This window comes from Cololabis saira, chromosome 14, assembly GCF_033807715.1.
Source record: "Cololabis saira isolate AMF1-May2022 chromosome 14, fColSai1.1, whole genome shotgun sequence".
Classification (NCBI taxonomy): domain Eukaryota; kingdom Metazoa; phylum Chordata; class Actinopteri; order Beloniformes; family Belonidae; genus Cololabis; species Cololabis saira.
The window spans coordinates 44,210,754-44,282,842 of NC_084600.1; the positions used below are offsets into that span (position 1 = coordinate 44,210,754).

The 72,089-nt window shown below is 37.7% G+C and overlaps 2 protein-coding genes across 2 annotated transcripts; both read left to right on the forward strand.

The window, feature by feature from the left end:
* The first annotated feature begins 13,856 nt into the window (after positions 1-13,856).
* On the forward strand, positions 13,857-48,709 carry si:ch1073-15f19.2 (uncharacterized). Its single transcript, XM_061739293.1, has 9 exons — positions 13,857-13,938; positions 19,241-19,375; positions 22,066-22,407; positions 24,280-24,389; positions 25,501-25,765; positions 39,955-40,218; positions 41,072-41,269; positions 48,110-48,212; positions 48,317-48,709. Exons 1-9 carry the CDS (start codon positions 13,857-13,859, stop codon positions 48,462-48,464), a joined length of 1,647 nt encoding a protein of 548 aa, XP_061595277.1. The 3' UTR covers positions 48,465-48,709.
* A 15,845-nt stretch (positions 48,710-64,554) lies between these two features.
* On the forward strand, positions 64,555-71,180 carry LOC133460114 (uncharacterized). Its single transcript, XM_061740644.1, has 2 exons — positions 64,555-64,608; positions 70,517-71,180. The coding sequence occupies exons 1-2, from the start codon at positions 64,573-64,575 to the stop codon at positions 70,970-70,972; spliced, it is 492 nt and encodes a 163-aa protein (XP_061596628.1). The 5' UTR covers positions 64,555-64,572; the 3' UTR covers positions 70,973-71,180.
* Positions 71,181-72,089: the final 909 nt, after the last annotated feature.

Genomic DNA, 72,089 nt, shown 5'->3' on the forward strand with positions numbered 1-72,089 from the left:
TTTCCAGATGAATTTCCCTTTTCAGCTTTTTTCTTGTGCGTGGTTAGCCTGGTCCTGCGAGGTGAGACAGAATCATTCCTATAGAAACTCTTAAATTTGGCTATAGTAATCATCCATTCCATGGAAATCTTGCATTTTACTTTGTCTAATCAGATTTGTCAACTTTATTCCTGCTAACATTATAAATGCATCTGACACAAGGTTAATAATCTTGTTTCTTGTTCTATCATTTTCCCCAAAACACAGTATGGAAGGGGCAGGATGGCTGGGGGCTGGAAGCGGAGGAAGTGGGTGTTCGGGATGCTGGGGGTGCAAAGCACGCGGAGGCGGCCAGGGCGAAGACATCCAGGGAAGCCGGTGCTTCGCTTGGTGGAGAAGAGGGGGAGGAGAGAACTGGTGCCACTCATAGCTCATCATGTCAAAAGGGAGCAGACATTTCCAGGGAGGATAAACAGAGGGTAGCCTATCATACTGTGTTATTGTATTATGTTACTAAATAATGTTTGTTCAAAGATCTCCTCTGTGCGAATTGTTGTTACGTATCTGTTATCACAGATGTGTGTATATATATATATATATATATATATATATATATATATATATATATATATATATATATATATATATATATATATATATATATAAATATATGTGTATATATATATATATGTATAAGATGTATACATATAACAAATGCTATCTGTTATCTGTTTTATTTTGTTTTAAATAAAAAGTGTAAACTTCTTTATATGTGATTGCTTAATTTACTAATGGTTAACTATGGTCAAGTAATGCTTATGAGGCAGTTAAGCATTAATAATGTGTTACCTAAGGGGTAAATGTGTTACACTTTACAATAAGGGTCCAGAATAGTATTTACTAATGGTTAATTATGGTTAAGTAATGCTTATGAGGCAGTTAAGCATTAATAATGTGTTACCTAAGGGATAAATGTGTTACACTTTACAATAAGGGTCCAGAATAGTATTTACTAATGGTTAATTATGGTTAAGTAATGCTTATGAGGCAGTTAAGCATTAATAATGTGTTACCTAAGGGATAAATGTGTTACACTTTACAATAAGGGTCCAGCAAGCCTTTACTAATGGTTAAGTAATGGTTATGAGCCACTCCTATACATTTATTAAGGTTTATGTCAGGTTACCGTTCATAAGGTCAGGTAAGCTACCTGATAACATACACAGCACCATTAGGAAATGATTACTTAAGACTCTAAATAGTTGTTTAATAATGCCCATCCAGTAAACATGTACACCATTAGCGAATGATTAGTAGATGTATTAGGTAGCTGTTACTTAATGCATATTCACTCCAAATAAACACCATTAGTAAATGATTACTAGGGACATTATTAACGTTTTACTTATGTATTAACTAATGTATTACTTAATACTAAGTAATGCATACATAAGGATAAATAATTACATCATGTAACGTTTATTAATGCTTACTAATGTATTAATTAACTCTGAGCAGTAGGCATTCATTAACTGTTTATTAATGCATTAACTAATATGCTAATTAATGTTAAGTAATACATAATAATGGTTATTTAACTATTATTACACTGTTAATTAATGCTTAATAATGCATTAACTAACTGTTTATTAATGCATTAACTAATATGCTAATTAATGTTAAGTAATACATAATAATGGTTATTTAACTATTATTAAACTGTTAATTAATGCTTAATAATGCATTAACTAATGTTAATTAAGGGACCCTTATTGTAAAGTGTTACCAAATAAATGAATAAAAAATAACATTTTAACTAGAAATAAGACAAATATTCTTGTTAAGATTTTGAGTTTTTGCAGTGATACAAGCAGCACGAATGCTTTTATTGTCCTCATTATTTTCCTCTTACCCTCATTGGCTGCCGCTCCAACTACTCCGGTACGTCCTTCTGTCAGTCGACATAAAGTCAATAAAAAATCGCTGAAATGTAACTAGAAATAAGACAAATATTCCTGGTAAGATTTTGAGTTTTTGCAGTGCAGTCCCAATCGTCTTTGGGAAAAGGCAGGGTACCCAGGGGGGATCCCAGGGGGATCCCACCAACAGCTCGTATAGTCATTTGGGGCGTGTTTTTTTGACTGAGGGCTGGCTATAAATGGATATCTTTACCTTCCTACCCTTTAGCTCTGCCTGGAGGTGTCCTTTCTTTCCCACATGGTGCTGTGCAGCCAGATGAAGAAGAAGCCCGGAAACCGGTCCTCCGAAGACCCAAACGTGTGTGGCATTTGGGTTCCTCCTGTTATTTCCATGCAGTCTGTGTTTCTTAATGCCAAATTGTTGCGCCCACGGGACAGAAGCTATTTTTACAGCAGCCTGCTCTTGTATCCTGTACTGTTTCACTAAAAACATGTCCAGTTCCTCTTAAACAGTACGGACGATGGGCCACGCTGCAAAAGCCCACATTCTGAGCCACCTTTTTAAATTAATTTATTTATATTTATTTAATTAATTCTTTATTTCATTAAGTAAAAGAAAAACAAACCGGTTCAATATAATTACAACAAATCTCTTTCCTTGAATGAAAGGGAACAGAAAGCAGACTAAGCTTATTTTATCTGTTCCTTTTTCCTAAGAAATCCAATTTCAATTAAAGCTGCAAACAGCGATGAACCTTCCTCCACCCTTGTGCACGTTCAGGCTGCAGTGGAAGCTTGTATGACTTGATGTAGATTCTTCAGAACTGGACATTTAGGGGATGAAACCACCCACAACTCTCTGTATCAAATCATTCCAAGTTATGGCAGAAAGTAGGAACTATCAGATATGAACCAATCAGAAGAAGGGGCGGGGCTAATTCAGGCCAATGAAGGTCAAGGACTCAATACCCAGTCCCTGGGGCGTCAGTTGGGTATGAAGGTACGGCAGCTACATAGCAGACTCTGTGACTCGTATTTGCTGGACGTGTTGATTGATACTCTAGTTAAGTTCTGTGACTCGTAACCTTGCCATACCTTAGCTTCCACTGAATTGACGTCACTGCCGAGTCCGATGACGCCACCCACGACTCTCTGTATCAAACCATTCAAAAGTTATGGCAGAAAGTAGGAACTATCAAATATGGACCAATCAGATGAAGGGGGGGCGTTATCGTCGCCACGCTAACACTTTTAACTGAGAACAGCAATGCGCGTCGCAGGATGGAGACGCACATTTTGATGTATAACACACCTGGGTGCACGTTACGGTTCGGGCAAAGAAGCGGCTGAAGAAATGGCATAAATTGGTGATAAGTTGTGTTTTATGTGAACAGCAAAGGCACTTTTTATATTATTATTGACCTAGGAATGTGGGGGGAACCCGGGGGGGCCATGAGTGCGAGGGCCCGTTCTTGCAGCTTTCATTTATTTTTGAATCTAGCTTTCTTGTTTATCATGGTTAAATGTGGTGGAAGCTTATTCCAATATGTTACTGCTCTATACATTGTATCCCTCTTTAGTACATCGGTTCTTGATAGGTTTACCAATATTCCAGATGTTGAAACAAGATTTATGAAGATTTATGGATGTGAAGCCAACTGTGTGACGCCGTCACGCCAAACTTGAGCGAGAGCTCTGAGAAATGTTTCCAACACCTCGCTGAACCTTTTCCACCAAGAATAAAAGCCTAAAGGCAAGTGGGTCGTACCGACCTGCTGCTGCAAAGCTAATTACAGGGAACAACACAACATACTGTATATACACACCATAAAACATAAAACAACAGAAAGAAGCGTCTGAAATGGGTTTCCCGGTGCAGGAGAAAAGCGCGCCCTGCATGTGAACGATATCAGAGGTTTCTCTCAGAAGCAGCAGTTGGAACTGACCTCCTCCTCAAACGCTCGTCTTTTGTTGCTTTCACACAAATCCCATTTATTCTCCAGCTGGAAACACAGCAGGAGCAAGAAGATGTGACCGTTCAAAGAGACGTTGCAATTTCCGCCTCCATTCAAACTCTTTCAGCTTCTCACGGGCCAAATGCAACGCTGCAGAGTAGCAGTCACTGCAAATGTGCTTAGAGATTCTATAATCCTTCATCGCAGACCGCCACTAACAGAGGTGTCAAGTAACGAAGTACAAATACTTTTAATTTTATTTTGAACACTGCCAATACTCTCACTTAAAACTTAACTAGAACTTAAAATTAGCTTGACACAAATGAAAGTTCAATTGAAACACGTGGAAAAAACACCCAACCTTTTAAGTTATGTGTGACACCAGGTGCAATGGCATTTCTAGGTTAGAAACAAGGACATTTCTTGATAAGATCCACAGTCCCCCGAGTGAAGGCTGTGAACCTGGTCAACGTGTCAAGTTCAGGGTCTTCAAATGCACAGCCATGAACCCACTGTACCACATAACCTAGTCTTAGTGATGTCAATTAACATCTAACATCTTATGTATATTTATAATTTCTCTTTAACTAAACAAAAATATGTTTTATATGATTACTCGATTAATCAATGGAATTTTCAGTAGAATACTTGATTACTAAAATATTCGATAGCTGCAGCCCTAGACGAAACCCATCCTGATGAAGCTGTGAATCATCAGTATGTGACTTCAAGACAGACAAAGTAAAGACAAATTATTGATTTGTTTCACACTCATGTCACAGTCACCTTTCCATACGATTAAAACATACAAAGACCAAAAACAGTATTACAAAAGTAATCTGCAACCATTCGACAGTGAATTAACCCCCTTTTGACAATTCTACATCACTACGCCTTCATTCAGGGCTTAGAATGATAGAAAACTATATTACTCAATTTCTCTGCCTCCTCAAGAGGGGAGTTTCTCACTTGAAACACTAAACAAAACACCCTCTGAAGCTCTTGTGTTCCAAATCCAAATACAGTTATCTGTATCATTTTCCACAAAAACTTCCCCATAGAAAATTTAACACTCACCCCATGGACATCTAGTCCCCAAAATGAGAAGATCACTCCTTCTCAGGATTCCTCCAAGCCTCATCCATGCAGCTTCTCGTAGCAAGACATGGAGCACTTCTTTACACAAACAATCTGATCTGCAGCTGATTACACACTCTGCTGTAGCCGTTTGTCACGACCTTTGGCCTGCTTCAGCCGTTTACACTCACACACATACCCCCTGACTGGCCCTGCAAACTCTGCAGCAGCCTCTCTCCTCTACTTCCCAATTTCCCATCAAATCACATCTCTTATACCATTCTTTTTCACAACTTTCCCATTTCTTTCTTAAGCCTTAAATTAATTGATTTTCAATCTTTTAAAGTTCCTGTATATTATTTTGCACAATATTTTGTCACAAGCTTTAATTTCCTAGTTTTTAGGGACGTCTCCCGTAGACTAAGCATCTTTTAGAAATTATTTTAGGCATAAGTTTCAGTTTAACCACACATCTGCTATTTTAGCCAGCTATTTTTCTTAACTTTAAGTTTCTTTTAGCTCATAAGTTTCCCTTTTTGACAGTTTGGTTTTTAGCACTGATCTTTTCAGTGAACAATTGAAACTTGACTTCACAATTTTAGAAACCACAACATTGTCCATAAACAGTTTCAGTCATGAACATTAAACAAGAACATTAGACAAAACACACATTGGCCAAAACAAACATACACAAAAAACCTAAAACCCCATTCCAAATAGAAACCTCCTCTCGTTGGGTCCCCAGACCCGTGGGTGTTGGTGAAGTCCATGACTTCTCCACAGTGGTCTCAGACCACAGGCTAACCCCATTAGCCCCATAACCCCATCTTTTAAAGTAACACATTTAAATACCCCAGGTATTTATCGAGAGGAGCATTTCTTACCCAGTCTCAGGTGCCCTTCCTGGCTCAGGGAACCCCGTCACCGGGCATCGTCCTGACGCCTCAGATGTTGGGGTCCCGGGTTTCGGGCACCAAAAATGTTAGGTTTAACACAGCATTAAATAAATTCATAATGAGGAAAGACACAAAGACTACCTTGGAATGGGTTTTTAGCGCACTCCTGCAGGAGGGGGGAGAGCAACAGGAGTGCAGAGCAACGTAGCCCTCATTGAGAACTCCTGAGCTTCCCCAAGATCCTCCCTCTAGAAGATGCTTTTATTAAGAAACTTTGACAGGAATTGATCATATGAGGACAATGCATAGTAAACAGTAGACAGTAGACATTGGGTAGTGGACAATGGGTGGAAGTGATAACGTTTGATTGAGTCCTGACATTACAGTGGTCAGCTGTCACCAGGTCAGTTCAAAACCTAGTAGATCAGGAAGGGGCTGATGTGGCTTCTGTTAGCCACGCATGTGACAGTTTCACAATGACAAAACAAGTTCAAAGGTTGATTTACCTCACAAAATAGACTGGCCGCTCCGTCCCGTAACGTTGCGCACTACATAAATCGTTGGCCAAGCAAAAACTAACCCCATAAGAATTTTACCAAACATTCACCAGCAGGTGGAATCAAAACAACATAATGCTGGGAAATTTAAAAAAAATCATTTTTTTATGTTCAATAAATATTTTCTACCTTGTAATTTTGTAAAAGATTTTTTTCTTTGAAAAGCCTAAATCAAATGTATTTGATTTATGCAATGGTGAAAAAATTGGCAAACTAAATGAAAAACTGCTGAAGAACCATGTTCGGTATTCGGCCAAGTGTTTATTATTATTTTCGGTTTAGGCCACAAATTTTCATTTCGGTGCATCACTATTCTTAACAACTGGTGAATGACATCAGAATTCACAGTTTCTTTTCTTTCCTTTCTCCCCACCATTCATGCTTTCTGCATCTGCACATGTGGGAGAAGCACGTGCGCTGCGTCTCACCATCTGCACCAGCTCGCGATTACCCAGCATGCCCCTGGGGGGCTGCCCATCTGCGGCGCTCGGCCCGTGTAATCGCAGAACCCAACACGACACGAAAACTCCATCAATCTTTGATTCACAGAAAGGCCACAAAGGGGAAAGAGAAACAAGGAACACGACTCGACACCTCGGGCCGTTTTCCTCTGTTTCTGAGGAGAGAAAGGAAATAACAGTTTAGTTTTTCAGGCGAGGAAGAAACAGATCTGTGGAGAGAAACAGGAAGTTGGTTCAGCCGCTCACGAGTGAGTGAGTGAGTGAGTGAGTGAGTGAGTGAGTGAGTGAGTGAGTGAGTGAGTGAGTGAGTGAGTGAGTGAGTGAGTGAGTGAGTGAGTGAGTGAGTGAGTGAGTGAGTGAGTGAGTGAGTGAGTGAGCGAGCGAGCAAGCGAACGAGAGAGAGAGAGAGAGAGAGAGAGAGTGAGTGAGTCAGTGTGTGAGTCAGATAGAAAGAGAGAGAGAGAGTAAGAGAGAATATATGTATATATATATATATATATATATATATATATATATATATATATATATATATATATATATACAGGGCTGCCGCAAGGGGTGTGCGAACCGTCGACCGTACGGGGCCTCACGCTGTGGGCCGTTTTTTTTTTTTTTTCGTTTTTTCCATTATAAATATCAACAGTCACGTTCCATTACAGGCCTAAATGTGTACCAGTCTGTGCATATCAATAAATATATGTGTCTGTTGTTCAATACAACTGATCAGACCAAGCGCAGACACAAGCTGCTCTGATCCAGACGGTGGAGTTGGAACAAACTGTCACACAATGTCGAGAGAACGAGACAGATTCAGGAAACTTCCATCAGGGGATGAAAAAAGAAAAATACTAAAGATAATGGAAGAGTTTAATGCCTCTCTGAAAGGCTCGTTTGATAAATTTGTTACAAAAATCACCGATCCGACCGGGTCTCAAGCAGCCATGGGGCCCCGCGTCGAGGCAAGAGATGATGATGAGGCAGGGGAAGGTATCCAGTATTTTGATCATTGGAGAGTTAAAATTGCGCATGTAGACACCCGATCCGACCCGAAAAACCCAAAAAATTTGCGCGCGCTCGCTACGCTCGAGGGCCCCCCCCAGCCATTTCGCACAGGGCCTCGCAAATCTCCCAGGCGGCTCTGTATATATATATATATATATATATATATATATATATATATATATATATATATATATATATATATATATATTGTATGCATGTGTTAGTTATTTGATGTTAAATATTTATTCTAATTGTCTTAATATTTCATGTATTAATTGTATTGTAATTGTATGTATATGTAGCTTTCGGGCAACAATGGTTACCATTCATGCCAATAAAGACAATTTGAATTGAATTGAGAGAGAGAGAGAGAGAGAGAGAGAGAGAGAGAGAGAGAGAGAGAGAGAGAGAGAGAGAGAGAGAGAGAGAGAGAGAGAGAGTGTACATTTGTGCTGCTCTAAATGTGTAAAACTGGTGGTTTCACACGTTCATACGTCTGTAACTGCTGGTTTGAGCAGGTTTGCTGCTGCAGCCTCCATGATTCTCCCATGATTCTCCCATGATTCTCCCATGATTCCTCTGATGATTCTCCCATGATTCTCCCATGATTCCTCTGATGATTCTCCCAATATTCCTCTGATGATTCTCCCATGATTCTCCCATGATTCCTCTGAGCAAGTGTCATTTTTAGACAAAATATATTATTCAAATGAGGACACGCTGCAGAGATTACCGACTACAACCAGTTAGATCCTTAAAAACCTGCCTCTCTCACATCCAACTATGCTGTTTATTCTCCACATGAATATATATGACGTGTATTACATCCTTCAGGTCGATGATATGAAACTATTCTGCCACCAGGTTGTTCTGCTGAAAACATCTTTAAGAGAAAAGCGTCACTTTTCTGAAAAAGCCAGAAATCCAATATTGGGCCTGATCCAGAGTTTTCCATCTAATCAGCCCGACAGGGAAACACTTTCCTCTGAAACACAAGACGTTCTGTTCTGTTCTGTTCTGTAGCATCGTGAACAGAAACACTGTTGTGTTTTTGAGGAAACATCCACGCAGGATCCAGTTTAGTCGCGTTAGTCCGGCTCGGCGCGCCGGCTCTCTCAGGGACTCACAAACGCTCGATATAAACAATTAAAACTAAAGAAGTGGGCTAAGAATAGCTGTTGGTGGCGGCCCTGGAGAAGCTTCTCCTGGATTATGGATAGTTTTATACTCGTGAGCACAAAGACTCATGAACGTAAATGTTTCATCTCAAATCATTAATTTACATAGTTTAGGTTCTATTTGTGGCTCCGGCTGATGGAGGAGCCGCCGGCGGTGTGCACGTGCACGTGTGCGTGTGCACGTGTGATGGGAGGGACACCCGTGTCTGCAGCGTTCAATAGGAGGCCCATCAATCAGCAATCATCAATCAATCAATCAATCAATCAATCAATCAATCAATCAATCACATTTTATTTGTATAGCACCGTTCAATAGGAGCCCCATCTATCATCAATCTAGGGCTGGGCGATATATCGAGATTTTAATATATATCGATATATTTTCAAACGTACGGAGCCCCTCTGGTGACATTTGAAAAAAATAAAATAATGCGTGGCCACGAGCAGTACTCGAGTTGTAAAAAACAATCATGGGGGGTGGTGGATTTTATCATATGTGGACAGATAATTAGTGCTGATTACAAATAATATAATATATTACAAATAATAGCAGTGACCAAAACAGCTGCAGAAATACTGCAGGAATGACATAGCAGCAGTTAAATGCAGCCTTCTGTAAGCTTTAAATATCCACTGGGCTTACATCAAATACATCAAAACACAACAATAAAAAACACTTTTCTGAACTTATCAATATGACTCTGTCCTTCACAGGATAAGTAACATGGATCACTGCAAAAACTCACAATCTGAACAAGAATATTTGTCTTATTTCTAGTTAAAATGTCTTATTTTAGTAAAAAAATCTTATTACACTTAAAACAAGACTTAAAAAAAACAAAAATTTTCACCTGTTTCAAGTAAATTTTCACTTGAAATAAGTAGAAAAATCTGCCAGTGGTACAAGATATTTTTGCTTGTAATGAGAAGATAAATCTTGTCCCACTGGCAGATTTTCATTTCAAGTGGAAATTGACTTGAAACAGGTGAAAATTGTCAATAAGTTATTTTTCTGGTGATGATTCTAAATGTTGAAATAGCAGTAAAACCACATTCATTGATGAAATGACATAAGGGATGGAAAGGAGGGATGGCAGTTTTACAGGGGGGATGATTTGGACCGTTTTTATTTCAGGGGGGATGATTTGGACCGTTTTTATTTCAGGGGGGATGATTTGGACTGTTTTTATTTCAGGGGGGGATGATTTGGACTGTTTTTATTTCAGGGGGGGATGCCATCCCCCCTCATCCCCCCTCAACTCCAGTACTGGCCACGAGTTATTAATGCGTGGCCATGCATTATTTTACTCGTGGATGGCATTATAACCTACTGTCTGGACTTCGTGGATGCAACTTCCTTGGTGGGATGGTTATTCATCATTAATAACGGTAAATATAGTCTATTTATATTAAAGAGCAAGAGTATTGTCATGGCGAGATAATCAATGCGTGGCCACGCATTAATAACTCGTGGCCACGCATTAATAACGCGTGGCCACCCATTAATAACTCGTGGCCACGCATTAATAACTCGTGGCCACCCATTAATAACTCGTGGCCACGCATTAATAACTCGTGGCCACGCATTAATAACTCGTGGCCACCCATTAATAACTCGTGGCCACGCATTAATAACTCGTGGCCACCCATTAATAACTCGTGGCCACGCATTAATAACTCGTGGCCACGCATTAATAACTCGTGGCCACCCATTAATAACTCATGGCCACGCATTAATATCCCGTGGCCACGCATTGATTATCTCGTGGCCACGCGTTAATATCCCGTGGCCACGCATTGATTATCTCGTGGCCACGCGTTAATAACTCGTGGCCACGCATTAATATCCCGTGGCCACGCATTGATTATCTCGTGGCCACACGTTAATAACTCGTGGCCACGCATTAATATCTCGTGGCCACGCATTAATAACTCATGGCCACGCATTAATATCTCGTGGCCACGCGTTAATATCTCGTGGCCACGCATTGATTATCTCGTGGCCGCGCGTTAATAACTCGTGGCCACGCATTAATAACTCATGGCCACGCATTAATATCTCGTGGCCACGCATTAATAACTCATGGCCACGCATTAATATCTCGTGGCCACGCGTTAATATCTTGTGGCCACGCATTGATTATCTCGTGGCCACGCATTGATTATCTCGTGGCCACGCGTTAATAACTCGTGGCCACGCATTAATATCTCGTGGCCGCGCATTAATAACTCATGGCCACGCATTAATATCTCGTGGCCACACATTAATATCTTGTGGCCACGCATTGATTATCTCGTGGCCACGCGTTAATATCTCGTGGCCACGCATTGATTATCTCGTGGCCACGCGTTAATATCTCGTGGCCACGCATTAATATCTCGTGGCCACGCGTTAATATCTCGTGGCCACGAGATAATAATGCGTGGCCACGCATTATTTTATTTTTTTCAAATGTCACCAGAGGGGCTCCGTACAAACGCGATATGGTACGAGACAATATCGTTTATATCGATTATTAAAAAAAAAAAAAAAAAAATTACGATTTTGATATAGCTTATTTTGTGGCAAATTGACTTGAATGTTTTATTTGAGATTTACACAAATGTTTTGTTATTTGCTCAACTGTCAACCTCAGTGGAAAAGTCTGCCTGTTACTGTCTACATTGTATTAATTGCACAGTGTATTTTAATTTAATTGTTATGCAGGAAAGGGATATTTGTTTTATTTTATTCAAGAAGCATTTTTATTCTATATATGCAGGCAGTTTATTTTTATTTCATTTGTTTTATACATGTTGATATTGTGCAGACCTCTGTTAATAAAGGAACCTGTGTGACATTTGGCACGAGGCTTTGTATTAAAACTGACTGTTTTTTTAAGGGTTTGCCTCAGAAGAAAATGAAGCTAACAGAGATGCTAACAGAGAAGCTAACAGAGATGCTAACAGAGCTGCTAACAGAAATGCTATGCTATAATGCTTTGGGGGAAACCCCAATTATGGCACAGAAAGAATATCGATATATATCGAGTATCAACATTCAGCTAGAAAATATCGAGTTATGACTTTTGGTCCATATCGCCCAGCCCTACATCAATCAATCAATCAATCAATCAATCAATCAAATTTTATTTGTATAGCACCGTTCAATAGGAGCCCAAACCCACAAGGGCTGGGGATCCATTCAAATGTCAAGAATCAATGCCGATTCTTAAGATTCACAATCGATTATCATGATTTGATTCAATCCGATTTGGGTTAATGTTATTAAAAATGTTTTTTGAGCTTTTACCTGAATTTTATGACTTTGTAGTTATGCAAGATATCAATACTAGTATTATATTGAGGTTCAACAGCAAGTATTGCAGCTAATGATGCTGTAAGGACCAATCAGCTCCCAGAATGCTGATAGAACTGAAACAGAAACATTGTGCACTGCAAAAACTCAAAATCTTACCAGGAATATTTGTCTTATTTCTAGAAAGATTTTCTTGACTAGAACTCTTAAAACCAGCAAAATAGTCTGAAAACAGTCTCCTATTTTCTTAAAACAAGGCTTTTTTTTTTTAACTTTCTAAGAAAGTAGTTTTGCAGTTTAAGGATTTAATTGCTCTTCTAGTTAATAACTTTTAAACCCCAACTTTCACATGTTTCCACACTGCAAAAACTCAAACTTTTACCAGGAATATTTGTCTTATTTTTAGTTAAAATGTCTCATTTTTAGTCAAAAAATCTCATTAGACTTAAAACAAGAGTCATTACCAGAAAAATAACAATTTTGATAATTTCCACTGGCAGAAAAATCTGCCAGTGGAACAAGATTTATCTTCTCATTACAAGCAAAAAAATCTTGTTCCACTGAAAGATTTTTCTACTTATTTTAAGTGAAAATCTACTTGAAACAGGTGAAAATTGTTGTTTTTTTCCAGTGATGACTCTTGTTTTAAGTGTAATGAGATTTTTTTTTACTAAAAATGAGACATTTTAACTAGAAATAAGACAAATATTCTTGTTAAGATTTGGAGTTTTTGCAGTGTGGGGCAGAATTATCAAACAGATCCAGAGGTGTCTGTATCTGCTGTTAAACTAACCCAAAAGCTGTTATTGTTGAATACAAATAGACTTTGATTGTAAGTTTAACAGCAAAAGGACATTCTTAGCCAGTGACAATGTAAACATTGTTTTTATTTTTATTAAAAGTAAGGCAAGGATAGCAAGTGTATTTGTATAGCACAATTCAACACAAGATACTTCACAGTGCTTTACATCAGCATTAAAAGACACAAACAGTAATTAACAAATAAAATGATAAGAAAAGAGGTAAAATAATAAAAAGCACAAGCTGTTAAATTACGTTTCTATACGGTCAAAACGTACAAAGACCGAGTCAAATACAGTATTACAAAAGTAATCTGTAACAATTCGTGCAGTGAATCAGACCAAAAAAAGTAAAATAAATGAAATGAAAATACATTATTTTTCAAATGTTCTTTGACCAACTGGTACATGTTTGGGATTCTTCAGACAGATGTTTGTGAGACACCATGACGTATTTTGAGACCGGTTGAATCATTGCAGTACTTCACTCAGTCAGGGGGCTTTTCATAATAAATGAAGGTGCAGATGGTGAAATGTGACAGAACGGTTAACATCGTATGTATATTTAAACCATATCCTTAATAATGGGTCAGCGTTCACTGGAGCGGCCCACATCCGTCAGCGCTACCGTGGTGCGAATGTTGGACGTCTGACAGGGATGTTCTACGTAGAGTTGATCTCTAACCTGCACAGGAAGAACTAGATGGGATCAGAAAATGAGTCCTGTACCCAGAATGCACCCACAACCCCCCCAAAAGTACCGCCAAGGTGGACAGACCCGGTACGAGAAGCCAGGAGACCAAAAACTACCTGGAGGTGAACTGTCTCTTCAAATGACCAGGGGCCTCATCTATAAAGCTTGCTTGCGCACAAAAAGGGCCTGAAAGATCCACAAGCCACCTTCTACGCAAAGTTTGGGATCTAAAAAGAAAAAACTAACCGAAAAATCTGCGTATCCCTACGGCAACCCTGACCCTCCCGTAGGAACTTACTTAAGACACGGGGAACTGGCGACGAAGGCTGTGAGGTGGTGAAATGAAGCCAGATTCACGTCATACTCTTAATAATGTCATCACATATCACAACATATATCAGACAATATAATAAGGCTGATCGTGTTCCTCTTTGTGTGAAGCGTCAGTCAGGACTCTGGTAATGCTGCAGCCGGCGGTGACACGCCGGGAACCTCCTTCACCCACCGCTTTAGGACAGAACAAATGAGGGGCTCCGTAGAGCGTTTAGAGGCTCTACGGAGCCCCTAAAGGGACACAGATTTTTTTTCATATACTGTATATAATGAGTTTTACGCGCGCGTGAAACCTTTACGTGCGGGTGTAAGCCTAAATTATGGTTCCGCGTTAAAACGACGCAGAGCCTACGGCGTAGGGTACGCGGTGACGCACACCTACGCCGTAGGCTCTGCGTTGGTGTAACGCGGAACCATAAACATAAACTGAGCAGCTCTGAGTGGAGGAGGGGGAGCGGGGCTGCCAGGCCGTTCTCGCATCGCTTTCGCACAGAGTGTCTTGATGATTTGTAATTACAGGCTGAGCCTACCATTAGTTTTTAAACTGTAAAAAGTGGGGGGGACAAAAACATGATTTTGAAAAGACGGGGGGACATGCCCCCCCCTGTTGCGCCGGGGCACTCACGGCGTTCCGCGCAGCAACGGCGTGCTGCATTTTATACTATTTATTTTTGTACTTTTACTGTGACCACCAAATAATGTGGTTTTCCTGTCCTCCACATCATCCTCAACATTTCGATCTCATATCTCAGTGAAATTCAGTGGCACGGTGGCTCGACACGTTCATTCATTCTGACGCCTAGACAGGCTGCAGGAAGCCGCTGCGCATGCTCAGCAGGCTCATTCATATGCAAATACTACTTTGCATTACCCTTTTAAGGTAAAAAGTGGGCGTGTAGAGGGCGGGATATGAGGCGGATTCAGCTGCGCAACGTTCCAGCTGGACTGTGATTTATAAAGCGAACATTGCGTGCAGGTGTGCGTGCACGCGGTTTTATAGATTTTTTTTTGCGCCCGGCATTTTCGGCTTTTGGGTTTACGTGCACTTTTAGTATGAATTCTACACACTCCATTTTGAGCTGCTCCTGAGCTGCACCTGAGCTAGGAGACGCTCAGCGCCGGTGGAAGTGGTTTGTGGCGGCGTCGTGAGCCGAAGACGAAGAGAACCAGACTGAAACAGAGCGAGGTTTGAGAAAGTGAGACATTTGACAGGAATCAAAGATTTTCACAATGTTTTAGTTACCTGTTATAATGACCTGTAGACAATAAATGTTTCTGGGACCTGGGACGAGGACGAGGCCCGGTCACCAACCACAGAGTCTACAGGGTTCTTACAGGAGCCCAGAAGGGCCAAACTTTTAATGGACTTTTATTTCATTAAAACAAATTAAAACACACAATATGAGTATAAACAGCAGGTTTCCATCTTTACTGTTATGTGATTAATTGTTGGTTTGATGAAGCGTCGGGTCACATGACCCGTGTTACCGCTTGTCAATCAAGTTTTTGGGGTCAATACAAGCGGCAGATGAGGACGTAATAGTGGCCAGGCATTGGACGAGCCACCTGTCAATCAATAGTGTTAGAAATAAATGTATTTCTTTATTCTCTTGTTGGATATTTCCTCGGCACCTGACACTGTCCCTCGTAGCTTTAAGCTTCAAAACGCTAGGAGATCTGCCGCCGTCTCAACGTTCTCTGGACTCCATCAACGCTTTTAACAGCAAACCTAAAACCCACATGTTTCTCAGAGCTTTTAAACTTCAGTAGTGAGACGGTTGTTTTAGGACCTTCAGGTTCATTTTATGTTCTTTTATTCGAGGAGTTTGGTTTTATTCTTTGTGAAGCGCCTTGTGACGTTCCCTTGTCTGTGAAAGGTGCTCTAATAATAAACTTAAAGGAGCATGAGGCAGGATTTATGAAAAAAATTCATATACGTTTTAAGTTTTCTAGTAATAATGTCAGATGAAGCGTTCCAAACCCAAACGAATGAGCCCTGTAGTGCAGGGGTCGGCAACCCAAAATGTTTTAGATCCATATTGGACCAAAAACACAAAAAATAAACATGTCTGGATAAACAAGTCTTGTATCAGCCTTAGAATGAAGACGACACATGCTGCATGTTTCTATATTAGTTATTACTGGGGGAAGATGTTTTTTTCATTATGCACTTAGAGAAAAAAGTTGAAATGTTGAGAAAAAAGTCGAAATGTCAAGATTAATGTTGAAGTACAATCTCGATAAAAGAGTAGAAATGTCGAGAAAAAAGTTGAAATGTTGAGAAAAAAGTCAAAATTTCGAGAAAAAAGTCGAAATATTGAGAAAAAAGTCAAAATTTCGAGAAAAAAGTCAAAATTTCGAGAAAAAAGTCAAAATGTCGAGAAAAAAGTCATAAAAAAGTCATAAAAAATAGAGAAGAAAAAAAGGAAAAAAAGAGAAAAAGAAGAAATAAAGGAAAAAGAAAAAAAGAAAAAAAGAAAAAAAGGAAAAAAAAGGTAAAACATTTTTTTTTGAAAAAGCTCCAAGAGCCACTAGGGCGGCGCTAAAGAGCCACATGCGGCTCTAGAGCCGCGGGTTGCCGACCCCTGGTCTACCGTATCTCTCCGTTGCCTTGAACAGGCTGTTGCTGCAAAGTGTGCTGCAATTCCGGTCCTGAATTTCCCGCGCTGGGCTGCGGATGTGACGTCACATGACGCTGCATGCACGTTCTCCCCGTTCTCCCGTGCCGGCTTCACTGTTGGCTGCAGTACCCCCAACGGCCGTCGTGGCGAAGGGTGGCGCTAGAGAGTCTCATTTCTTAAAAGGAGCCTCAAGCTCCTTTAAGGCTGATTTATGGTTCCGCGTTACACCAACGCAGAGCCTACGGCGTAGGCTACGCGGCGACGCACACCGTACGGCGCGCATCGCCGCGTACCCTACGCCGTAGGCTCTGTGTCGATTTAACGCGGGACCATAATTCAGGTTTTACTTCCAAGACGGAACGAGAGTCTTTGGTTTGGAGTGACAGAGAAGTGGAGTTACTTTTAAGTGTGACTTTAGAATATAAAACAGGTCGCACACATGACGCTGGTGACGTTTCTGTCTCATAATGTGACGTTTCTGAAGCCTAAATGTCCGTTTTCCTCTGTTTAGACGCAAGCGTGAAAACAGAGTTTTTGAAAATCTCCACTTTGGCCGGAGTTTTCAGAAATGATCGTTTTTGGAGACTTTGAGCTCCGTTTTCGTGTAAACGAACGGCCAAAACGCATGAAAACACCTCCGTTTTTGCTCCGTGTAAACGGGGCCTTACTGTTCTAGCTGTACCATCTTTATTTTTATCTTTGCAAGCACATTAGGCCATAATGTGCTATAATGTCCCGTCCCTCTGCTCCTCCTCTCTTTAGCAGCATAAATTGCAAAGATTATAAACCAAATTAGTGGGGAAATGTGGTTGTTTTAAGCTCTATTGTCTGAGGAGCGTGCACTTAGCATTTAGATAGTGTCTGTGTGGTAGGAATCTACTTTGGTTTGTTTTTATCCAACCGGCCACTAAATAAATGTCCCCAACTCTGATGGGAATCAGCTTTGAGCAAAAGCACCAACATGAGTCTGTATCAAACATGGTCCAGGAAGGACGTGGACAGAACGGTCCAGACACGTTCAGCACGATTGTTACAGCCCAGGATGAAGAGAAAGATTTGAATGAATGAAGTTTATTCAGTCATTGCAACACAAAACAACACCAACAAACAAAACATTGTACACAGCATTAACTTTTCATACAAAACCAAAAAACTGTGTTGAACAATAACTGAAAAGGCTGAAGCAAAATGCTTATAAAAGCCTATCCTTTATTACCAACTTTCTATTTTTGGCTACCGACCTCCAGAAAACCAAAAAGAGAATAGAAAAGCAAAGAAACAACAAAAGGCAAAGAAACACTTTAACTTTTTTCTCGAGATTTTGACTTTTTTCTCAACATTTTGACTTTTTTCTCGACATTTTAACTTTTTTCTCGAGATTGCACTTCAACATTAATCTCGACATTTCAACTTTTTTCTCGGAATTTTGACTTTTTTCTCGGAAATTTTGACATTTTTCTCAAAATTGTGACTTTTTTTCTCAACATTTCGACTTCTTTCTCAACATTTTGACTTTTTTCTCGACACTAGAAAAGCAAAGAAACATTTACAGATGGTCAATTGCACTTATAAGCTTCAAAAATAGCTTTACAAACCATTTTATTAAATACAACAAAAGAATGACATGTTTTTAAATTTATGTTGGCATCATTCCAGAATTTAACTCCAGTGATGGAAACACGTCTCCTTTTCAGACCTTTTTTAGCTATTTGTACTGTGAAATTACAGACACCTCTAAGATTGTAACGAGTCTCCTGAATTGAAAAGAACCTCTGTATTGGGTCAGGGAGCATTTTTGATTTTGCTTTAAACATAATTTGCATGATTTTAAAATAAAACAAATCATAAAATTTCATAACGTGAGAATTTAGAAAAAGTGGATCTGTGTGAGCGAATAGTAATCAGCCTTATTGATGATACGTATGGCTCGTTTTTGAAGTTTTTTGTTTCCATGCTTTTATTTATTAGTGCATTCTGTCAATTTTTTAAATATTATGGTTATTATGTCTTATTTCAATTAATCTTAATATTGTATCTGTTTAGCACTTTACCTGCCCAGGGACTACAAGCGGAAATTAGCAATTGTTGCTATAACCTGGCTCAAAGCATCTCTTCTTGTTTTACAAGATTAATGTTTTTTTTTGTGCATTGTCCCTGTTTTAAATAAATAAATTCAATCAATCAATCAATCAATCAAGTTTTATTATTGAATTTAAGGTGGTTTTAAAGGTGGATTTGGTAGCGAATGATAAGGAAATCTCCACTTTTGTCATCCGGCCTCGTCTTTGTTGTTTCTGAGAACAAGCAACAGCAACACAGCAAAGACTCCTACTGCACTTGCTTTGCATGCAAGTTTTCTTTTCTTGTTTAGTTTTTTTTTGTTACCACAAAGCTTCAGCGAGACACAAGTGAGTCATCGGTTAAGTGCGGCTTCCTGTGCAGATAGGTCATCCTGTTAACTGTCTCACAGTTGCAGCCCCAGTCTGCGAAGCGTCTCTGTCGTTGGTGAATCCTAGCCAGGGATTGGGTCCGGGGACCGTGAGCATGGCCCGAACGGCGCTGGGCATCGCCTTCTCTCTGCAGCTCCTCGTCTCTGTTATCCAAGGTAATGCTGGAAATCTCACTGCATGTACCAACACAGTGGCGTCAATTCAGTCTTACTAAGGTACGGCAAGGTTACGAGTCACAGAACTTAACTAGAGTATCAATCAACACGTCCAGCAAATACTCATCACAGAAGTTTATGTAGCTGATCTGTGTGGTCAAGAAAACTGGAACTTTTTACAATGCAGTCTCACTCACTGCAAAAACTCAAAATCTTACCAGGAATATTTGTCTTATTTCTAGTTAAAATGTCTCATTTTTAGTCATTTTTAGTCTCATTACACTTAAAACAAGAGTCATCGCCAGAAAAATAACTTATTTGACCATTTTCACCTGTTTCAAGTAAATTTTCAATTGAAATAAGTAGAAAAATCTGCCAGTGGAACAAGATTTATCTTCTCATTACAAAAAAATCTTGTTCCACTGGCAGATTTTTCTAATTATTTTAATTGAAAATCTACTTGAAACAGGTGAAAATTGTTGTTTTTTCCAGTGATGAGTCTTGTTTTTAAGTGTAATAAGATTTTTTTGACTAGAAATGAGACATTTTAACTAGAAATAAAACAAATATTCCTGGTAAGATTTTGAGTTTTTGCAGTGTTGATAGATGATTTCTTTGGTTGGCAAGGAAAGTTTATTTGTACACTGCAAAAACTAAAAATCTTACCAAGAATATTTGTCTTATTTCTAGTTAAAATGTCTCATTTTTAGTCAAAAAATCTCATTACACTTAAAACAAGACTCATTACCAGAAAAATAACTTGTTATTTGACAATTTTCACTTGAAATAAGTAGAAAAATCTGCCAGTGGGACAAGATTTATCTTCTCATTACAAGCAAAAAAAATGTTCTACTTATTTTAAGTGAAAATCTACTTGAAACAGGTGAAAATTATTGTTTTTTGAGTTTTTGAGTCTTGTCTTAAATGTAATGAGATTTTTTTTACTATAAATTAGACATTTTACTAGAAATACGACAAATATTCTTGTTAAGAGAGTTTTTGCAGTGTAAAATAACTAGTGAAATCGATCATGTTGTTCTGATTTGCATTTGTAGTTATTCTATATGTATTAAATAATAGAATAATCAATACAAATAGACAGAGTAATTCCATAAATGTATTTAAAAAACAAACATTGGCCCGGTTTCCCAGATCAGTTAAGTAGCTCTTAACAGCGAAAGACTTCTTTCAAACCTTCTTAAGGAGCCTGTGAAAGAAGTCTTTCGCTGTTAAGAGCTACTTAACTGATCTGGGAAACCGGGCCATTTACATTTCCCCCTGAAGCCGAGCTGTGGCGGCTGCCATACCTTCAGACCCGATTGACGCCCCTGCACCAACACAGAGAGGATTCTCACCTCTGGTTTTGAAATGTGTGTAGAATTGTGGAGCTGCCTCAGTTAAAATGATGTTATCTCTCTTATTATCTCTTGTTATCTCTCTCGCATCCCGGGCCGACAGCAGTCCAGATTATCAACTTCAAAGAGACTTTTCTCTCCTCTGACATAGGGCTGTTCGATTAATCGATTTTAAATCGTAATCGCGATTATGTAATTAGAACGATGTTAAAACGTGAAACTTGTAAAATCGATTTTTCACTTTTTTTTTTTTTTTTTACTTTTACCTTGTCTGCACACATATTAATGATTGATACCATATTAATGATTGATACCATATTAATGATTGATACCATATTAATGATTGATACCATATTAATGATTGATGGAAATACCTCTCAATACCTGCAACCAGTGCCCCATGGGAGAGGCTCTTTAGTGTAGGAGGGGGCGTGGTAACCATGGTGATACTAACATGCCACCGCTAGACCGGCTCGTGTTCCAGCAAAAAACTTGCAAATATGAATATCAAATGTAATGAGTGACATTCCACACCTCTACCTCCTTCATGGGTTGATTATTATTTAGCATGCAAAGACCCAGTTTAGTTTAATTAGAAAATTAGAAAAAATTGAGGAAAAAAAGAAGAAAAAAAGAGGAAAAAAGAGAAAAGGAGGAAAAAAGGAGGAAAAAAAGAGGAAAACAAGAAGAAAAAAAGAGAAAAGAAGGAGGAAAAAAAGAAGAAAAAAAGAGAGAAGGAGGAAAAAAAGAGGAAAAAAAGCAAAAAAAGAAGATAAAAAGAGGAAAAAAGAGGAAAAAAAGAGAAAAACAAGAGGAAAAAAGAAGAAAAAAAAGAGGAAAAAAAGAAGAAAAACAAGACGAAAGAAGGAGGAAAAAAGAGGAAAAAAGAGGAAAACAAGATGAAAAAAGTAGGGAAAAAAGAGGAAAAAAGAGCAAAAAGGAAAAATTAGGAAAAAAAGTGGAAAACAAGATGAAAACAAATTTTATTTGGAAATATAACTTACTGTATGTTTGCAAGTGCTGATTTGCTGATTTTTTTTCAGAGATAAAACTTTATATTTTATTATATTTTTTAAAACTTTTTTTCAACTTATTTTACAGAGTTTTGCACTTTATTCATTCATTTTTGGTTTAATAAGAGCAAATGTTGCACTTAAAGCCCAATGGGGCAAATGTTCAATAAAAAAACTGCATATTTGAAATCATTTCTTTGCCTTTTGTCAATTCACAAAATAATTGTAATCGAAAATCGGATTTTGAGAGAAAAAAATCAAGATTTTATTTTTGGGCAAAATGGAACAGCCCTACTCTGACACTATCTGATCCTCCCGACAGGGCGGCGGGATGTTGAGCTGTTCCATCACCCGACGCTGGACGCCGTGGCGGGCGATAGCGTGGCCTTGCCGTGCATTCTCAAAGCCCCGGCCGATCTCAACGTGGCCAGCATCGAGTGGAGGAAGAACGACCACAAGCTGGTCGTGTTCCACCCACATCTGGGGGAGAATCTTCTCTGGCCTAACGTGACCTTCCGGGCGGAGAAGAACGATCAAGACAAGTTGATGGGGTCGTCCCTACTCCTCACCGGGGTGACAGAGTGGGACAGCGGCGTCTACACTTGTGACATCACAAGCTTCCCTTTGGGCTCCATCAAAGGTGAAACCCGGCTGACAGTCAGAGGTAAGAGGAAACCAACACCTGATCTCACAAAAATCTGTGAAATGCCCACGACCTCTCACCACTATTTTCCGTGGTATATACACGGAAAATGGTATAATTCCGTGTGAGCACCACGGTTATTGTACCATGCAAAGTCAATGGGATCCGTGGTCGTGATATATACACGGATTATTACATTATTATTATTTATATATTATTCTTTGTTATTTTGGCTAAATTATGAGTTTTTGTCGTGCAAGGTACTGTTTGTTACTGTCAGTTTGTAAAAGCATGTTTTTAACGCTGTTTTAGCAGTGTTTTATTGAGGTTTTAATGGGAACACCACGGATATGGTACTATGCCGGGGGTCGGCAACCCGCGGCTCCAGAGCCGCATGCGGCTCTTTAGCGCCGCCCTGGTGGCTCCTGGAGCTTTTTCAAAAATATTTGACCTTGTTTTTCCTTTTCTTTTTTTTCTCTTTTTTTCACTTTTTTCTTCTTTTTTTCATTTTTTTCTTTTTTTATCTTTTTTTTCTCCTTTTTTTCCTCTTTTTTTTCCTTTTTCCTTTCCTTTTTAATCTCGACATTTTGACTTTTTTCACAAAATTCTGACTTTTTTCTCGATATTGTGACTTTTTTCTCAACATTTCGACTTTTTTCTCGACATTTTAACTTTTTTCTCGTCATTTTGACTTTTTTCTCGACATTTTAACATTTTTCTCGAGATTGTACTTTACAATCTCTGTACATTACTGTACTGTACATTAATCTCAACATTTAGATTTTTTTTTTCCGAAATTTGGACTTCTTCTCGACGTTTCGGCTTTTTTCTCGAAGTGCATAATGAAAAAAAAAATCTTCCCCCAGTTATAACTAATATAGAAACATGCAGCATGTGTTGTCTTCATTCTAAGGCTTATACGAGACTTTTCATTTTTTGACGCTCCAGACAAGATATTTGTTATTTGTGTTTTTGGTCCAATACGGCTCTATCAACATTTTGGGTTGCCGACCCCTGTACTATGCGAAGTCAATGGGATCCGTCACCCGATTTGACTGCTGTCATACCATTGAATGAAGGACAAAACGATAACAATCATCCCATAGATATGGGCCAGTAGGGCCCTACTCTACCTACTAGTAGGCGCAGGAGGCTGCCTACCAGCCAGGACGTTTTGGAGGAAACACTGTTGCAGAAGTCATAGAAGTCTGAATTTTTCATATGTTTGACTTTGCATAGTACTATATCCGTGGTGCTCCCATTAAAACCTCAATAAAACACTGCTAAAACAGCGTTAAAAACATGCTTTTACAAACTGACAGTAAAAACCAGTACCTTGCGCGACAAAAACTCATAATTTAGCCACTATAACAAAGAATAATATGTAAATAATAATAATGTCATAATTCGTGTATATATCACGACAACGGATCCCATTGATTTTGCATGGTACAATATCCGTGGTGCTCACACGGAATTATACCATTTTCCGTGTATATACCACGGAAAACAGTGGTGACAGGTCGTGGGCATTTCACAGATTTTTGTGAGATCAGGTTGGGAAATCAACACCGTGGTCCCGGTAGGACTCACACATCTCTCTGGTATTATACATATGATTCATGTTTCCCCTGATTGCATCAGAGCACCGGCTCCCGCTCGTCTCAGGAGTCGTTAACGTGGAAGCAAACGCTCTTAATGATTATACCTCACACGTACTTTCAGATCTCTGTTTCGGCTAATGATTTCCCTCATCAGGCCCGTAACGACAAAAGGCCAGCAGTGCCTTTGTCTTTTCACGTGCATCACGTTTAAAACTGCAGCTGTTGTTGTTTTGTTGTGTATGATTTTTTCTGCGTTGACTCCAGAATGAGCTCAGATTTCCCTCCCCAGACGACATAGAGGTCCAGTGTGACGGGAACGGCACCGTGGAGGTTCATTACGGAGGAAACGCATCCGTCTGCTGCAGAGCAGGCGCTCGGGCCGAGTACAGGTGGACCAAGGTAAGGGAGACGGAGCAGGTCACATGCAGCAGTATTATCCTCTAGAACAGGTTCATTCAGCAGTATTACCCTCTAGAGCAGGTTCATTCAGCAGTATTATCCTCTAGAGCAGGTTCATTCAGCAGTATTACTCTCTAGAGCAGGCACATTCAGCAGTGTTATCCTCTAGAGCAGGTTCATTCAGCAGTATTATCCTCTAGAGCAGGTTCATACAGCAGTATTATCCTCTAGAGCAGGTTCATACAGCAGTATTATCCTCTAGAGCAGGTTCATACAGCAGTATTACCCTCTAGAGCAGGGGTCGCCAACCCGCGGCTCTAGAGCCACATGCAGCTCTTTAGCGCCGCCCTGGTGGCTCCTGGAGCTTTACAAAAATGTTTGACCTTTTTTTTTATTTTTTTATTTTTTTTTCTTCTTTTTTTTCCTTTTTTTCTCTTCTTTTTTCTTTGTTTATTCTTTTTTTATTCTTTTTTCATTTTTTTCTTCCTTTTTCTTTTCCTTTTTAATCTCGACATTTCAACTTTTTTCTCGACATTTCAACATTTATCTTGAAATTTTGACTTTTTTCTAAAAATTTTGACTTTTTTCTCGACATTTCGACTTTTTTCTCAAGATTGTACTTCAACATTCATCTCGACATTTTGACTTTTTTCTCAAAATTTTGACTTTTTTCTCAAAATTTTGACATTTTTTATCAACATTTCGAATTCTTTCTCAACATTTTAACTTTTTTCTCGACATTTTGACTTTTTTCTCGACATTTCGACTTTTTTCTCGAGATTGTACTTCAACATTAATCTCAACATTTTAATTTTTTTTTTCAGAAATTTTGACTTTTTCTCGACATTTCGACTTTTTTCTTGACATTTCAACTTTTTTCTCAAAGTGCATAATGAAAAAAAAATCTTCCCCCAGTTCTAACTAATATAGAAACATACAGCATGTGTTTCCTTCATTCTAAGGCTGATACGAGACTTTTCATTTTTTGTGGCTCCAGACATATTTGTTTTTTGTGTTTTTGGTCCAATATGGCTCTAAAACATTTTGGGTTGCCGACCCCTGCTCTGGAGGAAGGTGTTGATGTGCTCCATGATTTTCCTTTTGGCCCCAGGACCAGCAGCTGGTATCAGAGACGGGGTCTCTGGAGCTGTGGCAGGTGACGGATGCACATGCAGGGGTTTACCAGCTGACCGTCAGCACAGGAAACACCAGCCTGCATTTGGATTTTATAATCACGGTGCTAGCAGCAGCTACGAGCGTGAAACCAGGTGAGCCGTCCTTTATAATCACGGTGCTAGCAGCAGCTACGAGCGTGAAACCAGGTGAGTCGTCCTTTATAATCACGGTGCTAGCAGCAGCTACGAGCGTGAAACCAGGTGAGCCGTCCTCCTCTGCTGCTCCTCGCCTCTCTGCGCTCTATTGGGATTATTGTGCAAACTGTATGTATATTATATATATTATACATTTAATAGTAAATATATTATAAATCACTTTAGGCTATGAGTGTATATATAGTTTAGAAGTATGAGTATATTATAATGTATGAGTATATTATGATATGTAATATATATTTATTAGTGATGCACCGATTGTTCGGTAACCGAAATTGTTCGGCCGAAAATGGCAAAAAAACACTTTCGGTGTTCGGTGGAATAAGTGGGGAAAAAACCGAACAATTAATAACGGCGTTGTAAAATAAGAAATAGACCGGCCGCTCCGTCCCGTAATGTTGTGCACTACATACATCGTTGGCCAACCAAAAAGTAACCCCATAAGAATTTTACCAACATTCACCAGGAGGTGGAACCAAAACAACATAATGCTGGAAATTAAAAAAGTTAAATTTTTTTATGTTCAATAAATATTTTCTACCTTGTAATTTTGCAAAAGATTTTTTTCTTTAAAAAGCAAAATGCCTAAATCAAATGTATTTGATTTATGCAATGGTGAAAAAATTGGCAAAATAAATGAAAAACTGCTGAAGAACCAGGTTCGGTTTAGTGTGTTTATTAGTGTGTTTATTATTATTATTATTTTCGGTTTCGGCCACAAATTTTCATTTCGGTGCATCACTAATATTTATACTACTATAAATAGAGGTATGGGTATATTATAAAGTCGTTGTAAACTATCTTGTTCAAAAGCGGAACAGATCTGGTGATAGTAGCAAATATTGCTACCTAAGATGTGGATGGTTGTTTACTTAATCTTTTATTTTTGGTTAAATTTATTATTTCAGGAATTGTAGTGAAGGTTTTTCACCCTTTTTGAGTTGGATGATTGTCATCTTTATTATTATTATTATTATGTTATTATTATTATTATTATTATTATTATTAAATATTATTATTATTATTATTATTATTATTATTATCATCATCATATTATCATCTTTTGTATGTCTATGTGTGGACCCCAGGAAGAATAGTCTTCCCATGGTGAAGACTAATGGGGATCCTTTTTAATAAAAAAATAAAAAAATAAACCTCAGATTCATTGTCTCTTCTATGGAGTAAGAAAGCTTTTAAAAAGATGTGTCCATGTTAGAACTATTAGTAATGATAAACACTTTTATGTAAATAAAAAAGTTGTACCCAAAATTCTGCTGTCACACACGAGTCTGATAAATTATTAGGGTTAGGATTGTTTTTATGTGAATATGAATCTAAAAGCTGTGAGAGCAAACTCATGAATACAACTCTAATTTCTACGACTGCGAGTCTTCACTGTGAACATGAATTCAAGTTTGTGGGTACGAGTCGAGAAACTGTTGAAATGACGTCACAGGCAGAAACGGGAAAGCAATCGAACCCTGAATGATGCAGCGAAGCCATTTTGTCCATTTTGTAAATAACTCTGCACTGACTGAGAACAGTCAGCAAAGTAGTGATGCACCCAAATGAACATTTGTGGCCGAAACCGAAACCGAAAATAACAATAAACACTTGGCCGAATACCGAACAATACCGAACATGGTTCTTCTCAGTTTTTCATTTATTTCGCCATTGCATAAATCAAATACATTTGATTTAGGCTTTTCAAAGAAAAAAATCTTTTACAAAATTACAAGGTAGAAAATATTTATTGAACATAAAAAAATGAAAATGTTTTAATTTCCAGCATTCTGTTGTTTTGGTTCCACCTCCTGGTGAATGTTGGTAAAATTCTTATGGGGTTAGTTTTTGGTTGGCCAACGATTTATGTTTGTGGTGCAACCGGTACGGAGCGGCCAGTCTATTTCCTTATTTTACAACGCCGTTATTAATTGTTCGTTTTTTTCCCACTTATTCCACCGAACACTGAAAGTGTTTTTTTTCCATTTTCAGCCGAACAATTTCGGTTACTGAACAATCGGTGCATCACTGCAGCGAAGTGAAACCGAACTTGTACAATTAACGTTATATATATTATGAATATACAAAATGGACCGATCTATACGCCAATTGGCACAAGTTATAACGTTAAATCATTAAAAGTCATATTTTGGTCAACGTTATATCTCAAATTAGTTTTGTTTTTGTCTTCATTAGTGCTAATTAGTTAACTTAAGCCAACTTTTAATGCTAGTAGCTAATGAAAGCACTAACCTGTCATTAGCTTGTAAGCTAAAGCAATATGTCTTTACGTCCATAAACTGATAAACTAAATAAATAAATGTCGGATGGGTTATTTACTTTAGCTGTGATGGAGCTTCCCCTGCGCTAGGAATGGGTGATATTTTAACGTTCACGATAAACCGTCCAAAAAATTCCCCACGGTAAGAATTTGTATCTCACGGTAAAAATGATAAATTCCTGTTGATGATGTTTTTGTGTAAAACTGATGAAAGAAAGAAAGAAAGAAAGAAAGAAAGAAAGAAAGAAAGAAAGAAAGAAAGAAAGAAAGAAAGAAAGAAAGAAAGAAAGAAAGAAAGAAAGAAAGAAAGAAAGAAAGAAAGAAAGAAAGAAAGAAAGAAAGAAAGATAGAAAGATAAATTCCCGTTGATGAGGTTTTTGTGTAACAAACATGATCTGAGAGAGAGATAGATTTATAGTTGAAAAGATGGAGTCTAATTGGTATTTTTTTTATCTTTATCGGGATAAATGCCAGAAATTATCGTGATAAATGTTTTAGTCCATCCCGCCCATCCCTACCCTGCGTTAGCGTTAGCGGCGGTTAGCTGCTCTGTTCCCAGCATCCTCGGCGTCGGCGCATCATTCGGGGGTTCGATTGCTTTCCCCTGTTTCTGCCTGTGACGTCATTTCAACAGTTTCTCGACTCGTACCCACAAACTTGAACTCATGTCATGTTCACAGTGAAAACTCGTAGTCGTAGAAATTACATTTGTATTCATAAGACTTTTAGATTCATACTCACATTAAAACAATCCTTTTTTTTTCTTTTTTTTTCTTTTTTTTCCTTTTTCTTTTTAGTTTAATATTTTTATTAGGGGGTAAGGCACAGTAGAACATACAGTCATACAACATACAGAACATACAGTCTACCTCCTAGGATGTTTTTTTTTTTTTTTTTGATGCAACAGAACAAAAAAATCCACACAAAATAATGACAAAATAAATGAAAATTATTCCAAGTAATATTTAAGTAACAAAGCTGCACAGTATAAATGAAAAAATAGATGAATAAAAAGGGGGAGAGAGAGGGAAAAAAAAAAGAAGAAAAACAAACCCCAAAAACAAAGGAAAAGTAAATAAATAGATAAAAAGGAGGAAGAAAGAGAGGAATGAAAGAAGAGAGGGAGGGGGGATCCATCAATCAGGAGGCAGGGACTGGAGAGAGTGGAAGAATGGAAGAAAGGGAAGCCACTTATTATAAAATTTGTTACAACTACCCTTCAGTGAATATCTAATCACATAAAAACAATCCTAACCCTCATCATTTATCAGACTCGTGTGTGACAGCAGAATTTTTGGTACAACTGTTTTATTTCCATACAAATGTTTATCATTACTAATAGTTCTAACATGGACACATCTTTTTGAAAGCATCTTCCTCCATAGTCCTCGGGCCAGGATTAGCAATCAATCAGACGGCCGAACAAACTAATAAAGTGCACTGGAGCAGAAAGTTGATGCGTGAACTTTTGTTATGATGTTGTAACTCCCTCTAATTTAAATTTTAATTAGCTGAAAGGAAGGAGAGATATTCAAAAGGGGTTTGAAGCTGCCAGCCCTGTTATGGAAATGTGACTATGAATAAGCTGAGGACTACCAAGCTAAAAAATACAGATTTAAGTGATTTTAATTGTTAAACGAGGCCGACGTCCTGTCACCTGCTGTGGTTTTGGAAATCACGTGACGCGTCTGCTCTTCATCCGGACCTGTTTCACCAGAACTCTGTCTGCAGCTAAGAAACAAAACCACACAGACATGAGCTCCTTCTGCTGCTGCTGTACTTTAAACCCACAGAAACAAACACCTCCAGCAGCTGCAGCAGCGCCTGAATTATACCGTAGGTTCAGAGCACAATCTGTTGGCCGAACGGGGGAAGTGCAGCAAACTCAAGGCTGAAAAAGTGCTGCAGTGTACTGCAAAAACTCCAAATCCTACCAGGAATATTTGTCTTATTTCTAGTTAAAATGTCTCATTTTTAGTCAAAAAAAATTTCATTACATTTAAAACAAGACTCATCACTGGAAAAAAACAACAATTTTCACCTGTTTCAAGTAGATTTTCACTTAAAATAAGTAGAAAAATCTGCCAGTGGAACAAGATTTATCTTTTCATTACAAGCAAAAAAATCTTGTTCCACTGGCAGATTTTTCTACTTATTTCAAGTGAAAATTTACTTGAAACAGGTGAAAATTGTTGGTTTTTTCCAGTGATGAGTCTTGTTTTTAAGTGTAATACTTTTTTTTGACTAAAAATGAGACATTTTAACTAGAAATAAGACACAAGATGGTAAGATTTTGAGTTTTTGCAGTGCGGGGCCCCGTTTAATCATATCAAACACATCTTAACAAAATCTTAACAAGAATATTTGTCTTATTTCTAGTAAAAATGTCAAATTTTTAGTAAAAAAAAAATCTCATTACACTTAAAACAAGATTCATCACTGGAAAAAACAACAGTTTTCACCTGTTTCAAGTAGATTTTCACTTAAAATAAGTAGAAAAATCTGCCAGTGGAACAAGATTTTTTTGCTTGTAACGAAAAGATAAATCTTGTTCCACTGGCAGATTTTTCTACTTATTTTAAGTGAAAATTTACTTGAAACAGGTGAAAATTGTCAAATAACAAGTTATTTTTCTGGTAATGACTCTTGTTTTAAGTGTAATGAGATTTTTTTGACTAAAAATGAGACATTTTAACTAGAAATAAGACAAATATTCTTGTTATGATTTTGAGTTTTTGCAGTGCACTGCTTTATTTTATATTGGACTGTCCTAACTGGCCGTGGCGACGCGGCGACGCGGCGACGCAGCGACACAGCGCGCCGTTTAGAGTTGAACATTTGTCGGACGTCCTGCTTCTATTTTCTTCCTGTCACTCGCGTTGAAAGCCGGTTGAAAGCGCTGTAGGAAACAGTCATGATGAGGAACGGCTGGTCCAGTTAGTTGAAATGAGAAGTTATCTCTATAATTCCTCCTCATTTCACTACAAAAACCTCAATAAAGTTCAGCTGCTGGAGGGAGATGGACAGAGAGACGATGTCACGCAGTGCTACGATAGTCGGACGCTCATGCAGTTACACGGTTTATAGTTGTGGGCGTGGTTTGTATTTTGGTTCCGTAACTTTGGGGATCAGAATCTTATTGTCTCGTAGATCCACATCACACTGGACGATCATCCGGGCGGCTGTACAGACTCTGCAGAATCTGGTTGTTTCCTCCTTCTCTGAGTTGCTGAGGGGAGACCACTTTATAAATGTTAAAGCAAGAAAAAAACAGTTTTTCATAATAGGTCCCCTTTAATCTCGACATTTAGACTTTTTTCTCAAAATTTGGACTTTTTTTTCTCAACATTTTGACTTTTTTCTCGAAATTTCGACTTTTTTTCTCAACATTTCAACTTTTTTTCTCGACATTTCAACTTTTTTTCTCGACATTTTGACTTTTTTTCTCGACATTTCCACTTTTTTTCTCGACATTTCCACTTTTTTCTCGACATTTCCACTTTTTTCTCAACATTTTGACTTTTTTGTAGAAATTTCAACTTTTTTTATCGACATTTTGACTTTTTTCTTGAAATTTCAACTCGACATTTCGGCTTTTTTCTTGAAATTTCAACTTTTTTCTCGACATTTTGACTTTTTTCTCGACATTTTGACTTTTTTTCTCGACATTTCCACTTTTTTCTCAACATTTCCACTTTTTTCTCGACATTTCCACTTTTTTCTCGTCATTGTTGTTGTTCGGGCCAGAGTTAGTTGTTAGTGGTTTCACGCATCGTGGTTCCGTAACTTTGGGATCAGAATGTTATTGTCTCGTAGATCCACATCACACTGGAGGATCATCCAGGCGGCTGTACAGACTCTGCAGAATCTGGTTGTTTCCTCCTTCTCTGAGTTGCTGAGGGGAGACCACTTTATAAATGTTAAAGACAGAAAAAACACTTTATAAATGTTAAAGCAAGAAAAAAACACTTTATAAATGTTAAAGCAAGAAAAAAACACTTTATAAATGTTAAAGCAAGAAAGAACCTGTTTTTCATAATAGGTCCCCTTTAAGCTTCCTCATTTCTGCAGGAATACGTAAACACCATCCAATCTGCAATTCATGGGCACGCCGTCGCCTCAGGAGTCTGAGTCTCCACCACGCGAGTCCTGAATGATTTTCATCTATATTGATTATGCGTGTGCTCATAAATGCCGGCGCGGGCCATGTTTTAATGATGCCTCCCCTGCACTGGGTATTCTAAAGTTTGGTGGTGCATCACTTAAAACTCCCGTCCTACACTCAGGTCCAGCGAGGAGAACATTAAAGGAATAAAGTTGACATTTTGAAAAATACACCTGAGTGCAGAGGTGTAAAAAAAAGAGAGAAAAGGAAAGGAAAACCCTAATAGTTGTAGAGGGGATTGTGCGCTGGGACAGTCCTGCTAGAAATAGGCCGACTATTCCTAGATCTAGTCAAATTTGTCTCATTATGAGCAAAAATATCTCAGCCAGTGGAGTAAGAAAGATTTCCTTGACTAGAATTCTTAAAACTATCAAAATAGTGTCTTCTTTTTTCTTGAAACAAGCCTTTTTAACTTTCTAAGACAGGGGTGTCAAATGTGCGGCCCGAGAGAGATTTTCCTGCGTCCCGCGAGAAGTTTCCAACGCAAAAAACCTAAATGTTAATTTACTAAAAAGGAAGGCATAAATAATTTCCATGAATTGCAGAATATCCGATAATATATTTCTTCTACAAATCCATCGTTATTCCACAAAGAGAGCAGTTTTCAACATTTTTTTAGTTTTCTAGAATGCATTTGCCGATTTTATTTCTTTGTAGACAGTGGTTTATTTTTATTAACTGACTACTATTTTATATTTTCGCAGGAAAAATATCACTGCTAAAAAAGATGAAAGAAGATATTTATTCTGAGAATTTCAGTTTTGAATACGAGGATAGTGACAAAGTAAAACAGTTAAAAAAGAAGTGCTGACTTTTTCGGCACACTGGCGTAAATATCCGCACCAATTTTTTTAAATAAATGTAAATTGTACTGGAAAAATCTCTAAATCACAAAGAAACACTCTCGGATGTAATAAGAGATTTTGCTTTTAATTAAATTTCCTATAAAAAAGCTAAATAAAAAAAAAACATACTTGTTTCTGTTTATCTTTGTAAAATGATATTAAAAGTATCTTACATAATTTGAAAAAAAACGAGAAATTTCAAGAAAAGATCCTGAAGAAATATATTTTACATAATTAGAGTGTAAACAAAGTGCATATTTCCTTTAAAAGTAACTAAACTGATATTGGATTAGATAACAATAGTAAAAAAAATAATAATTAGAAAAAAAAAAATTTGCACCGTTTTTGTTATTTTGAGTGTGCGGCCCGCGAGAAAAAAATATGTCAAATCCGGCCCGTCAAGCAAAATGAGTTTGACACCCCTGTTCTAAGAAATTCGTTTTTGCAGTTTAAGGGTTTAATTGCTCTTCTAGTTAATACGTTTTACCTCTCTGATTTAAACATCTGTGTTTCAAATATTTTATATGAATGTTTCCTTGTCCGTCTGAGGGTGAAGATGCCTGAGCATGTCACATAGACCTGAGATTCAAACTTATCATCTGGTTTATTACTGAAGTTTGCTACTATTATATACATTTTAAGGCTTTTCTGCAAGTAAAACCCTGACAGAGTGATAAACTTTGAAGATACAGTTCAACACAAGGCCATGCGTCATTCACAGCACCAGTAATATAATTTACTGCAATAATCAGTAATAATAACTGGATAATAATCTCAACAGACAATTCAGACACTGCAAAAACTCAAAATCTTAACAAGAATATTTGTCTTATTTCTAGTTAAAATGTCTCATTTTTAGTCAAACAAAATCTCATTCCACTTAAAACAAGACTCATCACTGGAAAAAAAAACAATTTTCACCAGTTTCAAGTAGATTTTCACTTAAAATAAGTAGAAAAATCTGCCAGAGGAACAAGATTATTTAGCTTGTAATGAGAAGATAAATCTTGTCCCACTGGCAGATTTTTCTACTTATTTCAATTGAAAATTTACTTACACAGGTGAAAATTGTATAATAACAAGTTATTTTTCTGGTAATGACTCTTGTTTTAAGCGGAATGAGATTTGACTAAAAATGAGACATTTTAACTAGAAATAAGACAAATATTCCTGGTAAGATTTAGAGTTTTTGCAGTGCAGTAATATAATATAGTGCTTCTGCAATAATCAGTATTAATAACTGGATAATAATTCCAACAGGCGACTCAGAGAAGATGAATCCAGCATGAGTTGTGTGTAAATCCTCTGATATGAAAAGCTTTGTCAACATTTCCTCTCATCACGAGGAGCTGCAGAAGCTTTTATGGTGAAGTATTTTCTGCTCAGTGCTTCATAACTGGATTTCAGTGTTTGCAGCGTTTGGTGGAACCTGTTTATCGTCGACCTCGTCACACGGACGGAGCAAATAAACGCAGTAATTGACTCCATGACCTGAAGCTGCTGCAGCTCAGAGAGAAGTCGCTGCTGCACTGCAGAAACTCACAATCCTACCAGGAATATACGTCTTATTTCTAGTTAAAATGTCTCATTTTTAGTCAAAAAATCTCATTGCACTTAAAACAAGAGTCTTATTGTCATATTGTACTCCAAAAAAAATATTGTATTCCGTTAGAAAAAAAACTAGAGACTTTGACCTTATTTGGGGACCTTTTTGGGATTTTTTGCTTTTAATGGACTAATGATCTGAATCATCGACTAAATTAATGAATGTGTTTACACAGGACTTGATTATTTAACTTATTATTCATTTTTGTTCTAGTATTGATAGACATATGTTAAATGATTTTGAATGATGTAATTTATTGACCATATGAGGGAGGGAAGGGGAGAGGGTGTGCTGTTGTTTTTTATTTTTATTTACTTTTTTGATTATTATTATTATTATTATTATTATTGTTATTATTATTATTATTTATTTATTTATTTTGGTTTAATTAATGTTATGAAAAGTAAAAAAGGGGGGGGAGATTGATAATTGATAATTATATTGTTATTGTTAATCTTATTTCTTTTTTTTTAAATGCCCTCAATAAAGACATCTATACAAAAAAAAAACAAGAGTCATTACCAGAAAAATAACTTGTTATTTGACAATTTTCACCTGTTTCAAGTAGATTTTCACTTGAAATAAGTAGAAAAATCTGACAGTGGGACAAGATTTTTTTGCTTGTAATGAGAAGATAAATCTTGTTCCACTGGCAGATTTTTCTACTTATTTTAAGTGAAAATCTACTTGAAACAGGTGAAAATTGTTGTTTTTCCCAGTGATGACTCTTGTTTTAAGTGTAATGAGATTTTTTGACTAAAAATTAGACATTTTAACTAGAAATAAGACAAATATTCTAGTTTTTTGCAGTGTGAAGCTCGACTAACAGCATCAGTCTCTTCCTCAACGCCGGCAGCTTTGCAAGTAGCTTTGTTGGCATTTCCTGTGTGCTTCACTCTCGCAGGCCGACATGTAGAGTCATCTGGCTCAGAATCTCCTCATCTCTCACCGGCCTCCACCGTTATATCACTGTTTTTGTTCCTCATGGTTCTCCTCTGTGGCGACGGCCACCTTCGTCTTCCTCAGCTCTGTGTTTCTCTCAGTGGTTCTGCTGGAGCCGCTGATGCAGCGACGCTGCCGTTGCCTGCAGCACAGACATCCGTTCAGAGCATGGATGTATTAGGTTCAGACGGCTCTCATTCACTCGTTTCCAACACTGATCTCCGGCTCAGATGATGACGGATGAGGAAGTGTTGCTGTCCAACCACCTGCCAGTTACACGCTGACATCTGCATGACCTTTAAGATAAACCAGCTCCTGAAAACTGCTAGTCTGAGTAAAGAGACTAAAACACGCCGCTGGAGTTTCCTGACATCTGCTCCTCAGCTGAAGTTGTGTCTCTTTGGTTGGCAAGGCAAGTTTATTTGTGCACTGCAAAAACTCAAAATCTTACCAGGAATATTTGTCTTATTTCTAGTTAAAATGTCTCATTTTTAGTCAAAAAAGCTCATTACACTTAAAACAAGAGTCATTACCAGAAAAATAGCTTGTTATTTGACAATTTTCACCTGTTTCAAGTAAATTTTCACTTAAAATAAGTAGAAAAATCTGCCAGTGGAACAAGATTTATCTTCTCATTACAAGCAAAAAAATCTTGTTCCACTGGCAGATTTTTCTACTTATTTCAAGTGAAAATCTACTTGAAACAGGTGAAAATTGTTGTTTTTTCCAGTGACGAGTCTTGTTTGTAAGTGTAATGAGATTTTCTTTGAATAAATTGGACTGGTTGCTGTTTGTGTCTCTGCCTGTTCCTGTTTTTTTGTTTTCTCACTGCAAAAACTCAAAATCTTAACAAGAATTAACAACAACATTTGTCTTATTTTAGTTAAAATGTCTCATTTTTAGTCAAATAAAATCTCATTACATTTAAAACAAGACTCATCACTGGAAAAAACAACAATTTTCACCTGTTTCAAGTAGATTTTCACTTAAAATAAGTAGAAAAATCTGCCAGTGGAACAAGATTTTTTTGCTTGTAATAAGAAGATAAATCTTGTTCCACTGGCAGATTTTTCTACTTATTTCAAGTGAAAATTTACTTGAAACAGGTGAAAATTGTCAAATGACAAGTTATTTTTCTGGTAATGACTCTTGTTTTAAGTGTAATAAGATTTTTTTGACTAAAAATGAGACATTTTAACTAGAAATAAGACAAATATTCCTGGTAAGATTTTGAGTTTTGCAGTGTTGATAGATAATCTCTTTGGTTGGAAAAGCAAGTTTATTTGTATAGCACAATTCAACACAAGGTAATTCAAAGTGCTTTATATCAACATTAAAAGCGGCGAGACACTGACTCTGACTGATTTGCTGTGTGGCGTACCTCAGGGTTCTGTTCTGGATCCACTTTTGTTTCTATTATATATTCTTCCGTTGGGTAAGAACATTCAGGAGTTTGCTGATGTTTCAGACCATTTATATGCAGACGATATCCAGCTGTTCCTTTAAGGCCTCTGAGATTCAGAGATTAAACACCTTGATGGGGTGCAGATAAAACTCCAGCTCGGAGCAAATTGTCTGCAGTTGAACGCAGATAAAACTGAAGTGCTGGTGATCGGCCCTGATGATGTCATTCCAGCTATCAGCCAGTTTCTAGGTGATTTGAGTGTTTCATCTAAGTCAAGCCTAAGAAATGTTGGTGTTTGACAAAGAAATGTCATCAGGAAAAAACTCCAAGCAGCTGACGAGGAACTGTTTTTACCAGTTGAGGAATATTTCCAAACTAAGAACAGTTGTTTCTAAAGAAGATCTTGAGCTAATTATTTATGCTTTTGTGTCTCGTTTGGACGACTGCAACAGTTTGTTTTCTTGCTTCAACAAGAAGGAACTGTCTCGTCTTCATCAAGTCCAAAACTCCCCGTCCCTTTTAACTTTAAAATCTTGGTGGTAGGGATGGGCGATAATTTCTGGCATTTATCCTGATAACGATAAAAATAACGATAAAAAAAATACCAATTCAACTCCACCTTTGTAACTATAAATCTATCACCACATTCAGTCTTTGGAGCCAAAACACTGCTCTAAAAGATACTAAATACTAAACTACACCAATGGGAAATTATCTTTCTTTCTTTCTTTCTTTCTTTCTTTCTTTCTTTCTTTCTTTCTTTCTTTCTTTCTTTCTTTCTTTCTTTCTTTCTTTCTTTCTTTCTTTCTTTCTTTCTTTCTTTCTCTCTTTCAGGCTCATTTCCTTCCTTCCTTCCTTCCTTCCTTCCTTCCTTCCTTCCTTCCTTCCTTCCTTCCTTCCTTCCTTCCTTCCTTCCATCCTTCCTTCCTTCCTTCCTTCCTTCCTTCCTTCCTTCCTTCCTTCCTTCCTTCCTTCCTTCCTTCCTTCCTTCTTTCCTTCCTTCCTTCCTTCCTTCCTTCCTTCCTTCCTTCCTTCCTTCCTTCCTTCCTTCCTTCCTTCCTTCCTTCCTTCCTTCCTTCCTTCCTTCTTTCCTTCCTTCCTTCCTTCCTTCCTTCCTTCCTTCCTTCCTTCCTTCCTTCCTTCCTTCCTTCCTTCCTTCCTTCTTTCCTTCCTTCACGTACGTTGTGCGTGGATTTAACACAGAACCATAAATCTGACTTTACACAAAAAAATTCTTACTGTGGGGAATTTTTTGACGGTATATCGTGAATGGTAAAATATCACCCATTCCTACTTGGTGCTGACTTTTACAGCTCTGCATGGTCAGGCCCCCTCCTACATCCAAGACACAATTAAACAGTAAATAACAAATAAAATGAAATGAAATGATAAGAAAAGAGGTAAAATAATAAAAAGCACCAGTTGTTATAAAGTAAGGGCAGTAGAGTACATTACAGCAGGTACATCTCATTCTTACAATGGCAAGAATTACGTTTCTATACAGTCAAAATGTACAAAGACCAGGTCAAATACAGGATTACAAAAGTAAGTGGTTGGTCAACATTTGCACAAGCATTCGTCCTCCTGATTAAACGAGGAAGTAAACACAAGGAAGTTATTTCCCTTCTGCCTACAGCAGGGGTGTCAAACTCATTTTTCTAGGTGGGCGATTTGACCAATTCTTTTCTTGCGGCCGCTCAAAATAACAAAAACGGTGCGAATTTTTTTTTTCTAATTCTTTTTTTTTTACTATTGTTATCTAATCCAATATCAGTTTAGTTAATTTTAAAGGAAATATGCACTTTGTTTACACTCTAATGAGGTAAAATATATTTCTTCAGGATCTTTTCTTGAAATTTCTATTTTTTTTTCAAATGATGTAAGATACTCTTAATATCATTTTACAAAGATAAACAGAAACAAGTATGTTTTTTTATATTTCGCTTTTTTATAGGAAATTTAATTAAAAGCAAAATCTTTCTTATTACATCCGAGAGTGTTTCTTTGTGATTTAGAGATTTTTCCAGTACAATTAAGTGTATTTATTTTTAAAAATTGGCGTGGATATTTACGCCAGTGTGCCGAAAAAGTCAGCACTTCTTTTTTAACTGTTTTACTTTGTCACTATCCTCGTATTCAAAACTGAAATTCTCCCAATAAATATCTTCTATCATCTTTTTTAGCAGTGATATTTTTCCTGCGAAAATATATAATAGTAGTCAGTTAATAAAAATAAACCACCGTCTACAAAGAAATAAAATCGGCAAATGCATTCTAGAAAACTAAAAAAATGTCAAACTCCTCTCTTTGTGGAATAACGATGGATTTGTAGAAGAAATATATTATCGGATATGCTGCGATTCATGGCAATTATTTATGCCTTCCTTTTTAGTAAATTAACATTTCATTTTTTTGCGTTGGAAACTTCTCGCGGGCCGCACATTTGACACCCCTGCTCTAAACTCTCTATATAGCCATATTGGACCAAAAACACAAAAAACAAATATGTCTGGAGCCGCAAAAAATGAAAAGTTTTGTATCAGCCTTAGAATGAAGGAACACATGCTGCATGTTTCTATATTAGTTATAACTGGGGGGAGATTTTTTCTTCATTATGCACTTCGAGAAAAAGTCTAAATGTCGAGAAAAAAGTTGAAATGTCAAGATTAATGTTGAAGTACAATCTTGAGAAAAAAACCTGAAATGTTGAGAAAAAAGTTAAAATGTCGAGGAACAAGTCAAAATTTTGTGAAAAAAGTCAAAATTTCGAGAAAAAAAGTCAAAATGTTGAGATTAAAAAAGAAAGGAAAAAGGAAAAAAAAGAAAAGAGAAAAAAGGGAAAAAAGAGAAGAAAAAACATGAAAAAAAGGAAAAAAGAAAAAAAAAGGAAAAAAAGGTCAAACATTTTTGAAAAAGCTCCAGGGAGCCACTAGGGCGGCGCTAAAGAGCCGCATGTGAGTATTTATTTCCTGTTTCCCTGCTCTCAGATGCTGTGACGGTGACGCTGCAGGGTCTTCCTGAATCAGCGAGCAGCAGCCTCGCCACATCACCGACCTCCGGGCTTCCAGCTGCTTTAAACCGGACGGTTCACCCAGGCACCGGTAATCTGGGGCTCACGACCGCGGAGCGTATAACCTCCTCCATCGACTCAGCGGCTACGAGTTCCCGTCCAGCATCGTCCCCCGCCACGCTCTCCGAGGCCGCCCGCCCCCTCCACCCTGCTGCCTCCACTGATGGAGTATCCGCTAGGGGTGGGTATTGGGAAGGACCTCACGATACGATACGCATCACCATACTTGAGCCACGATACGATACACATTGCGATATCCCGATTATGCGATATCCCGATTATTATATTCTACATAGTTCACCGAAAAATTTAAAAATGCATTACACATCTTAAAAGCCAAGTTGTATATATTATTATTATTATTATTATTATTATTATTATTATTATTATTATTATTATTATTATTATTATTATTATATATTACTATATGTACATCAGATGATAGTGATGGATCTTAAAATCCGAGTTGCACGTTCATCAGATTATAGTGACAATTCATGGGACAAACTGAGTCAAAACAATGTTTTATTATAATTATACAAGCTAAAGTTACAACATATTTGTATATGTTTTTCATATTATTTACATCATATGAAATTAACATTAAATTTAGTATGAGGTTGCTTTAATTATGTGGCAAATGATAATAAACACAAGAAAGATGGAACTAAAACCAAGGACAGGCACAGTGATCAGTCAGTATAGATATAAATCCATAAATAAATAAACCTCTGGCCATTATTTTTCATTTTTTAAGGACAGGCAATTGTGTTATATAAAAAATAAATTATAAAATGAAATAAAACCTGAGCTCAGTGCAGGGCCCTCCCAGGGTTGGTAGAGAGTGGCAATGCCCAGGACTGTCACTTAGGTAGGAGCACTGGGGGATAGAATGGGAAAAAAATCGGGGATAAAAAATATTTAAAAAAAAAATAAATAAATAAAATCAATATTCAAATTTTGAATATCGATATTGAATCAGCTGGAAAAGTATCGCGATATATTGCCATATCGATATTTTTGCCCACCCCTAGTCACCGCGGTGACGCCGGATCAGGAGCCGGCCGGCGATGAGGCGACGACGGCCGCCACGCTGCACCCGGGTGTGGGTGGGGAGGACCCGGGCACCTCGGGCCCCTCGGGCCCCTCGGGCCCCTCGGGGGGGTCTAACAACTCCAGGCCTCCTGAGCCGCCCTCCGTCACCGGGCCAGTGTTGTTTCCGGGGAACGGAGGTAACATCTGATTGCTTTCTTTGCATCCATGGAAGTGTTTGGTACTAGCAGAGCTAGATACGCAACAGAAAGTTCCCAGGTGAATACTGGGAACTGTTTATTTCCTTCAGCATCTATAGAGGGAATCTATGGAGCTAGAACAGTCTCAGAATTCACAAATGCACAGGACAAGTTTTACAAATGCACAGACCGATTTGCAAATGCACACACCGTTTCACACATGCACAGAACAATTCACACGTGCGTAGGACAAGATATACAAATGTATTTTTGATGCACACACAAATAAAACCTGATTTACAAACGTTTTTTTTGTCTGTGAGCTGCGCTGGATTTGCGTGTGACTTTTGAGACTTTTGAGACTCCCTTGACGTGTCTCCATCCACAAATACGTTTTTTTTAACAGGGAAGGATCTGCAACCAATCAGATGTCTCCCTTTATTTCACTTGTTGTTCACTTGTTATTTCGCTTCGGTAATAGCAATTAAGCAATTAATATTAATAACAAAAACTCCTCACAAAAAGGGGATTAACTATCCAAACATGTGGAATTATAAGTTTCACTTACCAGACCGCTGTCATTGCTGGAAGCCATGTTGATTTGACTGTAATTCACATCAGCGCGGTTTGAAAGGTTTAATCTGATTGGTTTACGAGTAAATCGTCCCCCACGTGGGGTGCGCTCTTATGATTGGCTGAAATAAAGGGAGACATCTGATTGGTTGCAGATCCTTCCCTGTTAAAAAAAACGTATTTGTGGATCGAGGGACGTCAAGGGAGTCTCAAAAGTCACACGCAAATCCAGCGCAGCTCACAGACAAAAAAACATTTGTAAATCAGGTTATATTTGTGTGTGCATCAAAAATACATTTGTGTATCTTGTCCTACGCACGTGTGAATTGTTCTGTGCATGTGTGAAACGGTGTGTGCATTTGTAAATCGGTCTGTGCATTTGTAAAACTTGTCCTGTGCATTTGTCAATTATGAGACTGTTCTAGCTCCATAGGAATCTGCATGACGTCACAGATGCGACTTTACAGCGGGTTTCGCCCCCTGAGTGTCAGAAAGACTGAGGCCCTGTTTACACGGAGCAAAAACGGAGGCGTTTTCATGCGTTTGGGCCGTTCGTTTACACGAAAACGGAGCTCAAAGTCTCCAAAAACGATAATTTCTGAAAACTCCGGCCAAAGTGTAGATTTTCAAAAACTCCGTTTTCACGTTTGCGTCTAAACGGAGGAAAACGGAGATTTATTCTTCAGAACGTCACATTATGCAACAGAAACGTCACCAGCGTCATGAGTGACACCTGTGGTTACAATTAGTTTGTAACCGTCAATATTTTCTTGTATTTTACCTGTTTTATATTCTAAAGTCACACTTAAAAGTAACTCCACTTCTCTGTCACTCCAAACCAAACACTCTGGTTCATCTTGGAAGTAAAGCCTGAATTATGGTCCCGCGTTAAATCGACGCAGAGCCTACGGCGTAGGGTACGCGGCGACGCGCGCCGTACGGTGTGCGTCGCCGCGTCCCCTACGCCGTAGCTCTGCGTTGGTGTAACGCGGAACCATAAATCACCTTAACTGGAAGTTACACGTGTCATTTGTTGATGTTTTTTCCAGGATTCTGATTGGCTGGCATGACGTCAACAGCGTATTTATGCGGATTCGTGTAAACGAAGAGATTTTGAAAACGATCTCGTGTAAACGGTGGAATTTTTCAAAACGTAGAGGGGGAAATATCCGTTTTGTAAATACTATGTGTAAACGGGGCCTGAGTGTCAGCGTAAACTTTCAGTTTGAGCAACTGGAAAACATCTAAAATGGGAAAGAGCTGTTGTGCGATCGACTGTACTCATAGATTTAGCAAGAAATCAGAGTTACCGTTTTACAGACTGCCGAAAAATTGGATTCCAGACACTGAAACGTGGATTTGTGGTTCCCATTTTGTATAATGTGTTAAAATGCCTGAATTGTTTATATCAGGGGGTTTCAATTCCGGTCCTCAGGCCCCCCTGCCCTACTTGTTTTAGATGCTACCCTGCTTTCAGCACACCATGATACAAGGAGCTGTATCATCAACAGAGTTGTACACAAAGACATATATAAAGGCTAGATGACTCGCCCGCGCTGCTGCCTGCCAATGCAGAGCGACGTCGGCCATCTTGCCACAGGAGAACTCGCTCACTCATAACATTGTGTTTAATGGAGCATGTTCTGCTTAAACAACCTTAACTTGCTCAATTCTCAACAGATTTTCAAACAGTTTGGTTTGTCATGAACGTCAGAGATGTAGTTATGACACTGCATACTTGTGAATAATTATAAACATTGAAAAACATACTTTTATATGAAAATAACCAGAAACAGATAGCTATGACATGGTATTTATATTAAATCAATATTTCTATAGTATTCTTATTCATATTTAGTAATACTTATATTTTCATTATAACATATATACATATATTATTACCTTATAACATATATGTATATATATATATATATATATATATATATATATATATATATATATATATATATATATATATATATATATATATATACATGTTATAAGGTAATAATATATATATATATATATATATATATATATATATATATATATATATATATATATATATATATATATATATATATATATATATATATATGTTATAATGTAAATATTACTAAGAATACTATAGAAATATTCTAGCCTTTATATATATCTATGGTTGTACAGACCTCGATGACAAACTAATGAGGAGCATTAATTAGAATCAGGTGTGTTGATGCAACATCTAAAACATGCAGGACAGGGAGGCCCGAGGACCGGAATTGAAAACCCTGGTTTATATAACCAACTGACACGTAGCTCTGACATACATACTGTACATACCACACGAGGCCACCAGAGGTCGCTATAGTTCCTAAAGCTAGAACACAATCAATGCAAAGAACAGTTATATATGGAGCCATGATAGATGGAACTCTTCCAGGACAGATTACTAAAGAAAAAACAAAAGCAAGCTTTAAAAGACAACTGAAACAACGCCTGTAAGCAATTCGGCACATGTAGACATACACATAGGATACTATCACACGCGCGCACGCAAACACACACACACACACACACACACACACACACACACACACACACACACACACACACACACACACACACACACACACACACAACACACACTTATACTGATGTTTAATTATTTTACTATTCGATTACCATTATTACTTTTTAATCTCATTTTGTTGTGTCCATGGACCACTGGTTCTTGGTAACTGTACCAAATATTAATGTCCATGGACCACTGGTTCTTGGTAACTGTACCAAATATTAATGTCCATGGACCACTGGTTCTTGGTAACTGTACCAAATATTAATGTCCATGGACCACTGATTCTTGGTAACTGTACCAAATATTAATGTTCATGGACCACTGGTTCTTGGTAACTGTACCAAATATTAATGTCCATGGACCACTGGTTCTTGGTAACTGTACCAAATATTAATGTCCATGGACCACTGGTTCTTGGTAACTGTACCAAATATTAATGTCCATGGACCACTGGTTCTTGGTAACTGTACCAAATATTAATGTCCATGGACCACTGGTTCTTGGGGTAACTGTACAGGTCATTGTCAAGTCCAACTGACGCTAATTTAAGCCCATAATCAGCTGTTATCCCTTCTTCTCCACTAGTTGAGGTCATTTTTGCCACTCAGTGTGAGTAAGGGGCTGGTCCAGTGGGGAAGTGACGTCAATGAATACCATCTATAGACCCGCCAGTGCGAGTCAGGATTCAATTCAATTCAATTTTATTTATATAGCGTCTGTTACAACAGAAGTTGTCTCTAGGATCTTTCCAGAGACCAGAACATAAACCCCCGAGCAGTTATTACATAAACAATGGTAGGTAAAAACTCCCATAGTGGGAGAAAAACCTTCAGCCAAACAGTGGCAAGAAAAACTCCCCTTTAGGAGGGAAGAAATTTGGATGGCTGAAGACCAGCTGGGCAGAGCAGGGAAAGAGAGAACAGACAGAGAGAATGAAGAACAGAGAAAGGAGAGACACAGACACAATGGCTAACTGGTGCACTACAGGGACGACTATATAAACAGATGTTGACGGCAGACGGAGGGGGGGCTACAGGTCAGCATGCAACTCTTGAAGCTCTGGCCTGCAAAGACATGCACAAAAGAGAAAAGGAAGGGGGGCAGACCAGCACAGCAAACTCCTAGAACAATGGAGAACAGTGAAGTGGGTGAGATACTTATTAATAACTGAGAAAGGAAAGAGAAGGAGGGGTGATGGGCACCGCTCAGTGGATCATCTTGGTCCCCCCCTGCAGCGTAGCTCTATAGAGGGTGTGCATTGACGTCACTTCCCCACTTACGCCCCCTTACTCACACTGAGTGGTAAAACATCTAACTGGCAACTAGTGGAGAAGACGGGATAACAGCCGATTATCGGCTTAAATTAGCATCAGTTTGACTTGACAGTGACCCCTTACAGTTACCCCAAGAACCAGTGGTCCATGGACATTAATATTTGGTACAGTTACCAAGAACCAGTGGTCCATGGACATTAATATTTGGTACAGTTACCAAGAACCAGTGGTCCATGGACATTAATATTTGGTACAGTTACTCCAAGAACCAGTGGTCCATGGACATTAATATTTGGTACAGTTACCAATAACCAGTGGTTCATGGACATTAATATTTGGTACAGTTACCCCAAGAACCAGTGGTCCATGGACATTAATATTTGGTACAGTTACCAAGAACCAGTGGTCCATGGACATTAATATTTGGTACAGTTACCCCAAGAACCAGTGGTCCATGGACATTAATATTTGGTACAGTTACCAAGAACCAGTGGTCCATGGACATTAATATTTGGTACAGTTACCAAGAACCAGTGGTCCATGGACATTAATATTTGGTACAGTTACCAAGAACCAGTGGTCCATGGACATTAATATTTGGTACAGTTACCAAGAACCAGTGGTCCATGGACATTAATATTTGGCCACAAATCCAGTTTCCTGATATTTATATGCACTTAATTTCTACGCCGGGGAAATACACGAAGCAAAGCTTGAAGGCTTACAAAAGTCTTGACGCTTGGTCCGACTTCAAGGCAGGATTTGTTGGAAAAATTAAAGTGATGAGGACACCGAACTTTATGATTTGACCATTTAACGTTAGCTACCCAAAAATCCAACATTACCTGATACAAAATGGGAACCACAAATCCACGTTTCGGTGTCTGGAATCCAGTTGTTTCTGTGAATTGCAGCGATCCATTTGTCTCTCTTAAGCTTATTTTTCGTCAGTCTGTAAAACGATAACTCAGATTTCTTGCTAAATCTACGAGTACAGTCGATCCCACAACAGCTCTTTCCCATTTTAGATGTTTTCCAGTTGCTCAAACTGAAAGTCTACGCTGCCACTCAGTCTTTCTGCCACTCAGTCTTTCTGCCACTCAGTCTTTCTGCCACTCAGCGGACGAAACCCGGTGTGAAGTCGCATCTGGGACGTCATGCACATTCCCTCTATAGCAGCATATCTACACGAAGCTAATGTTTGAGACAAACTATTGTAGTCTAGTTAAGAAGCTCAGAACTCATTAGATGAAGCGTTGGTTCTCACTCATGTAGCAAAGGAGTCCAAGGTTTCCAGCTTTACATTCATTAAGAGTCATTATCCAATCTGCTCAGCTTCACAAAAGAAAACTCATCAGTAGGTTAGAAATGTTTCTGTAGCTGCTGCTTTCCATCATGAATGAATGAATGAATGAATGAATGAATGAATGAATGAATGAATGAATGAATGAATGAATGAATTGTTTATTTCGGTTACATTACATTATTTGCAATTCAAACTGTGTGTGTGTGTGTAAATGATAAAACACTTACAACATACAACATTACAATACAAGTTTACACTCATCAGTTTCACACAAAAAATAATAATAAACTCTGTAACCGAAAAAGGAATAGGCTGAAGCCAAAGCTTATATTTGTCTACCCTGTACTTTCCAACAGAAAACCCAGATTATCTGCAATATGAAAAGAAACAAAAAGAGAAATTTCCCTTTAAATTGTTCTGCTTAACCAAATTATACTCCAATCATTTAGCATTGTAATCCTTAATTATTTTACTTTTCAATATTTTTTTTAAATTCAACAGAGATTTACACAGTTTCACTTCATCACTAAGTTGATTCCATAATTTGACTCCCAAAAATGAAACACATCTATATTTAACATTAGTCCTCACACGACATCTTTCAAAGACCCACAGCCTTCTTAAATTATAATTTGTTTCTCTTAATTTAAAGAAATGCTGAAAACAAGCAGGAAGGCTATTATTCTTAACTCGAAACAAAATTTCTAATGTTTTTAAATATACAATATCTATGAATTTTAATATGCATGACTCTACAAATAATTTATTAGTAGTGTCACGATAAGAAACTTTATTTATTATTCTTACAGCTCTTTTCTGGAGTTTAACTATAGGGTCTATATAAGTTCTATACGTATTCCCCCAAACCTCCACACAATATGACATGTATGGCATAATAAGAGAGAAATACAGTATGTGCAGACATTTTTTATCCAACAGATCCCTTGTTTTGTAAATTATACCAATAGATTTAGACAATTTCTGCTTAATATAATCTATATGTGGCTTCCAACAAAGTTTATGATCTATAATTACTCCCAAAAATTTTGTTTCATATACTCTTTCAATTTCAACTCCACTTAGATTCAATTTTATTTCACATACCAATGCATCCGTCTGCTCCTCAGGTGCCGGACGGACTCACCTGTTCCTGGTGTTGACCGTCGTTCCGGTGCTGTTACTGATTTCTGCAGTCGGGTTTTTCTTCAAGAGACACATCATGAAGAAGAGGTCAAACTTCTCCTTTTCACCTCTCGCACTTGTTACGTCGTGTCTGACCAGGAGAGAGGTGTTTTTTCTCACGTCGGTATTTGTGCTCTGGCTGTTTTCTGCAGGATGGACCTGCCACCTCCGTTCATACCCCCCCCACCTCCCATCAAGTACGCAGCTGCACAACGATGTGAGACGACGATATACTCCTTCGCCGTCTCCAGGTGCAACTCGGTGGCAGACCCCAAAGAGATGAGACAAATGTTGGTTTGAGAGATTCACAAACGTACGGAGCTAGAACAGTCTCATAATTCACACATGCACAGGACAAGTTTTACACCTGCTGTTTGAACTGCCTTAGCGCCGTTCGCTTAGAAAAGTGATTAATATTTCGAGTTGGTGGAGTAAAGATTAGTGATGCACCGATTGTTCGGTAACCGAAATTGTTCGGCCGAAAATGGCAAAAAAACACTTTCGGTGTTCGGTGGAATAAGTGGGAAAAAAACAAAACAATTAATAACGGCGTTTATTTATTTATTTAAAGGACAATGTGCAGGTACATTAAAAAGATGGCTGCACCAGAGTTAGCCACAAGCTAATTTCCATCTGTAGCATTGTAAAATAAGGAAATAGACTGGCCGCTCCGTCCCGTAACGTTGCACCACAAACATAAATCGTTGGCCAACCAAAAACTAACCCCATAAGAATTTTACCAACATTCACCAGGAGGTGGAACCAAAACAACATAATGCTGGAAAATTAAAACATTCTCATTTTTTTATGTTCAATAAATATTTTCTACCTTGTAATTTTGCAAAAGATTTTTTTCTTTAAAAAGCAAAATGCCTAAATCAAATGTATTTGATTTATGCAATGGTGAAAAAATTGGCAAAATAAATGAGAAACTGCTGAAGAACCATGTTCGGTATTGTTCGGTATTCAGCCAAGTGTTTTTATTATTTTCGGTTTCGGTTTCGGCCACAAATTTTCATTTCGGTGCATCACTAGTAAAGATAAATAAACAGCAACAGGAGATAAAAGATAAATAAACAGGATGGAGAGGAGATCACTGTTCTGCTTTTCTTGTGATCCCGGTAAGGAAAACAGCGCGATCGGAGATGGTTTGTTGGGCTGTTCAACCAATCTGATTGGTTTACGAGTAAGTCGTGTTTTATCCACTGCTCTGCGTCCCCCCCGTGGGTGCGCTCTTATGATTGGCTGGAACAAATGAAGATATCTGATTGGTTGCAGATCATTCCATGTTAAAAAAAAAACGTATTTACTTTTTTTCTCGGCATTTTGACTTTTTTTCTCGACATTTTGACTTTTTTTTCGACATTTTGACTTTTTTTTCTAGAAATTTCAACTTTTTTCTCGACATTTTGACTTTTTTCTTGACATTTCAACTTTTTTTTCTCGACATTTCGACTTTTTTCTCGACATTTTGACTTTTTTCTTGACATTTCAACTTTTTTTTCTCGACATTTCGACTTTTTTCTCGACATTTTGACTTTTTTTTCGACATTTTGACTTTTTTTCTAGAAATTTCAACTTTTTTCTCGACATTTCAACTTTTTTCTCGACATTTTGACTTTTTTTCTAGAAATTTCAACTTTTTTCTCGACATTTTGACTTTTTTCTCGACATTTTGACTTTTTTTCTCGAAATTTCAACTTTTTTCTCGACATTTCGACTTTTTTCTCGACATTTTGACTTTTTTTCTCGACATTTCAACTTTTTTTCGAAACATTTCGACTTTTTTCTCGACATTTCAACTTTTTTTCTAAACATTTTGACTTTTTTCTCCACATTTTGACTTTTTTCTCCACATTTCGACTTTTTTCTCGACATTTTGACTTTTTTTCTCGACATTTCAACTTTCTTCCCGACATTTCCACTTTTTTCTCGAAATTTCAACTTTTTTCTCGACATTTCGACTTTTTTCTCGACATTTCAACTTAAAAAAAAAAACGTATTTGTGGATCGAGACACGTCAGGGGAGTCTCAAAAGTCTCAAAAGTCACACGCAAATCCAGCACAGCTCACAGACAAAAAAACTTTTGTAAATCGGGTTATATTTGTGTGTGCATCAAAAATACATTTGTATATCTTGTCCTCCTATCTTGTCCTGTGCATGTGTGAATTGTTTTGTGCATGTGTGAAACGGTGTGTGTATTTGCAAATCGGTCTGTGCATTTGTAAAACTTGTCCTGTGCATGTGTGAATTATGAGACTGTCCATACAAACGCTCTTAATTGTTGTAAATATGATGTAAATAGATTCCAGATTCTTGTAAAGTTATAAACCAGTCTATAAAAGCACATGTACCACCATCTTATGTCCCCAGTGTTATCAATAAAAGCGTATTTTACTTGACTCTGCCTATAAACTCCATCCAGACACATCTGTGACACGCGCAGCAGCTCAGAGCTGCAACATTTACAGCCGTGAGCAGCCAGACAAAGCTGTTAAATATGCAAAGTAGCTTCACGTTCTACATCCTTTAAATAACTGAAGCTCCGGCAGTAATTATGAAAATCTGGACGGCATCTTCCAAACTTTGAAATGAGGATTTCCTCCCAAGAAGCTGAAAGGATTCCTTTGATAGTTTTAGTGAGTTGCAAACTCACTAAAATGGGCTGAATGTATTTAGCACTTTTTACACTCTCATGTGATTATTTATAGCCAAAGAACTTCACACCACAAACCACATGTTTCCATCAGTCTCTTCCGTTTCATTTTTAGCCGACGCAGCAGCTCAGGCGGCTCAGGCGGTGCAGCGGGTCGACCAATCGCTGGGGGATCGGCGGGTCGCACCATAGTGAGCGCTTTGAGTGTCCAGAAAAGCCGGAAATAAATGTAATCCAGTATAGATTTGTACGGGAGAATATTAGGGCCAGGCAGGAGAAAAATAAAAATAATATTTTAAAGGAGGAAGATTTTTTTTTCATTATGCACTTTGAGGAAAAAGTCGAAATGTCGAGAAAAAAGTCGAAATAGAATAGAATAGAATAGAAGACTTTATTTATCTCCCAGAGGAGAAATTCAGCCGTGCAGCCAAAACACACACACACTTTATACAAAAAATTTAAAATAGAAATAACCAATAAGTGGTTAAATAATAAAAAGAGCAATATAAAAAGTAGAAAAAGAGTATGTACAAGAGAGAAAAAAATAGTAAACACCAAAAAAAATTGATAATATTTACAAAAAATGTACAATATTTTCAAAAATACTTGAGGTATTTGTCGAGAAATGTCGAGAAAAAAGTAAAAATTTCATGAATAAAGTGAATTGGCATATCACACATATGCAGTTGCATGACTTAAGATACTTAACGTTCCACTTCAAGGATGTAAGTCAGTTAGTTAGTTAGTTAGTTAGTTAGTTAGTTAGTTAGTTACGGCTGCTGCTGCAGAGCTGTCAGTCGCTCTAACTGGATTTGACGGACCAGAGGAGACATTTACACTTTATTCACAAAATCGTATTTCAACTAATTATCGACATTTACTCTTTTTTCTCAACATTTCGACTTTTTTCTCGAAGTGCACAATAAAACAAAAATATTCCCCTCTAAAATATTTTTTCTCCTGCATGGCCCTGATACTCTTCCGTAGATTTGGTGCATAAGATATTATTTTTTTTTAATTGAATAGCAGGATAAATAAATAGAATATCATTTAAAGGGGACCTATTCTGGCATCTAATATCTATTTTAAACAGGCCTTGAATGTCCTAAAAACAAGCTTTTGATTGTTTGTGCTAAATAAATTAGAAATTCAGCCTCTGATCCATGTCTTTATCTTCCCATTCTCTAACCTCATTATCTATGCAGGATTCTGAGTGGGCGGGGCTATGATAATGAGGCTCTGTGCTGATTGGCTGCCTGAATGACGCCATACACCGCTACGGAAAAATGAGGGAAGCTCCGGCTGGTGAAGTTGTTGTTGTTGTTCCGGTTGTGGGCGTGGCTTCACGCATCGCACCCGTCGTTCCGTAAGGACGGGAGCAGAATCTTATTGGCTCGTAGATCCACATCATAATAGGTCCTTTTAATCTCAACATTTTGACTTTTTTCTCGACATTTCAACTTTTTTCTTGACATTTCGACTTTTTTCTCGAAGTTTCAACTTTTTTCTTGACATTTCGACTTTTTTTCTCGACATTTCGACTTTTTTCTCGACATTTTGACTTTTTTTCTTGACATTTCGACTTTTTTTCTCAACATTTCGACTTTTTTTCTCGACATTTCGACTTTTTTCTCAACATTTCGACTTTTTTCTCAACATTTCGACTTTTTTTCTTGACATTTCGACTTTTTTTCTCGACATTTCGACTTTTTTCTCGACATTTTGACTTTTTTTCTCGACATTTCGACTTTTTTTCTTGACATTTCGACTTTTTTTTTCGACATTTCAACTTTTTTTCTCGACATTTTGACTTTTTTCTCGACATTTTGACTTTTTTCTCGACATTTCGGCTGCTGGAGTTGTTGTTGTTGTTCCGGCCAGAGTTAGTTGTTAGTGGTTTCACCATCGCTCCGTCGTTCCGTAACTTTGGGAGCAGAATGTTATTGTCTCGTAGATCCACATCACACTGGACGATCATCCGGGCGGCTGTACAGACTCTGCAGAATCTGGTTGTTTCCTCCTTCTCTGAGTTGCTGAGGGGAGACCACTTTATAAACGTTAAAGCAAGAAAAAAACACTTTATATATGTTAAAGCAAGAAAAAAACACTTTATAAATGTTAAAGCAAGAAAAAAACACTTTATATATGTTAAAGTAAGAGAAAAACACTTTATATATGTTAAAGCAAGAAAAAAACACTTTATATATGTTAAAGCAAGAAAAAAACACTTAATATATGTTAAAGCAAGAGAAAACCTGGTTTTCAAAATAGGTCACCTTTAAATAAACCAGGGGTCGGTCAACGGGCTTTCCTGAGTCTTGAGCCGCGGTTGCTTCAGAACCAAAGACGCTGCCGTCCACACGCACCACAAAGGTGTGTAACGGAGACGGGCTGAAACCTCAGACCACAGGGGTCGTCACCCCCGAGACAGACACACCGCCGTCTGCAGGTCTCTCTGATCTCTGATCTCCACTAACGGTCGTGCTGCAGAACTTTCAGTATTCAAAAAAGGTTAAAAAAGCATTTTTAACATCTGAAAACACACAATACAGTTTTAGTAAGTACATGTTTGTACTTTTACATATTGATGATGTTTATTTCTGAATCAGTTCCTATTAATGTCATATGGAAGAGTATTAGGGCCATGCAGGAGAAAAATAAAAATAATATTTTAGAGGGGGAAGATTTTTTTTTTATTGTACACGTTGAGAAAAAAGTTGAAATGTCGAGATTAATGTTGAAATACGATTGAAATTTTGTCTTTTTTCTCAACATTTCAACTTTATTCATGAAATTTTGATTTTTTCCTCAACATTTCGACTTTTTTATCAAAATTGCACTTCAACATTAATCTCGACATTTCAAGTTTTTTCTCAACATTTTGACTTTTTTCTCTAAATTTAGTTTAGAAAATCTTCCTCCTCTCATCTTCCTCCTCTAAACTATTATTTGTATTTTTCTCTGCCTGTCCCTGATGCTCTTCTGTAATGTAAGAGTGTAAGTTACTGTAGGCGACCTGTTAATCGTCACGTGCAAACCTTCATATTGTAGAACTCTAACGCACGTGCATGAAGCTGCTCTGAGAAACCTTTCTCAATGCACTTTTCTGATTTTTCCAACCGCACTAGCAAAACCACAAGCTACTTTGTGCATGCAAGATATAAATTGTAGATAACCATAGCTGTGACGTGCGTGCACGTTGTAGCGTATTTGCTCAGCTGTACTATAGGCAAAGCAAATGGAGCGGGGGTCACATGGTACGGCCTTAAAGACGCTGTTTTGGGTGGATTTAAGTCATATTTACCTGACAGATAAGGATTTTCCTCCTACCGCGGTAAGTCATGGTGTTCCACAGGGTTCTGGACTTGGAGCTATTTTGTTTCCTCTCTGAATGTTGGAACAATCTTTATTGTTTAATGATTTGTTCTCCCTGGGAGAGTTCAAAGCTCTGATAAAAAAACTGTGTAACTGCAGAGTGCAATTGCTCTTTCTGAACTGGATTTTGTTGTATGTGTCTGTTGTTTTTTGTCTGTTTTTAACCTGTTTTGTAAAATAATTTTTAAAATAATTTTACTTTGTAATTAAAGATTCAAGATTCAAGACAACTTTATTAATCCCTTGAAGGGCAATTTGATTTGGCAGCTCGCGCCCAAACACACACATAACAAACACATAACACATTCAATAGAAACACAGAGAGAAAGTTGGCAGCTGTTGCAAAAATCTGCAAATTTGTTGCATTAAAAAAGTGCTGATACCAATAAATTAATTAAAAAACAGTCTATACCAGGGGTTGGCAACCCAAAATGTTTTAGAGCCATATTGGACCAAAAACACAAAAAACAAATATGTCTGGAGCCGCAAAAAATTAAAAGTCTTGTATCAGCCTTAGAATGAAGACAACACATGCTGCATGTTTCTATATTAGTTAGAACTGGGGGGAGATTTTTTTTTCATTATGCACTACGAGAAAAAAGCCGAAATGTCGAGAAAAAAGTAGAAATTTCGAGAAAAAAGTAGAAATGTCAAGATTAATGTTGAAGTACAATCTTGAGACAAAGACGAAATCTCGAGAAAAAAGTCAAAATGTCGAGAAAAAAGTTGATATGTTGAGAATAAAGTCAAAATGTCGAGAGAAAAGTCAAAATGTTGAGGAAAAAGTCAAAATTTCGAGAAAAAAGTAGAAATGTCAAGATTAATGTGGAAGTACAATCTTGAGACAAAAGTCGAAATGTTGAGAAAAAAGTCAAAATGTCGAGAAAAAAGTCAAAATGTTGAGAAAAAAGTCAAAATTTTGAGAAAAAAGTCGAAATTTTGAGAAAAAAGTTGAAATATCGAGATTAAAAAGGAAAGGAAAAAGTAAGAAAAAAGAGAAAAAAAAAGAAAAAAAAGGAAAAAAAGAAGAAAAAAGTAGAAAAAAAGAAGAAAGAAAAGAAAAAAAGGAAAAAAAATGGAAAAAAAGGTCAAACATTTTTTAAAAAGCTCCAGGAGCCACTAGGGCGGCGCTAAAGAGCCACATGCGGCTCTAGAGCCGCGGGTTGCTGACCCCTGGTCTATACAAACACTGGATGATATCATTCCTAGAAGGTACACAGTACCTAAATACACATTCCAAACAAATTCATAAGGATACATTTGAATGTAATAGTAATGTTGCGCTATCTTGGCCAGGTCTCCCTTGAAAAATATATTTTATTTAACCTTCCTGCTTAAATAAAGGTTAAATAAAAGTAAATAAAATATTTACCTGACTCATAATGATGTTCCTCCTACCGCGGTTAGTCATGGTGTTCCACAGGGTTCTGCACTTGGACCTATTTTCTTTACTCTCTGAATGTTTTTCTAACCTTCCTTCCGAATTACATTAAAAATAAAACTTTCATTTTCACTCATTTATGAAGCTTCAAGAAACTTATTAAGCTACTACCGGTCTGTCTCGGAGACGTGAAAGTGTGGCCAGCCCACAACTTTCTAATTTAAAACTCAAGTAAAACAGGTCCAAAAAAGAAAAAAGAAGAAAGAAGTCAGGTTTCTCTGTTGCTTTAATTGACCTTGATGGTTTAACCCAGGGGTCTAAACCCAGAATGTTTAAAGAGCCGTATTAGACCAAAAACACAAAAAACAAATACGTCTGGAGCCGCAAAAAATGAAAAGTCTTGTATCAGAATTAGAATGAAGAAACACATGCTGCATGTTTTCTATATTAGTGGGGGGGGGAAAAAATGTTTTATTATGCACTTCGAGAAAAAAGTTGAAATGTCAAGAAAGAAGTACAAATGTTGGGAAAAAAGTCAAAATTTCGAGAAAAAAGTCTAAATGTTGAGAAAAAAATCGAAATGTTGAAAAAAAAGTAGAAATGTCAAGATTAATGTTGAAGTACAATCTTGAGAAAAAAGTCGAAATGTCGAGAAAAAAGTCAAAAATTTCGAGAAAAAGGTCAAAATATTGAGAAAAAAGTTGAAATGTCGAGGAAATAGCCAAAATTTCATGAAAAATTCTAAATGTTGAGAAAAACATTGAAATGTTGAGAAAAAAGTCGAAATGTCAAGATTAAAAAGGAAAGGAAAAAGGAAGAAAAAAGAGGAAAAAAGGGAAAAAAGAAGAAAAAAGAAAAAAAGGAAAAAAAGAAGAAAAAAAAGAAAAAAGAAAAAAAGGAAGAAAGAGAAAAAAGAAGAAAGGAAAAAAAAGGTCAAACATTTTTGAAAAAGCTCCAGGAGCCACTAGGGCGGCGCTAAAGAGCCGCATGCGGCTCTAGAGCCGCGGGTTACCGACCCCTGGTTTAACCTTTCCATCTAGTACTTGTGAGGAACCTCAGAATCATCTATGAACAGAAATTAACATTTAAGATGCATCAAACGGATCTCCAGGATAGCTTTCTTCCATCTGCGTAAGATTTTAAAACTCAGAAGCTTCCTTTCCCAATCTGATGCAAAAACATGTATTTATTATCGAGGTCGTTGTAGCTGAATGTCCAAATAAATAATACTCCAAAAACGGCCCAGTTGGTCCAGAACATTGTTACCAGAGTACCGAGTTGTAACATCATTTTATCAAGATTAACAAGACTTTTATTTTGAAGGAGTCCTATATTGTTTGCAATAAATGCAAAAAACATCTAAAAGAAAGATACAATAGTGTTTTTGTGAAAGATGAAATGTTGGATATAACTTCAGAAGATATAAGTCCTCTATAATAGACTTTTAAAAAGGTGAACAGGTGTGTGTGTGTGTGTGTGTGTGTGTGTGTGTGTGTGTGTGTGTGTGTGTGTGTGTGTGTGTGTGTGTGTGTGTGTGTGTGTGTGTGTGTGTGTGTGTGTGTGTGTGTTCATTTTCTGTTCTGTAAGTTTTATACCCAAAAATGCAATTAAAATATTTAAAAAACGAAGATATTTAAAAGGCAAAATTAACTGAGGTTTTGGGCCAAAAAAAGGAAATTTTCTGTCTTTTTTTGGGGATTAAAACGTTTATATCCTGCTGTTGTTGTTGTTTGTTTCTCCTGCTGGTTTAAGCAGTGTTCTCATTTTTCAGATCAATATTAAATTTAGTGACAGTTATTAATGCTTTTCACTGCAAAAACTCAAAATCTTACCAGGAACATTTGTCTTATTTCTAGTTAAAATGTCTCTTTTTTAGTCAAAAAAAATCTCATTACACTTAAAACAAGAGTCATTACCAGAAAAATAACTTGTTATTTGACAATTTCCACCTGTTGCAAGTGAATTTTCACTTGAAATAAGTAGAAAAAGATTTATCTTCTTATTACAAGCAAAAAAAATCTTGCTCCACTGGCAAATTTTCTACTTATTTTAAGTGAAAATTTACTTGAAACAGGTGAAAATTGTTGTTTTTTCCATTGACGTGTCTTGTTTTTAAGTGTAATATGTTTTTTTTGACTAAAAATGAGACATTTTAACTAGAAATAAGACAAATATTCTTGTTAAGATTTGGAGTTTTTGCAGTATATATAGTAATGAAACAAACAGTTGCATCTCAGAATGAGGTTACGCTGCTTCCTGTTTGTAACTGAAGGCACAGCGTCTTCAAAGCTCCGCAGGGCAGATCTAGAAGACTCGGTGATGGAGTTCAGTCACGTCCTGTAGCCGGAGCATCGGCGGCACTCGGGCAAACTGCTGCTGCAACGCGCCTGGAAATATGATTTATGGTAAGATCACAACATCTTTCTGAGCTTCTGCACCAACACTGCAAAAACTCAACATCTTAACAAGAATATTTGTCTTATTTCTAGTTAAAATGTCTCATTTTTAGTCAAAAAAAACGTATTACACTTAAAAACAAGACTCGTCAATGGAAAAAACAACAATTTTCACCTGTTTCAAGTAGATTTTCAATTAAAATAAGTAGAAAAATCTGCCAGTGGAACAAGATTTTTTTTGCTTGTAATGAGAAGATAAATCTTTTTCTACTTATTTCAAGTGAAAATTGACTTGAAACAGGTGAAAATTGTCAAAGAACAAGTTATTTTTCCAGTGATGACAAGAATATTTGTCTTATTTCTTGTTAAAATGTCTCATTTTTAGTCAAAAATCCCATTACACTTAAAACAAGACTCATTACCAGAAAAATAACTTGTTATTTGACAATTTTCACCTGTTTCAAGTAAATTTTCACTTCACTTCAATTCATCTTCTCATTACAAGCAAAAAAAACTTGTTCCACTGGCAGATTTTTCTACTTATTTTAAGTGAAAATCTACTTGAAACAGGTGAAAATTGTTGTTTTTTCCAGTGATGTCTTGTTTTAAGTGTAATGAGATTTTCTTTGACTAAAAATGAGACATTTTAACTAGAAATAAGACAAATATTGTTGTTAAGATTTTGAGTTTTTGCAGTGTAACTTTTCCAGTTGTGGTATTTTCTACTTTTACTTTTTTCAAGTACTTTATAGTATAAAGTATAAAGTTTATCCACCTCTGCACCTTTCTGTCTTTCCTGCAGCACGTTTGAAACACGGCAGAAATACAACACACGTAGACCGAAACAAAAAGAGTTGTAACAATGTTACTTTCACCTTTTAACAAAGTTATCTAAAGTCCTGCTCATTTTACAATAAAACTGTAATTACAGTTCACGCGAAGGGTTTTCACTCAAACTTTAGCGCTGACAGGAACAACAATAACACGTCCAGAGAGGCCGTGTTCTTCTTTACTCCTGAAGTTTTTTAGTTTTTATTTAATTCTCTTTTTATTTAGAGCAGCAGGATTCCATTTTACACGTTTTTACATTCAATCTTTAACTTAAAGGATTTTATCCCTACTGTCCGCCAGTTTTTTATGAACAGTAATTAGAAACAATAAGAGAAAAATAAAAAAACAGACCCAGGAGCAGCACCATGTTTACAATCATTAAATCACATGGAAAAATAGATCACATGAAATCAGATGTGATGGTTTCACACTCACTCCATTTTACCACGGAGTATTAGGGCCAAACTAAGACAAAAAAAAAGGAAATTACGAGAATAAAGTCATAATATTATGAGAATAAAGTTGTAATATTACAAGAATAAAGTGGTAATTTATGAGAATAAAGTCGTAAAATCACGAGAATAAAGTCGTAATTGAATAAAGTCGTAACATTACGAGAATAAAGTCGTAATTTATGAGAATAAAGTTGTAACATTACAAGAATAAAGTGTTAATTTATGAGAACTCTAACAGGAAGAGTGTGTTAAAATGCTGAATATTGAGCATCTTGTGAAGTTATATTTATATATTTAAAATATATTTAATATTATGATTTTATTCTCGTAATATTACGACTTTATTCTCAAAATATTACGACTTTATTTTCGTAATTTTACAACTTTATTCTCATATTATTATGACTTTATTTTCGTAATTTCCTCTTTTTTTTATCCTAATACTCCGTCGTACCATTTGGACCAGATCTTATCAAAGTTTTCTTTCTCAACCTTGAGGGAGAAAGATCTTCTCCATAACCAGAGCTGGTAGAGGAGCCAAACACTGTACTCAAGTAAAAGTACTGTTACTTCAGAATAATATGACTCAAGTAGAAGTAAAAAGTAGTCATCCAAATAATTACTTGAGTAAAAGTAAAAAAGTACTTGGTGAAAAAACTACTCAAGTACTGAGTAACTGTTGAGTAACGTCTGATTTATTTTTTTAACACAACCATTCAGACAAAAGTACAAAATAATCATATTCAGGCAAATTAAATCAATAAAATAATAAAATAAATTAAAATTAATAAAAAATAAAAAATTGCTTAAATTAAAATAATCTTAAAGTAAATTCAAGTACTTTAATAAATAATAAAATAAATAAAATAATAACAGAATAAAAAAATAAATTAAGCACAAGTAGCACCAAATTTCCAGCCTTTGTACTTTTCTTTTTTAACCAGAACTAGAACAAACATGAACTCATAGAAACTCTGTGTGTGTTTGAGTCTGTGTAAATGTGACAAAACATGCAAAAACTAACATTTTTCCCAAAGAATCACTCAGTGATGTCATGAGATTGACGCGTACGTGGATAAAAGGGATAAAAGAAAAGTAACAGCTCAACGTAGCCTAATGTAGCGGAGTAAGAGGAACAGTTTCTTCTTCACAAATCTACTCAAGTAAAAGTAAAAAGTATAGTGATTCAAAACTACTCCTAAAAGTACAACATTTCCCAAAACGTACTCAAGTAAATGTAATGGAGTAAATGTAACTCGTTACTACCAGCTCTCTCCATAACGTAGATCTCGTAGATGATTCCAATCCAGTCGTCGATAGTTGGGGTTCTACTTTTAACCATTTCCTTGCAACACATTTCTTACTGGCTGCAAACAGTTTAGTCCAGGGGTCAGTAACCTGCGGCTCTTTAGCGCCGCCCTAGTGGCTCCTGGAGCTTTTTCACAAATGTTTGACCTTTTTTTTCCTTGTTTTCTTTTTTTTCTTTCCTTTTGTTCTCCTTTTTTTTCTTTTTTCCTTTTTTTTTCTTTTTTCCTTTCCTTTTTAATCTCGACATTTCAACTTTTTTCTCGAAATTTTGACTTTTTTCTCAACATTTTGACTTTTTCTCAAAATTTTGACTTTTTTCTCGTCATTTGGACTTTTTTCTCGAGATTGTACTTCAACATTAATCTCAACATTTGGACTTTTTTTCTCGACATTTGGACTTTTTTCTCGACATTTGGACTTTTTTCTCGACATTTTGACTTTTTTTCTCAACATTTTGACTTTTTTTCCCAACATTTAAACCTTTTTCTCGACATTTCAGCTTTTTTCCCGACATTTTGACTTTCTTCTCAACATTTCAACTTTTTCTCAAAATTTTGACTTTTTTCTCGTCATTTGGACTTTTTTCTCGAGATTGTACTTCAACATTAATCTCAACATTTGGACTTTTTTTCGCGACATTTGGACTTTTTTCGCGACATTTGGACTTTTTTTCCCAACATTTCAACTTTTTTCTCGACATTTGGACTTTTGCCTCGAAGTGCATAATGAAAAAAAAAATCTTCCCCCAGTTCTAACTAATATAGATACATGCAGCATGTGTTGCCTTCATTCTAAGGCTGATACAAGACTTTTCATTTTTTGCGGCTCCAGACATATTTGTTCTTTGTGTTTTTGGTCCAATATGGATGTAAAACATGTTGGGTTGCGACCCCTGGTATAGTCAGCAGTTTTTTGTCTTTTACATTCCATGTTTGGAACATTATTCCTCCTGAGTTTGTGTGTTTGCTGCTCAGAGAGTTTCTACCAGGCAGTTCTGGGGGTTCTGTCTCTGGCCTTCTTCATCTCCTTCTGCATCAACGTCATCCTCTGCTACAAACAACGCAGCGCTCTCTGCACAGGTACACCAAGTCTTTTATTACGCTTATATTATGTAAAACAGCTCAAATCAAATCCCTTTTTTTTGTTTCCACAGACAAAGAGCAGTGCTGCTACTCCCACAACTCCGGAGGAGGAGGAAGGTGAATAAGCTTTACACTGCAATATTTGTCTTATTTCTAGTTAAAATGTCTCATTTTTAGTCAAATAAAATCTCATTACACTTAAAACAAGACTCATCACTGGAAAAAACAACAATTTTCACCTGTTTCAAGTAGATTTTCACTTGAAATAAGCAGAAAAATCTGCCAGTGGAACAAGATTTTTTTGCTTGTAATGAGAAGATAAATCTTTTTCTACTTATTTCAAGTGAAAATTTACTTGAAACAGGTGGAAATTGTTGTTTTTTCCAGTGATGAGTCTTATTTTAAGTGTAATGAGATTTTTTTACTAAAAATTAGACATTGTAACTAGAAATAAGACAAATATTCTTGTTAAGATTTTGAGTTTTTGCAGTGTGACTTATTTATTAGACCTAATATCAGTGCTTTCACTGCAAAAACCCAAAATCTTAACAAGAATATTTGTCTTATTTCTAGTTAAAATGTCTCATTTTTAGTCAAAAAAAATCTCATTATAATTAAAACAAGACTCATCACTGGAAAAAACAACAATTTCCACCTGTTTCAAGTAAATTTTCACTTAAAATAAGTAGAAAAATTTGCCAGTGGAGCAAGATTTTTTTGCTTGTAATGAGAAGATAAATCTTGTTCCACTGGCAGATTTTTCTACTTATTTCAAGTGAAAATTTACTTGAAAAAGGTGAAAATTGTCAAATAACAAGTTATTTTTCTGGTAATGAGTCTTGTTTTAAGTGTAATGAGATTTTTTGACTAAAAAAGAGACGTTTTAACTAGAAATAAGACAAATATTCCTGGTAACATTTAGATTTTTGCAGTGTAGATATTACCGTATGTCCTTCTCGTGATATTTCATTCAACAAAGTAATAACGGATGTTTATATTCAGATATTCAGATCATCCACAGATTAAACCGTGTTCTTTTCTGCAGCCTGTCGCAGATGGAAAGAGGTTATTTTCATGACCTCAATCATCAAGAGCAGCAGGAAAATCCCCCCGATCATCGCGAGCAACAGGAAAATCCAATCTACGGCAACATCAGCGCACACAGGAGTGGTGAGTGTCGCCGCCGCCTCCGCACCTGCTGACGAGAGAGAGGGGAAATCTGAGATTGTGTTTATCGCTGCGTGACTAAGCCCTGCAGAAAGAAACCATTGTGTAAGCTCTGCATGCTGATGCTCACATCCTTTTCTTTCCTTTTTTTACTGTATTTTAGACACATGTCAGATCATCAACACATACACTGCAGAAACTCAAAATCTTAGCAAGAATATTTGTCTTATTTCCAGTTAAAATGTCTCTTTTTTAGACAAGAAAAATCTCATTACACTTAAAACAAGAGTCATTACCAGAAAAATAACTTGTTATTTGACAATTTCCACCTGTTTCAAGTACATTTTCACTTGAAATAAGTAGAAAAATCTGCCAGTGGGACAAGATTTATCTTCTCATTACAAGCAAAAAAATCTTGTTCCACTGGCAGATTTTTCTACTTATTTTAAGTGAAAATCTACTGGAAACAGGTGAAAATTGTTGTTTTTTTCCAACGACATTTTGACTTTTTTCTCGACATTTCGACTTTTTTCTCGACATTTCGACTTTTTGTCGAAATTTTTCTACTTATTTCAAGTAATAATTTACTTGAAACAGGTGAAAATTGTTATTTTTCTGGTAATGACTCTTGTTTTAAGTTTAATGAGATTTTTTTGACTAAAAATGAGACATTTTAACTAGAAATAAGACAAAAAATCTGCCAGTGGAACAAGATTTATCTTCTTATTACAAGCAAAAAAATCTTGTTCCACTGGCAGATTTTTCTACTTATTTTAAGTGAAAATCTACTTGAAACAGATGGAAATTTTTTCCATTGATGACTCTTGTTTTAAGTGTAATGAGATTGTTTTTTTGCCTAAAAATGAGACATTTTAACTAGAAATAAGACAAATATTCTTGTTAAGATTTTGAGTTTTTGCAGTGTACTTTCACCTTTTAACAAAGTCATCTAAAGTCCTGCTCATTTTACAATAAAACTGTAATTACAGTTCACACAAAGGGGTTTTCACTCAAACTTTAGAGCTGACATTTCAACTAGAAATAAGACAAATATTCTTGTTAAGGTTTTGAGTTTTTGCAGTGTGGTGTTCCACAGGGTTCTGCACTTGGAGCTATTTTGTTTACTTTCTAAAGCCTTTTCAAACCTTCCTTCCTAATTACATCAAAAATAAAAACATTCATTTTCACTCATTTATGAAGCTTCAAACACTAATTAAGCTACCGGTCCGTCTCAGAGACGTGAAAGTGTGGCCAGCCCACAACTTACTTATATGATTTAAATCATATTTAACTGACAAACAATGATGTTCCTCCTACCATGATTATGGCGTTCCACAGGGTTCTGCACTTGGAGCTATTTTGTTTACTTTCTAAAGGCTTTTCAAACCTTCCTTCCTAATTACATCAAAAATAAAAACATTAATTTCATTAGGAATTCTGTATTTAGACATATGTCAGATATCCCCATCAATTAGAGCGGCTCTTTAAATTAACACATTTGTGTAAACTTTACATTTTTTTGCTTTCAATCGTCAGATTTCTTTATTTGTCCAATTCTTTTTTTATTTGCTGTATTCCAAGCAGCACGCCAGTACATGAGCCCTTAACATCCTAATCAGTTATTTGTTTTATATTGTGTCTTGTGTTTGTTTTTTAGCACTTTTAATTTCGTTGTTATATAACAATGAGTAATAAATAAAGATCTAATCTAATCTGAGTGTGTTTTGCTGCAGATTCAGCGGAGGATTGCTACGAGATGATGACCCTGCAACGCACCAGAAACTGTGTCAAGGTAACGCTTGTTTGAATTCTCTTAAAGGTTTTTACAAAGTCTTTGTTTGCTGCTTGAGACGAAGCAGAAGCTGAGAACATTGAGAGATCTGAGGTCGGGAGAGTTTCTGCTTCAGCGGAACGACGGCCATTCATGAAATCATTGATCCTGATGCACTGCAAAAACTCTAAATCTTACCAGGAATATTTGTCTTATTTCTAGTTACAATTTCTCATTTTTAGTCAAAAAATCTCATTACACTTAAAACAAGAGTCATTATCAGAAAAATAACTTGTTATTTGAAAATTTTCACCTGTTTCAAGTAAATTTTCACTTGAAATAAGTAGAAAAATCTGCCAGTGGAAAAAATCTTGTTCCACTGTCAGATTTTTCTACTTATTTTAAGTGAAAATCTACTTGAAACAGGTGAAAATTGTTGTTTTTTTCCAGTGATGAGTCTTGTTTTAAGTGTAATGAAAATTTTTTTTTTTACTATAATTGAGACATTTTAACTAGAAATAAGACAAATATTCTTGTTAAGATTTTGAGTTTTTGCAGTGTAAATACTAGTTTGCTCACGTCCAAGCGAGAAAATATATTAAGGTGCATTTCAAGGTAAAATACAAAATACCGTCCTGTGAGTTCATTAAAATAAACTACAAAATGCACCAGTTTCTACATACTTTATATCAAAATAAAATACTCAGAATTGATGAAAGGCAGAAGCTCGAGCTGCCAGTCGCTTCACAGTTACAAAGTGGGTGAAATTGATTTTGTCGCTGACGCTCGCTAGCATCGTATGCAGTTATTAGGACACGGTGTTAGCAGTAGTAGTAGTAGTAGTAGTAGATAAGATTATCCTTTATTTCTCCCTCAATGGAGAAATACACTAGTAGTAGTAGTAGTAGTAGTAGTAGTAGTAGTATGATTATGAAGTATGATATGATGAAATACAATTTAAAAAATAAAGTCAAAATTTCGTGAATAAAGTTGAAATGTTGAGAAAAAAGGCAAAATTTCGACTTTATTTTTGAAATTATATTTCAACATTAATCTCGACATTTCAACTTTTTTCTCAACATTTTGACTTTTTTCTCGAAGTGCACAAATAAAAAAAAAGATCTTCCCCTCTCTATTTGTTCTCCTGCCTGGCCCTGATTCTCTTCCGTAGGAATCAGACGACCGGTGCGCTTCTGTTCCAAAGTTCAAAGCCCGGTTTAACATTTGTCAGCAAGTCTGCACACTGACACCGTTAATGCTCCTATTGATTTAAAAAAACATGCTGAATTGTTTTAGTCCATCTTTTCTTTGATGCACGTCCGTTACGAGCTGCTTGAATGTTCAATACCTGCAGGTACTCGAGAGTATCGGAGTATACACTAAAAAAGAGCTCGGGGTTATAAATACAGTCTGAAAAAGGAACATGCCGACCCTCGGCGTTGATCTCAGAACGGAAAGTATCTGACTTCTGTCTCAACGTTGTGGGAAGTGAGATGCAAACCAAAGACCTGAATGAAGTGTAAATGTTCTAAAAATAAACCAGACCAACGCGATATTTGCAGCAGACCAGAAACGGCTGCAGACGGTTGCAGCGAGCTCGCTTGCAAAGATGAAAAGTACTGAGCCACTTTGTTTCTCTTGCCTGAATTTGTAGGTTTTGACCGTCATAGAAACGTCATTCTCGTCAGTTGTGTGAAATAAAGACCTGGAAACAGGCATTGTGGAGTAGAATTGTCAAATTGGTTTAATTCACCGTACGAATTGTTATAGATTACTTTTGTATTACTGTATTTGACCAAGTCTTTGTAAGTTTTGACCGTATACACTGCAAAAACTCAAAATCTTACCAGGAATATTTGTCTCATTTCTAGTTAAAATGTCTCATTTTTAGTCAAAAAATCTCATTACACTTAAAACAAGAGTCATCACTGGAAAAAACAACAATTTTCACCTGTTTCAAGTAGATTTTCACTTAAAATAAGTAGAAAAATCTGCCAGTGAAACAGGATTTTTTTGCTCGTAATGAGAAGATAAATCAAATAACAAGTAATTTTTCTGGTAATGATTCTTGTTTTAAGTGCAATGAGATTTTTTTTGACTAAAAATGAGACATTTTAACTAGAAATAAGACAAATATTCCTGGTAAGATTTTGAATTTTTGCAGTGTATGTACTGTAAGATAAATCTTGTTCCACTGGCAGATTTTTCTACTTATTTTAAGTGAAAATCTACTTGAAACAGGTGAAAATTGTTGTTTTTTCCAGTGATGAGTCTCTTTTTTAAGTGTAATGAGATTTTTTTTTACTAAAAATGAGAAATTTTAACTAGAAATAAGACAAATATCCTTGTTAAGATTTTGAGTTTTTGCACTGAGGTTATGGGAAGCCAGTGTAGGTTCTGGTCGTATTTGCAAGTTTTCATCAGAGTTCGGGCAGCACAGTTCTGAATGAATTGAAGTTTCCGGAGGTGTTTGTTGGAGATACTGATGAGCAGGCTGTTACAGTAGTCGAGCCTGGAGGAGATTAGGGCGTGGACGAGTTTTTCTGCATCGGAGAAAGTGAGGAAGGGGCGGAGTTTAGATATGTTCTTTATGTGAAGAAGCAGGTTTTGTACAGATGTTTGATGTGGTTTACAAAGGTAAGTTGTGGGTCCAGCTTCACACCGAGGTTGGTAACAGAGGTTGAGAGGGGGATGTCTGGACCGGAGAAGGAGATGGTGGTTATGGGTGATGACTGGACCTGGTGAGGGGGGCAGATTTGTTCAGTTGAAGGAAGTTGTGACTCATCCACGCCCTAATCTCCTCCAGGCAGTTGGAAAGGGCTTGAGTGGGTGATGATGAGAGGACTGGGGTGGAACGTTGGTTGGGACTGGGGTGGAACGTAGGTTGGGACTGGGGTGGAACGTAGGTTGGGACTGGGGTGGAACGTAGGTTGGGACTGGGGTGGAACGTAGGTTGAGGACTGGGGTGGAACGTAGGTTGAGGACTGGGGTGGAACGTTGGTTGGGACTGGGGTGGAACGTAGGTTGGGACTGGGGTGGAACGTAGGTTGGGACTGGGGTGGAACGTAGGTTGAGACTGGGGTGGAACGTAGGTTGAGACTGGGGTGGAACGTGGGTTGGGACTGGGGTGGAACGTAGGTTGGGACTGGGGTGGAACGTAGGTTGGGACTGGGGTGGAACGTAGGTTGAGGACTGGGGTGGAACGTAGGTTGGGACTGGGGTGGAACGTAGGTTGGGACTGGGGTGGAACGTAGGTTGAGGACTGGGGTGGAACGTAGGTTGGGACTGGGGTGGAACGTAGGTTGAGGACTGGGGTGGAACGTAGGTTGGGACTGGGGTGGAACGTAGGTTGGGACTGGGGTGGAACGTAGGTTGGGACTGGGGTGGAACGTAGGTTGGGGACTGGGGTGGAACGTAGGTTGAGGACTGGGGTGGAACGTAGGTTGGGACTGGGGTGGAACGTAGGTTGGGACTGGGGTGGAACGTAGGTTGGGACTGGGGTGGAACGTAGGTTGGGACTGGGGTGGAACGTAGGTTGGGACTGGGGTGGAACGTAGGTTGGGACTGGGGTGGAACGTAGGTTGAGGACTTGGGTGGAACGTAGGTTGGGACTGGGGTGGAACGTAGGTCGGGACTGGGGTGGAACGTAGGTTAGGACTGGGGTGGAACGTAGGTTGGGACTGGGGTGGAACGTAGGTCGGGACTGGGGTGGAACGTAGGTTAGGACTGGGGTGGAACGTAAGTTGGGACTGGGGTGGAACGTAGGTTGGGACTGGGATGGAACGTAGGTTGGGACTGGGGTGGAACGTAGGTTGGGGACTGGGGTGGAACGTAGGTTGGGACTGGGGTGGAACGTAGGTTGGGACTGGGGTGGAACGTAGGATGGGACTGGGGTGGAACGTAGGTTGGGACTGGGGTGGAACGTAGATTGGGACTGGGGTGGAACGTAGGTTGAGGACTGGGGTGGAACGTAGGTTGGGACTGGGGTGGAACGTAGGTTGGGACTGGGGTGGAACGTAGGTTGAGGACTGGGGTGGAACGTAGGTTGGGACTGGGGTGGAACGTAGGTTGGGACTGGGGTGGAACGTAGGTTGGGACTGGGGTGGAACGTAGGTTGAGGACTGGGGTGGAACGTAGGTTGGGACTGGGGTGGAACGTAGGTTGGGACTGGGGTGGAACGTAGGTCGGGACTGGGGTGGAACGTAGGTCGGGACTGGGGTGGAACGTAGATTGGGACTGGGGTGGAACGTAGGTTGGGACTTGGGTGGAACGTAGGTTGGGAGTGGGGTGGAACGTAGGTTGGGACTGGGGTGGAACGTGGGTTGGGACTGGGGTGGAACGTAGGTTGGGACTGGGGTGGAACGTAGGTTGAGGACTGGGGTGGAACGTAGGTTGGGACTGGGGTGGAACGTAGGTTGAGGACTGGGGTGGAACGTAGGTTGAGGACTGGGGTGGAACGTAGGTTGGGACTGGGGTGGAACGTAGGTTGAGGACTGGGGTGGAACGTAGGTTGGGACTGGGGTGGAACGTAGGTTGAGGACTGGGGTGGAACGTAGGTTGGGACTGGGGTGGAACGTAGGTTGGGACTGGGGTGGAACGTAGGTCGGGGTCAGTTCGGAGATACATCTGACTGTCATCGGCATAGCAGTGAAAAGAGATGCCGTGTCGGCTGATGACACGACCCAGGGGCAGCTCATTGTAAGAATGAGATGTACCTGCTGTACTCTACTACCCTTACTTTTTAACAACTTGTGTTTTTTTATTATTTTACCTATTTTCTCATCATTTTATTTCATTAGGGCCTGAGAACTTACAGTGCGAAGGCCCTATTGTATCTGTAGGAATTTATTTTTTTTCCGACGAAATGAGAGCCTTTTTTTCCCCCTAAACGTGCCCCAAAAGTCACCAAATTTTGCATGCAAGCCAGGCCTGATGAGAAATGTGATATTTAATGGTTTGTATTAATGGGCGTGGCCTAATGGCTCAACAGCGCCCCCTAAAAAACTTTGTGCCTCAAGCCCCACGATACGGTTTGACATACATGCATGAAAATCGGTACAAAATCGGTAAAATCGGCCTTGTAATTGTTGTTTTTGTTGTGTGACTTGTGTCTGCAATTGTAATTTCTTTTATGCTGCTGTCTTGGCCAGGCTTCCCTTGAAAAAGAGGTAATTGTGTCTCAACGGGACCGACCTGGTTAAATAAAGGCAAAATTAAAAAAAAATAAATACACACCTGTATCATGTCGCAACTTAAAGAAAAGTCTCTTGGCGCCATGGCCCGAACTGAACAGGAAGTCGGCCATTTTTAATTAATCGTGTAATTTTGGCGCAATTTATGCCCTTTCTTCGGCCGCTTCTTCGCCCGAACCGTAACGTGCACCCAGGTGTGTTATACATCAAAATGTGCGTCTCCATCCTGTGACAATTGGCATTACTTTTCTCAGTCAAAAGCGTTACCGTGGCGACGATAGATGCCAAAAAGCGCCCCCCCCCCTTCATCTGATTGGTCCATATTTGATAGTTCCTACTTTCTGCCATAACTTTTGAATGGTTTGACATAAAGACTCGTGGGTGGTGTCACCGGACTCGGTTTTGAGTCATTGACCATAATTGGTGCAAATTAGACACGCCCCTTTTTCTGATTGGTCGATATTTGACAGTTCCTATTTTCTGCCATAACTTTTGAATGGTTTCACATAAAGAGTCATGGGTGGTGTCATCGGACTTAGTTTTGATCCTTTTGATCCTACTTTTATTGGTGTAAATTGCACGCGCGAGGGCCCGTTCATCACTGCTTGCAGCTTTAATTGTATTTGTTATTTACTATTTAATTGTGTCTTGCCGCTTTTAATGTTGATGTAAAGCACTCTGAATGACCTTGTGTTGAATTGTGCTATACAAATAAACTTGCCTTGCCTTGAATCCAGACTTCCGAGCCGGACCTGAATTACGCCTCGCTGGACCTGAAGAAGGCAAAGAAACGCAAGAAGAAGCACGGCAACGTGCAAGAGCAGCTGCAGAGCCGGCACCAGCCCCAGGACCGCGGCGCGCCGCCCGCTAACGTGTTCCTGGAGGTGGACGCCGACGTGGAACCCCACCTCCCCGACCGGGACGCCAGCACCATGGTGTCGCACAGCAGCATCTACCTGAACAGCCAGCAGATCGCCATGGAGACGGAGGAGATGCAGCGGGAGCAGCAGGACCCGGGCTGGGAGGAGGAGCCGGGGCGTGGAGGATGTGGAGGGCGTGGAGGATGGGAAGGTCAGGAGACGGAGGAACGGACGGTTGACCCCTACGGTGGCAGCGAGGACACATGTGCTCCACTCTCGGAGGCAGAAACTATAGACCTGCAGACCGAGTCCTTCAACGACGATAATAACTAACACGGGCAAGCAGAAGCGAACTAAGCGGCTGCTTAGGGCCCCATGAACACTAGGGGGCCCCCAAGAGTAAAAAAAATAAAAATTTAATGTGTGAGTGATGATTCATTACAATGGAGTATTAGGGCCAAACTAAGACAAAAGAAATATGGGAAATTACCAGAACAAAGTCATAATGTTGTGAAAATAAAGTCGTAATATTACGAGAATAAAGTCGTAGGCTAATTTTACGAGAATAAAGTCGTAGGCTAATATTACGAGAATAAAGTCATAGAATAACGAGAATAAACAGTGGTTCCATCTGCTGCCATTCAAAGAGGTTTTGTTGTTTCTCAGGAAACAATGAGGATGATCAGAAAGATTTTTCTCTTCCACAAAAGACGCAATTTCCTCCAAGTTTGTGGTTCCTTCGTCGAAATAGACGCAGTAGTTTGCACAATCGTTTTAAAGTCCTTATACTGATAATAATTCCATGCTGATGTGCCAAAAGATTAATTATTTCCTTGTTTGGGAAACTGATACCAAAATATAACTTCACAAGATGCTCAATATTCCTCATTTTAACACAGAGAGAAGAAGCTCTTCCTGTTAGAGTTCTCATAAATTACCACTTTATTCTCATAATATTATGACTTTATTCTCGTAATATTATGACTTTATTCTCGTAATATTACGACTTTATTCTCATAATATTACGACTTTATTCTCGCAACATTATGACTTTATTCTCGTAAATTCCAATTTTTTTTTTGTCTTAGTTTGGCCCTAATACTCCGTCGTAATTATCAAAGGTATGTTATTGTATGTTATTGTACAAAAACACAATCATTAATATTATTACATAAACAATATTATGTTAACAGACTAGAGTAGACTTCAAATTGTTGTTGCACATTTCTGTTGCAGTTTATTTAAAACCCAAAATAAAGTATCTATAACGTGTTTTTACAGTAAATGGTTTATAAATGATCTATTTGATTATTTTGTTTCTTTTAGTCGGCCTACACTGTAGATGACACTCAGCATCACACTTAGTACTATATCACTTTAAATATTAAGTGTAAATCAACCCAATAGATGGTAAAAACCTGCCAGGCTGACGATAGGATGATGGAAACAA

Excerpts from the sequence above, each read along its gene's own strand:
- si:ch1073-15f19.2 (XM_061739293.1), top strand. The coding sequence starts at position 13,857 with ATGCACCCACAACCCCCCCAAAAGTACCGCCAAGGTGGACAGACCCGG. Across the intron at positions 13,939-19,240 it reads AGACCAAAAACTACCTGGAG|TTGCAGCCCCAGTCTGCGAA; the intron begins GTGAACTGTCTC and ends ACTGTCTCACAG. Across the intron at positions 22,408-24,279 it reads AACCCGGCTGACAGTCAGAG|ACGACATAGAGGTCCAGTGT; the intron begins GTAAGAGGAAAC and ends TTCCCTCCCCAG.
- LOC133460114 (XM_061740644.1), top strand. The coding sequence starts at position 64,573 with ATGATGACCCTGCAACGCACCAGAAACTGTGTCAAG. Across the intron at positions 64,609-70,516 it reads GCACCAGAAACTGTGTCAAG|ACTTCCGAGCCGGACCTGAA; the intron begins GTAACGCTTGTT and ends CCTTGAATCCAG.